At 40.2% G+C, this 70323-nt stretch overlaps 8 protein-coding genes across 10 annotated transcripts in view; 4 read left to right on the forward strand and 4 right to left on the reverse strand.

Moving 5' to 3' along the window:
• Positions 1–9610: 9610 nt before the first annotated feature.
• Positions 9611–30302, reverse strand: eps8l3b (EPS8 signaling adaptor L3b). Its single transcript, XM_080443817.1, has 19 exons — positions 30251–30302; positions 18309–18392; positions 18126–18202; positions 17752–17933; positions 17560–17624; positions 16920–17078; positions 16280–16429; positions 15560–15655; positions 14467–14593; positions 13742–13821; positions 13257–13331; positions 12701–12837; positions 11988–12201; positions 11326–11366; positions 11081–11174; positions 10633–10749; positions 10176–10261; positions 9937–10069; positions 9611–9701 (listed from the first exon to the last, which is right to left on the reverse strand). The coding sequence occupies exons 3-19, from the start codon at positions 18167–18169 to the stop codon at positions 9657–9659; spliced, it is 1845 nt and encodes a 614-aa protein (XP_080299943.1). The 5' UTR covers positions 18170–18202; positions 18309–18392; positions 30251–30302; the 3' UTR covers positions 9611–9656.
• Positions 19258–25627, reverse strand: LOC308097233 (ATP synthase F(0) complex subunit B1, mitochondrial-like). Its single transcript, XM_080444897.1, has 7 exons — positions 25503–25627; positions 24433–24469; positions 23954–24099; positions 23422–23585; positions 21813–21938; positions 21072–21251; positions 19258–19501 (listed from the first exon to the last, which is right to left on the reverse strand). The coding sequence occupies exons 1-7, from the start codon at positions 25528–25530 to the stop codon at positions 19430–19432; spliced, it is 753 nt and encodes a 250-aa protein (XP_080301023.1). The 5' UTR covers positions 25531–25627; the 3' UTR covers positions 19258–19429.
• A 4-nt stretch (positions 30303–30306) lies between the features above and the next one.
• traf3ip3 (TRAF3 interacting protein 3) lies at positions 30307–36868 on the forward strand (the record flags this gene model as incomplete). 2 transcript variants are annotated; one of them, XM_080444719.1, is made up of 13 exons in its annotated part: positions 30307–30714; positions 31054–31207; positions 31304–31427; positions 31532–31559; positions 32141–32170; positions 32430–32525; positions 33277–33348; positions 33863–34003; positions 34143–34280; positions 34366–34519; positions 34997–35292; positions 35615–35737; positions 36491–36868. In XM_080444719.1, 13 exons carry the CDS (start codon positions 30307–30309, stop codon positions 36686–36688), a joined length of 1962 nt encoding a protein of 653 aa, XP_080300845.1. In that variant the 3' UTR covers positions 36689–36868. The 2 variants fall into 2 exon arrangements, with proteins under 2 accessions (XP_080300845.1, XP_080300846.1); XM_080444720.1 differs by having other exon boundaries at positions 34366–34501.
• A 1972-nt stretch (positions 36869–38840) lies between these two features.
• dnase1l1l (deoxyribonuclease I-like 1-like) lies at positions 38841–41125 on the forward strand (the record flags this gene model as incomplete). Its single annotated transcript, XM_080444271.1, has 8 exons — positions 38841–38984; positions 39102–39190; positions 39279–39365; positions 39457–39578; positions 39668–39780; positions 39929–40086; positions 40683–40779; positions 41045–41125. 8 exons carry the CDS (start codon positions 38841–38843, stop codon positions 41123–41125), a joined length of 891 nt encoding a protein of 296 aa, XP_080300397.1.
• A 424-nt stretch (positions 41126–41549) lies between these two features.
• Positions 41550–44765, forward strand: LOC308096970 (uncharacterized protein). The gene is made up of 6 exons (XM_080444500.1): positions 41550–41786; positions 41888–43726; positions 43859–43925; positions 44017–44086; positions 44243–44341; positions 44454–44765. The coding sequence occupies exons 1-6, from the start codon at positions 41744–41746 to the stop codon at positions 44553–44555; spliced, it is 2220 nt and encodes a 739-aa protein (XP_080300626.1). The 5' UTR covers positions 41550–41743; the 3' UTR covers positions 44556–44765.
• A 1252-nt stretch (positions 44766–46017) lies between these two features.
• Positions 46018–49844, forward strand: LOC308097090 (uncharacterized protein). Its single transcript, XM_080444686.1, has 7 exons — positions 46018–46215; positions 46674–46772; positions 46893–46927; positions 47025–47050; positions 47160–47234; positions 47342–47395; positions 48393–49844. The coding sequence occupies exons 1-7, from the start codon at positions 46134–46136 to the stop codon at positions 48613–48615; spliced, it is 594 nt and encodes a 197-aa protein (XP_080300812.1). The 5' UTR covers positions 46018–46133; the 3' UTR covers positions 48616–49844.
• Positions 49845–50129: 285 nt separating this feature from the next.
• LOC308097005 (uncharacterized protein) lies at positions 50130–56474 on the reverse strand. 2 transcript variants are annotated; one of them, XM_080444556.1, is made up of 8 exons: positions 56060–56474; positions 55203–55238; positions 54792–55103; positions 54172–54480; positions 53399–53713; positions 52039–52188; positions 51785–51863; positions 50130–51683 (listed from the first exon to the last, which is right to left on the reverse strand). In XM_080444556.1, the coding sequence occupies exons 1-7, from the start codon at positions 56091–56093 to the stop codon at positions 51820–51822; spliced, it is 1200 nt and encodes a 399-aa protein (XP_080300682.1). In that variant the 5' UTR covers positions 56094–56474; the 3' UTR covers positions 50130–51683; positions 51785–51819. The 2 variants fall into 2 exon arrangements, with proteins under 2 accessions (XP_080300682.1, XP_080300681.1); XM_080444555.1 differs by having other exon boundaries at positions 50132–51666.
• Positions 56475–64299: 7825 nt separating this feature from the next.
• The window catches only part of LOC308097765 (solute carrier family 25 member 33), a 7860-nt gene continuing 1836 nt past the window's right edge, over positions 64300–70323 (reverse strand). The window contains exons 2-7 of the mRNA XM_080445782.1: positions 68975–69154; positions 67549–67626; positions 66617–66717; positions 66379–66445; positions 65484–65764; positions 64300–65307 (exon numbers count right to left, since the gene is read on the reverse strand). Of these exons, the coding sequence (XP_080301908.1) occupies positions 65108–65307; positions 65484–65764; positions 66379–66445; positions 66617–66717; positions 67549–67626; positions 68975–69154 (907 nt within the window). The 3' untranslated portion in view covers positions 64300–65107. The remainder of the gene's footprint in view (positions 65308–65483; positions 65765–66378; positions 66446–66616; positions 66718–67548; positions 67627–68974; positions 69155–70323) is intronic.

Raw genomic sequence — 70323 nt, forward strand, 5'->3', positions numbered from 1 at the left:
TGGTGTTCTGGGGGGTTCTCGTTGTTCCTCACCATCTGACGATTGTTCAGAAAAAGACCATCATTACAGCATCATTTATTACAGTGGTCAATTTGGGGGTCCTTGACACGAAAAAGATTGAGAACCACTGATGTGTTCAAATAATGTGCAAATAACCTTTGCTTTCTATTCAATAACAGCTGTGCTAGTCAGGTTTTTATTTCATTTTATAGGTCAGCAGATGAGTTGACCTAAATAGAACTGCCTGAATGGATGGATGGATGGGTGAAAGTCACCTGTTCTCAGTCTCTTAGTACAGCGGTTCTCAAAGTGGGGACTGGTGACCCCCAGGGGTCCTTGTGGGGGTTCCAGGGGGTCCCCAGCCAAAGGAGCTCATGTAGCATCAAAATCAGTTCAACCACTTTAACCCTATTTTATATTTTGGCTGTTCAAAAGTAGAAGATCTACAAGCTCACAACTACAAGCCTGTACATATAACAAATTGTGAAAACTTTAGAAAATGTTTGAAGAAAATATCTTTATTAATCTTATTAAAGCATTAGGTATTAATTTACCCAGTGACTAGTTATGTTTTTTATGTTTTTTCGTGAATTAACACCCTACTTGATCATACTACAGCAGCGTTGTAGATCTGCTACTTTTGAAAAATTTGAAATTGAATCCTGAAAAGTAATAGTTTTGAACATATGAGGTTTCCACCCCGACAGAGACGATATAGTGCAGGTAGATCAAAGCAGCATGCAGTGTTTTGACTTTGCTGTGCGGTCAGCCCAAGTTCAAGGGCATGGGGGTCACGCACATCATGTGGCGTGAGGAAATGAGGATTAACATATGACCCACCGTCTGAGGAAGTATATAGGGCAGTGGTTCTCATACTGTTTAATGTCAAGGACCTCCAAATTAATATGTATTTGACCATGGACCCCCATCTGAACATATTTTGTTCCCATAAGTGAAAATTATTCCAGATTTGTTTGACAAGCTGCTTGTTAACTTTTCTTCAAACATCAAAGATAACTGTCCAGATGAGGATTTGGACCTAGGTTTCTCATAGCACTAGCAGCTGCTGCACTAACCAGTTGGCTAAAGCACCAGGTCCACTAGGGCATTTGGTTCTCAAAGTGGGGTCCGGGGAACCCCAGGGGTCCTTGAGGGAGTTCCAGGGGGTCCCCAGCTAAATGATGGTTAGTTAGAAACCAAATGGACCCTTATGGGTCTGTAACTCTGAGAGTGTACAAATGGAACCAAATGTTGGTTCCATTTGTACACTCTCAGAGTTAAATTAACATTGATTTTACAATATAAATTGGGGTCTCAGAGATAGAAATGCCATTAAATGGGGGTCCGTAGCCTAATGCATGTCAAAAAGGGGGTCCTTCAAATTAAAATGGTTGAGAATCGCTGCTAGAGCCGTAAACATCTTCTCTTATGGGGGTCCCTGGCATATCTTTTCAAATGGGGGTTTGTGGGCTAATAAGTGTCAATTTGGGGGTCCTTGACATGAAAAAGTTTGAGAACCACTGCACTAGGGAGCAGACATGCAGCTACATTTTTACCAAGCTCAAGGAAGTGATATCATTGGGCATCCAGGTGTCAATCAACTCTAGTCAACCTAGCAGGTTTCAAGAGGAGGCGGGACAAAAAAGAAAGCAGGAAGGAGAACAGGTGAAAACAAAGATGTTTGGGACACACAATTGGCAGATGGAGTGACTCATTAACCCGCACCAATCACAAGCACCTGTCAATTGTGTTCCCCATTCGTTTGTGCTTCCCCGTGTCAATTTGTTATGACGTTTGGGGTGCGTTCGGAAATTGCGCACCGGAGCGCACTCGCCTATTAGTTTGTATTGGCCAGTGTGCTCAGTGCTGTATTTCCGAACGCACCCCTTGATGTTTGGGTAAATTCGGTCCATCACTCAAGTCGCGCCCCCCCTAGCCCGTACAGAAAGTCGTCCGTGTGCAGCTCGTCTGGTATAATGCAGTGACAGACATTCTAGGTCTAGGGCTAGGGCTGTGGCTGGTCAACTAACACACTAGCCTGGAGGAGAAGAGAGTGTGTGAGACATTTCAACACGTTTCTGAGTGAGTATGGACGCTTTCTGAGAACTGTAATGACATGGACATGTAATTAAAGGATAGGACCTTAATAGCCCTAAAAGGCTGTGATACATTTCATTGCCACAGGAGGGCATATGAGTGATCTATGGCTTTGTAAATGGAATACATGGAATGTATGTAATATCACAGCCATTCAAGGCTAGGACCTTTAATAGGGTTGTGATGTTTTGGATAGTGTGCTTCAGGACCTGCTACAGTGCTACCAAAGCTGTTGCAGTAGAGGTGCTCAGGACTTGTCACTGCATTATACCAGAGGATCCAGGTGCACACAGACAGACAGGTGGGGTACTGGGTTATCCAGCACACAGACAGACAGGTGGGGTACTGGGTTCTTACAAAAATAAATGTGGTTTGTGAAGCTAACTGTTTAAAATGTTCCTTTCCTTTAGATTCCGTTAGAATCATTTAGAAATGAAAGCAGAGTGATCCACTGCTTCTTTCTCTTTTTCATCTGTGAATGAAATGTCACTGATATGCCTGTCACAATTATCATTGAAATATTAAATCGCCATCATAATCGTTTCCATGTTGCAAAATGTTACTATATTTTCCAACGTTTTCCAAAGTGGTGGAAATAATAGCTGATCTATAAGCTCACATAGCATTGCAATGCGACACGTTGTGAGCTTGTAGGCCTACTGTAGATCAGCTATTTCCACTGCTTTTTAAAATACATAATTTTGAAGAAAAGATTGTTAAATATGGCCTATTTTTACCTTGGTATCATTCATTTCTTTGTATATTTAAGTTATTTGCCATAGCCTATGCAATTTTTATTTGCAAAGCCTAAAAGCTAAACATAAATGTAATTTATATATTCCAATGTTTACAGAAAAATGACAACTAAATTGTTAATCGCAATTATTTGTATGACAATTGATCGAGTGGAATTTCATGATCGTGACAGCCCTAGTCACTGATCTAGGATCTGATCCTCATACTCCTTACTATTGGTTGATTGTAACCGTTGTAAACACTGAACTGTTTTTCTTTCTCCGCCCCCGTCACTCACAGTGGATGTCTTGTCTTCTCACCACCTCAAGCTGAATCAATTTAAGGACTTTTAAGACCTTTTTAATACCTTAAAAAAAAAGAAAGAAAAGAAAAACACCATTACTCCATCAAAATTAATCAACAAATTATACTATAAAAACTGGTCCAACATTGGCCAATTGTCAAATATATAAGAAAGAAGCAAACATTTTGAAAATAGCCGATCTACAAGCTCACAACGTCTCGCGTTGCGAGGCGTTGTGAGCTTGTAGATCTGCTATTTTCACAATATTTATCTATGGAACCGAACTCAACTCCTACAATTCCAAATGCTTATCAGGGTGGGGGTCCCCTGTTCAAATATGATTGTTTTTGGGGTCCCCAGTTCAAATATGATTATTTTGGGGGGTCCCCAGTTCAAATATGATTCATTTGGGGGGTCACGGCCTAAAAAGGTTGAGAACCACTGGACTAACACACTAGCCTGGAGGTGAAGAGAGTGTGTGAGACCCTTCACATTCTTTTCCATTGATGCTAGCGACTGACCTAGATATGACGACCATGCAGACATACCATGGTCATTTGTTCTCATGTGTTTGTAACTTAGGCTTGTTTTTCTTGACCACAATGTTCACATTTTAATTTAGATAGCATGCTATTTAGACAGATGCTAGGTTCAGTGTTTACCTGGTATCATGTAGTTTCAATGTACAGATAAAATTGTGTTGCAGATCAAACTTTCTCATAGATTTCATAGATGGCTTCATAGACTTGTTTGACAGCACTGTCATCAGTGTTGTGTTGGATGCATTTTAATGTGTATTTTCAGACATTTAACCACTTAAACCCTCAATACTTGACCTTTGGCTCTGTACTAGGTTCTGTTCATTTTTCCCTCTACACCAAAATCAAATGTTTCCACCAGAATAGGGATGCTATAGGCTTCAAGTGGTTAACCCATTACAACCGGGAAAGCGTCTGTTTCATTTTAGATGTTGCTATGTATATAGCAACAGGATGGTTTTGTTTTTTTTTGGAAAAAAGAAATAAAAGATTTTCTGAAAACGTAGGTTAGGATTTAGAAGACGTTTTTTAAATCGTCCTCGGGTCTAAAAGGGTTCATGTTCCTATCACACAAAGATTTGGTGGCCCCCCTGTAGTAACTCTGAGGACCCCTTTGGGTCCCGGACCCCCTGTTGAAGACCCATAGTTTAGACTGATGCTATGTTCTTGGTTTACCTGTGATCCTAGTTTACTGAGGCACTACACTGTCTCTCTGCATTCTATGTTCTGTATGTGTTTACCTTGCTTAATGTAAGTCGCTCTGGATAAGAGAGTCTGCTAAATGCCTACATTTTAAGGTCACTGATCTAGGATTTGATCCGTACTCCTTACTATTGGCTGATTGTGATGATATTTATCAGTGGTGTAGCGTTACGGCCCCAGTGCAGGCTGTTTAGTTAGTTGTTAACTTCTTTGAACACAGTTGTACATTAGAGGTGCAATCTGAATCACTCACAAAGGACCGTAGTTGACCCAACATACCACAGGTGGGCACTAAACTATACAAATCTTCCCCACCACCCCACAGGGTGACCACTCTGGCAGAGCAGCTAGGGTGTGACCACTCTGGCTGCTCTGTCTATGACTGTAGGATCTGATCATCTACTGTTGTAAAAGAGCCCCAGTGAAATGAATGGATTATAAATATCACTGTGTGCATCGGTTTGTGACCTATGACCTTTGTGTTTGACCTCAGTGTGGATCCATTGTTGAGGGAGTTGATCAGGATCCTGATGCAGAGAACTCCACCTTCTATAGACCATGCACACCCTGGTTGAATGTTACCAGAGGGTAAGAATTTAACCCTAACACCATACCTGACACCACACTAACACCACACCCTACCAGAATGTTACCAGAGGGTAAGAATGTAACCCTCTGGTTACATTCGTAAGAATGTAACCCTCTGGTAACACACCGGTTACACACCGGCGAATACGCAAAATTCGGACTCGTTCCGAATAATTAAAAGACGCTTTTTTCGCTCCGCGAAACTGGTGTGGAAGCTTGCATTGACTTTATAAGGTTTTTAAAAAAAACGTATTATTCGCATGAAAAAAATCGCCCCGGTGTGTAAGGACCTTAACACCACACCCTGCCTGAGTGTTATCAAAGGACAAGACCACACAAAACGACACTATTTGAGATTAAAAGTATGTTCTATACACCCATATTGTTAATGTTATTTTAGTTGTATGCACACACACACACACACACACACACACACACACACACACACACACACACACACACACACACACACACACACAGATTTTATTCATTATGCATGTGTCAATAAAGATGTCTTGAAATCAAAACCCATCTTTTCATGTTTTTTGACGACATGGGGTTAGTTAGGTTCATGTTCGTGTTTTTTGACAGTATTATATTACAGTATGTTGTCATGGGATACTATGTAGTGTCCTATGGCATGAGTTTTTTACTATATTGCTGGTTATATTGAACATAGCATATGACATGAGGTTTTTATGTTGTAACAAAGACATCGAATGGAAGTGGTTGGCATCAATTCAATGTACATTTTAAGTCAAACAGGCATAATGCTGTCTGAAATCAGTTAAAAAACAGAATGCAGTTGGTAACTATTTGGCTCAGCTTATAATTGTTCATTAATGTGATATGCTGCGTGCCATGAATGATATACATGTATATATTTTTCACTTAAACTCATTTCAGTTAATCAGAGAGAAGTTTACGTATGGGTGTAATACCACACTGTCTGATAACCTTATAGCCACTAATTATTTTATTGTTAAGACCTAAATTAATGTAAAAACCCAACAGCTAATGTGTTTGATTAGGAAATAACGTCAATAATGTTGGTCATCTAAAACTAATAATCAAATTACTTAAACATGATGAAAAAAAGAAACACCACATTAATAAATATAGTATTAATATGCAAATATTTAAACATTTGAATATTTGTATCTCTTGACCTGCCAGCTCTTCCTTCAACCTCAAATATGACCAAAGATAACAATTTAATATGAAAGGCCTGGTGGCGTGAAGGTAAAGCACAGGCTTCATATGCAGAAGGTTGTGGGTTTGAATCCTCGCTATGGCTATTTTAGTTTTTTTGTTCATAAGAAGAGGAGGATAGATTTAGCCTGCCTTCCTCAGGTTGTAGAGGGAGGGGCTTAAAATGAAATAATACAAAAAAAGTTTTATTTATAAATGCCTTTCCCCTTTTTCGTACTCATCTCTCTGCCTCCTTTCATCTCCGCCAGCTTGGGCCGTTGCTTTGGGAATCTCGTGCGTCTTGAGACGTTGCTTTGGGAATTTCGTTCGCTTGAGCTGTTGCTTTGGGAATCTCGTGCGTCTTGAGGTGTTGCTTTGGGAATCTCGATCGCTTGAGCTGTTGCTTAGGGAATCTCGTTCGTATCGAGCCGTTGCATTCGACGGGCTTTTCTGTCATTTGTCTCACTCATTGTCACCATGTACCGAATTTTCTTTTTTACCATCTTTCGGGATTTTCCCCTTTTACCATCTTTCGGGGTTTCTCTTTCACCATCTTTCGGGGTTTCGGGGTTTCTCTTACACCATCTTTCGGGGTTTCTCTTTCACCATCTGTGAGGTTTGAACTCACAGTCTTTGCACTCTGAGGCGTTTATCTTAACCACTGTACCACAGTGGTTCATATTTAGTCTGTTCTCTTGCACGCTGTTAAGTGAAAGATTAGAGGTACAGCTACAACAACTATAAAAGTTGGTTTATGCCATTACTGGACTTGAACTAAGAGACTTCTGGTTGCAAGCCCTGTATCTTAACCACTGCACCACTGTGATGTATACTAGTTGTGTTCAATTGCGTGCTCTTCATTGAAAGACAAGATAATGGTAAAAGAGCCAGGTAAAAGTTGGGAAATTTCCATGCTGGATTTGAACTTGGAATCTTCTTGTTGCAAGCCAATCCGTGTACCTTAACCGCTGTACCACTGTGGTTTATACTTGTTGTGTTCAATTGCGTGCTCTTCATTGAAAGACAAGATAAAGGTGCAAGATTCAGGTAAAAATTGGTTATTGCCCTTCCTGGATTTGAACCAGGAATTTCCTGGCTGCAAGCCTTGTATCTTATCCACTGTGCCACTGTGGTTTATACTCGTTGAGTTCAATTGCGTGTTCTTTATTGAAAGACAAGATAAAGGTGCAAGAGTCAGGTGTAAGTTGGTTAATGCTTTTGCTGAATTCGAACTCGGAATCTTCTGGTTGCAAGCCCTGTATCTTAACCATTGTACCACTGTGGTTTATACTAATGATGGTCTTCAGTGAAACACAAGATAAAGGTAAAAGAGACATGTAAAAGTTTGGGAAATGTTTATGCTGGTTTTGAACCCAGATACTTCTGTGTGCAGGGCCTGTATCTTAACCAATGCTCCACTGAGATCAGTACCACATCTGTTCTATTATGCGGGTTTCATTGAAAGATTAGGTTACAAGAGCCAGATAAAACTTAGGAAAATGTAAACAAAATAAATGTAAAAGAAGGTTCTGCTTGTGGTAATGCAAGGCCTGTATCTTAACCACTGTCTGCTCCACCATGGTTAATACTTTCTCTGGTCTCTTGCAAGCTCTTCAGTGAAAGATTAGATACAGACCACAAGAGTCAGATAAAACTTGGAAAAATATCCCTTGGAACCCAGAGATTGCAAGGCCTGTATCTTAACCACTGCTCCACCAAGGGGCTTCATGCTTCCTCCACCATACTTCCTCTGGTCTCTTGCACGCTCTTCACTGAAAGATTAGATAAAGGTGCAAGAGTCAAGTAAATGTTGGTTAATGTCCTTCCCGGATTAGAACTAGGAATTTTCTGGTTGCAAGCCCTGTATCTTAACCGCTGTACCACTGTGGTTTATACTTGTTGTGTTCAATTGCGTGCTCTTCATTGAAAGATAAGGTCCTCCCTCTCCTACCGGAGCTAAAAGAGAGCGTGAGGAGCGAGGCAGGCTGCCTCCATGCTCCTCGCCTTACAAAGACCAAAAATAAGGATTTGCCGGGACCAAGACTTATAGCCCCAACCTTCAGATAGTGAAACCTCTCCTTTTCTCGTGTGCCACCTGGCCTATCATACTAAAGAAATGTTTGAGGTTATATTTAATGTTGAAGGGAGAGGTGGCAGGTCAAAAGATGAAAATCCACAGCAAAGACTGAATCTACAGGTACACCCTCAGGGTTTATTAGGGTTAATAATATGAAATCATCTTTAGAGGTATTTAAAGGCTTTAAAGTATACATCATTATTTTCTCTTACAGGGGTAGCGGGTAAATAGGTGGGTAAGCATTATATATATATGACAAGACATATCCAAGACATACAATTATAAGATAAAGTAATGTGCACCTTTATTGAGGGGAAATTACATTTACAATATAGCAGCATTTTATTATTAATAGCCAAAAAATACATTAAAGATAAAGATTAATTAATCTATATATAAGATTAAAGATATATACAGTAGTATAGAATTGATAACCATCATTTCTTGCTCATATTATTAGTTGTGTATAACTTTCATAAACAAACTACTACTACTCAGATGATCCGACTACTCTAGATATACCAGTGTGATAACTTGTTTGTTTGATTTTTGGTATAGCCCCGCCTAGAGAAAAATGCACCAGCCGCCACTGTATACTACTATACATGGGTTAGCGCCTCAGCCTGTGTCTTCCGTGAGGCAGAAACCCAACAAATCCACGGTGAGGCCTTTAGGAGGGCCCTTCAAGAAAGCCGCAAGTGGAGCCTGCAGTACCACCACGGCCCAAGAAACCATCACGCCAGAAGGAAATGTTTGAAACGGGGGCAGTCTGGTGCAACGCTCAGGTCCTGGACCTGGTGAGACGAATGAGGAGGCCACCCCAGGAGCCTAGTCCCTCCACGTGCCAGAGCCTCTCCTCTCCCAGTCCCGGCAGAGTAGTTCCGGAGAAGCGGATTGAGTGGCCCTGTCTTTCCCTAAGAGGACTGATCTAAAAAAATCTAAAATATCTTAACTTAAAACTATAAGTCCTATAAATCCAATATGCCACCACAGTATAACATGTTGTCTTTTCTGACTTGTTCATTTGTTTTTTTAAATGCAACATTTCATTTGATAATGTGTTACAGAAAATCTTACAAAGAAGAACTTTATAACAGAAAACATAGGTTGAGGTATTCACGTTCAATGAACAGATTTGTTTTTACATAAATTGTACAGGATTGTTTTCAGAGTTATATCACAACTTTAAAACTTTAAGCACATTTACAGGAAAAATCTATTTAAATAAATGACTGGCGATTGCTGAAGTAAAAAGTCAAGGCAGGTTGTCATAAAAAATAGTTATTACCGTAGATTCTTCATATTTTCTTTTTTTATTAAATTTTTTTTATATTAGAATCCCTTCATGCTGTTTACCATACATACACATTTCAGTGCCTGATATGGATAAAGTGATAAAGGCATCTCAGTTTTACATTGGGTTTTAGTACTGGCCGTTGTAGGGGCTGTATGCTGATTCACTGGCAAGCTGTGGGAAAGGGGAAATGAATATTGCTATAACTAAAGTGACAATTGCAGAGTGTATAAACTGGACCCATATTATAATGTGTATGTACACTGCATTTATCTCTTAGACATTAAGTACGCTTCAAGACTTAAATTAACACAAATTAACAGTGTAAATTGTGAAACAAATTAGAGTGTAATGGAAACAAATGTAGTTAAATTAACTCAGGATTTTGTGTACATGGTAGATTACTCACTGCAATTGTCGACTTGACAGCCTGAAGCTGGAAAGAGACTTTGCCTCCCTCCTCTGGACATACAGTCCTCATGTCATCTCTGGACATTCCCAGCAGCAGCTGTCCACTCAACACGCCCAGGCTCCGCACTGTCCTGTGAAAAACAAGGCATGAAGCACAGCTTCTTTGTTATGTGCTCTACTACTTAAACAAGACAGTTGTGGGAAAATATCTTGATCCACAAGCCTTATTTGACTTACATTTTTGAAAAGCCTTTGTACTCTAACCAGGCTTTTACATTTGCAGGTGTGGACATTGCATCCAGACGAGGTGGGCCACGTGACTTCTGATATAGAAAAAGAGAAACAATCACCTATTAAGTCACATTTATTTATGACACATTTCATATGACAGGTGTAGACTCGGAGTGTGTCTCTCTCTCTCTCTCTCTCTCTCTCTCTCTCTCTCTCTCTCTCTCTCTCTCTCTCTCTCTCTATGAACTTATATATATATACAGTGTATATATATATATATATATGGTGATTCAGCTGCTTTTGGTGCAGTGTCTGTCGGGTGTGGCTGAATAAACCAATGCGGGATTTGCATTTCCTTCCGCACTGAACACTATAGAAGCTCAAGTGGTATAGAATTCCATACTACTCAATAAATGTAGGTTGCTACACTTCCTCAGTAGAATGTTGTGCAATCTTAGCTCACCCGTGAATCCTCCATGGGCTCGCCTCCATCCATAGGCTCCAGAACATTCTGAGGGACATGACCTTCCTCCTCACGAGCATTTCGAACAAGCCACCATTGCCTGGACTTATCCACCACCTGTGAAAAGGCAAATAAAGACCCAGTGTCAGAGTAAACCAATGTACTAGTGATGTTTATTTTTGTGTAAGTACTGGACCATATACACCACTTTCACAACTATTAAACAGGAATGATACAATGATCTATTACTAATAAAGTTTGATAATATTGAAATGGAACAAAGCTGACAATAACAATATATTCAGTCTAGTGTACAAAATGCATGAAGATTTAAATACAACACTAAATGATTATTTTCAATAAGAAGTAAATTACAAAGAAAACCATAAAGTGAATTAATGTCATAATAATATATCGCTAATGAAAGACACCAAATGTCTTACAGTACCTGAACCACATCCCCTTTCATGATGCTCAGCTCCTGGTTGTTCCTGGCCATGAAGTCATAAATGACTCGCATGTACAGGGGCGGCTCGCTGCGGCTGCAAAGGATATAGCAAAAGTGTCACAGCAGCAATGACACAGTGGAAACAAACACAGATTGCAGGGAATATGGAGCCAAAGTAACGAAGGGATACAACCATACAGGCCGGAACTACAGTATGTGTACTGGCGTCTAAGTTCACTGCATACCGTGTCGGCGGTGGGGGACCCCACGGACTGGTCATTCTGGGCTGTAAAAGGCAATGTGACACAACTGAATGAATACCTAGTTGCTTTATGGACATCATTATGTCCTACGCTCCCACATTGTAAACCTAAATGTTTATCATTTGAGAAGTTTATGGCGTCTCCATTTGTGTGGTCGACTGTTTATCATCATTTTCACAAGTGTTGTTTTTGTTTTCCATGGCAACATTTCATTTTACTACTTTATTTTATGTAATGTCACTGAACAGCATGGGTGGGAGGGATTAATGGTTTTCTTTTCTTTTAGTCTTATTTGTTCTTTCTATGGATTTTGTTGTACAGAAAAAATAAGAATGTACATTGTACATTATATAACATTTTATAATCTGTTCTTAATAAAACATATTTGACAAAGAAAGACGTTTATGGTGTCTGAATTCAAGACAAGTATGGCCATTTTGGACAATTTTTTTTTCTTTTTCCATAATGTTAATAGCGCAGGAGGACAGATTGCGTTAGTTTCATCAATGTGATAATTGATGGGTTTTCCATTCCATCAGTAGTCAATGATGTCAATAAAGCCTATGCTGATGCACTTCCTGATAACTTTAGCATCATATACAGTGCTGGGTTATGGTGATCTGATTGTGTCAGTAGTGTTATACCTCTTCAGGTGGCTGCTGTGTATCTCTGAGCTGATAGCCATGGCTGTCACCCATCTGTCCATTCTGAGGGGCAGGTGAGAAGTGCTGGCTGTTGCTCCTGCCCAATGGTCCATTCTGAGAAGGAGGTGGGGCAAGTACAGGCGGTGGCAGCTGCCAACCATCGTAGAAATCTGGGATGTAAGGTGGGATCAAATCACCATCTGGCCACCTAGACCTATGGCATGACAAGAATCAAGTAAGAATTTGAATAAAATAAATAATAACCAACTTGTTTAGTTCCCGACTTGCGTGGTCCCAGAGTAGGCCGGTGCAATAATAATAATAACAACAACAACAACAACAACAACAACAACAACAACAACAACAATGTATCACTCTTTACTTGTAACCACTTGAACCATAGCATCCTTATTCTGGGGGGGACGTTCGCCAAAAATAGCAGATCTACAAACTCAGAACACATTGCAACACACAACGTGTTGTGAGATTGTAGATCGGTTATTTCCGGCGAAAAGATTTGGTGTCGAGAGAAAAAAGAGCAGGTCCAGTTTACAAAGTATAGAGTGTTTAGGTGAGGCAGGTACTGTATACAGTAGTAGATCCACATAGCGAGCACTAGTAGGCAGAGGGAAGAATGCACACCAAGGCAGAAGTTATTTACAACCTGGTAAAGTGACTGATCATATAGCACAAGGACCGATAAGGCCGCTTACCGTGGGATGTTCCAGGAGTCTCCCAGAGACCTCCAGAGCTGGTCCTCCTCTGGGCTAACCTCCTGGCTGAGCAGCACCAGGGCAGCCTCAGTAAGCAAAGGAGTGAGGACTGGTGTACTGATGTACTTAGGCATTATCTGTGGAAAGATCAAGGAATTAAACCCATTTCCCATCACCAAATCTATTATGAGATATTATATCTAAAATCCCCCCCCTAAAAAGGCAAAAAAAAAAGAGAAAATAAATAGGCTTCAATAGAATACAATATAATACATTGTCTGAGTATGGTCAGAAAATTGTCCAATTACATCAAATAATTAAACAATCACAATCATCACTTTGTAGAGAAGACTGATTGCACTAGGAACACATTACCTTTTGTACACATTTCGTTTGGCTAATGGCTTTTCCAAGTGACAGCCAGAGGGGAGAAGATGGTCAGTATTGTTAACTACTGTACCCTGGGCCTTCCTGTGTGTAGCCTACAGCTAAATGATGCAGGTCACTTACTGCAGACTAAAGTGCTAGTGCAGACTATTAAAGAAGGGGCACTCACCACTTGTAAATAAGAGAAGAGGAAATGGACATATTCAGGAGCAGAGGGACTGCTCAGTTCTCCATTCAGTTTACCCTGCAACATCACATAATGCCGAAAACACCTTTTTCAGTTGAATGTGTCCTTTTTACAGAGTCACTTTTTCAGTAATTTTTCTCAAGTGAACAAACATTTAATTTACCATTTACAGTACTTGTCTAAAGACACTTGAGGGTCTGTCTCACATTCCTTTCAACACACTAATGCCTGATTTAGTTGAGCACCGGTGTTGTGTACCGAAAATAGCCGATCTACAAACTCACAATGCGTTGCACTATGGCACGTTGTGAGCCTGTGGATCAGTTTCTTTCTGTGCACGACACCAGCACGCAACTAAGTACAAATCACCCTTAAGATAAGCAAGGTCCAGCAGCAAGTAGCAAAATCATCAATCATCAAACTGCATGCAGTGAATTTCCTTTTCACAACATTAGCTTCAGACATACCAAAAGATTGAATCCATATTTAAATTTCTGAAGACAGGAAACATATTCCTCCCAAGGTGGCATATTGACTTCTGGTACAGCTGGGGAGGTTAGAGAAAGGCAAATACATGTTGATATTATATGAGCACCTCACCCATTTTCAACCTAATCTTCGTAGTGGCATCTTAAGATGAGCATTAGTGAGGACCAATTATTATTGAAGACCAATTATATATAATGGTCTTCACTAATGCTCATTTTAAGATGGCACTATTTCTACTCACTCTGCATCTCATTGGTGGCAGGCTATGGACAGTTCAGAAACCTGCCTACCAATGACACCAATGGGATTCTAAGCTAATAGAAAATACAGCCTTTCTCTTCCACGAATGTTAATGTGCTGAAATAGAAGCCATTGTTCTTGCATTCATTTAAAATAAAACGTTTGAAATCTTGTTTAAAATGACCAAACCTGCCTACTGATGATGTCATTGGTAGGCGGGTCTCTGAACTGAACTGTCCACATCCCTCCTCTGAGACACAGAGCAAGTAGACAGAAATGGTGCCATCTTCTGAGTATTAGTGAGGACCAATTATATGAAAATGGTGAAGTGGTACTTTAAGGCCAAATAGAAACAATTACAAAATATTACATATTATAGAATATAGATACAATTATTTCAGTTTTATTTCCCCATACTTATTTGCTTAAGCCAGTGGAATAACAAATCAATAAAGTAAATCACCATTTTTCTTTGAGTCTTTCTTTTTCTTCTTCTTCGTTTTTCCCTCTTTGGATGCAGGTCCATCTGTAGCAGCACATACATTTCCCACAAAGACCTCCACATCATTTAAGACATGGTTAAGAATGTCCTGAGGGGAAGAAAAAAACAACATGTCACTGTAGTATATGTATAAAATAACTTAACATCGTAGTGGCATTGAGTGGTGTGTAGGATATATGTTGTCTTCAAATGATAATGACAATAATCTATGATAAATTATCAGACAATTATTTGAGAAAATAGTTAGTCCTTGGTCCTTGGCAGGTGGCTTATTGTGGATGGAGGAATGGATGGATGGATGGATGGATAGATATATATATAGATAGATAGATAGATAGATAGATAGAGTATACTTACTATGTTTCTTTCGGTCTCTGTATATTGGGGTTGCTGAGGCACCTCTTGCTGATTGCGTGATCCATTCATTTCAGTATTATACAGCATTTCATCTTGGTTGTAAACCGGTGGCGGAAACATATTTTCTAAGAGGCACAAACATAAATTAGTATCCATAAATTAGTCATTAACATTCTTTAAAATGAAAGCATACACTGGGTCTGTGAACCAACATGTTCTCCAGCAGATAAGATCAAAATCTACTACACTCCTCAGATATGCAACTGAACTCAATAAGTCAATTAAACAAGCGATGCACTATTTCTCAACCAATTGCAGTAGAAGATTAGCAGGATTGCTACAAATGACAGAACTGCATCATGTTCTCAACTAGATTTTGTTATAGACGTTTGTAATAAGCACTGTTTCTCAATGTTGGGTACGGGTTACAGGTTATTACAGGTTTGTAACTCTGAGAGTGTACAAATGGAACCAAATGGACCCTCATGGTCCCTCATTTGGTATCATTTGTACACTCTCAAGAGTTAAACACTGAGGATTTTCCAGTGAAGATGAGGGTCCCACAGATACACATTTTATCAACTGGGAAACCGTGGCCTAATGCATATCAAACCGGGGGTCCTTGAACATAAGAAGGTTGAGAATCACGGTTGAGAATCACTGGCCTACAGTCATTTGCCATGAGATCAAGTTGCACCTGAGTTTCTCCAGTTCCACTGAGAGGGCGGATATTCTGGTGGAGGCGGGGTACTTTCAGGAAGCACAGCACGAGGTCCAGGCTGCCGGACACCTCCTGGAACATGTTGGCTTATAATGTTCTCTAGATTGCTCCTGAGAACGCCCCAGAGACAGAAAATAACTCATAGTTTACACATGAAGTGATTCAATCAAGAAACACTGACCATTGTCATCCAAAAAAGGATGACAACTGCTTTACATGTTTGAGGGAAAAGCCACTGTACCTGATGTCATACGGCTCTCTGGGGGGTTCCGTGTTAGGGCCTCTGTTTTGCATTATCTTGTCCAGATCGCCGCTGATATGCTCTGCCTGATGAACCAGGTGTGGTGCTTTAGGCGTATGTCAATGTAAACACAAATACTACCAGCAAAGCAGTCAGAAGGTTGTATAAAACAGTTCTATAGTTATATAAACATGATCTCCAATCTAGATTGTACAATTTAGTGATACGTGGGACAGAACAACCCGCAACATCTTGACAAGATGAAAATGATTAATATTATAGACCAAGAAATACTGTGGCAATTTAGCCATGGATATGAGTTACTTTATGATCTCCTCTATCTGTAGCCACCCACAATTAACCTGCAATTTGGGCATCACTAGTACACACATGTATCTTGGTGAAAACTGTCAGAAGGTCATGGAGGGTTGAGGTTGTAGTAAGATTTGACTCACCCCAACCTCCTCACACTGGAACATGTAGACCTTGGGAGGGCCCCGGTTTCGTTCCTGTACAGTAATGGTCAGGAGTGAGTTATAAGCACAGCTGTCCAACACAGCCTTTGTTTCCAGGATGCAGCCCAATGACAGTGATTCTAGTGCCACCTGTGGAACCACAAAAAAACAAAAAACAAATGGGTATAGCCTATAGAGCAAAGCACACAGTTTTCTATTAGATTTCATGATAATTAATTGATATTGAATAATTAATAAAACACTTTGGAGAAAGATTTGTCTAAGTTTTCCGGTGAGTAATATTTATAAATATGTCCATGTTTTTAGAGACACGGTTGAAGCTGTGCGTGACAAAATTATTTTGTGACTATACAATTCAATTCAAATGTATTTGTTTATGGTGCATCGTCACTCCAAGGGATCTCTGTACACCCCACAACAGGAAAAAAACACAGTATCAAGAAATAGTACACATAAACAGGAATGAATAATACAGTTAAAAAACACACGCATAAAAACAGTAAAAGCAGTCAAAACATTTGGTTCAGTTAAAATCTAGGGAACTACACAACTGCAAGTCCACTGGTTGTGCATTCCACATCTGCTATGTAAAAGTATTCTTCTGAAAATCCTGACAAACCTTGGTCTCAATGTCACTAAGCAGTAACTCCCCTCCCTGGAGCTCCATGATCATGTCTTGAGGCCACACACTGCCTTTTGTGTCCAGTCTCTTCAGCTTGGCAACACAGTCATTTAGGCTCTTCACCTCCTGGCCATCCAACTCACAGGTAAACAGGTGCTACAGACAGAGTCATTGTGGAGAGTGGAGACAATTAATGATATAGTAAGTACACACGTGCACCTCCTTGCACATCCTGGGTGCTTTGCTGAGATCTATGGAGTGGTCTTTCCAACAATTCACAAAAACATGTCAATGGTAGATGTGTAAAAGAAAAAGACTTTACCCTCGTCTTAATATGTTTTACTTTTTTCTTGTTGAGTTTTGAAATAACCCAATGCGGCCATAATGAAAACTATGGTAAATGGTAAATCTATTCAAGAACCTCTACTTATGACTCACTGACGAACTCGAGTGGATGTTCATAAATAACTAAGTCATGTTGTCTCCTACTGAACACTATATATTGTTTTAAATACATGTTTTTGTTTTGTTGCTTACAGTTTTTGTAGGAAAGCTGGAGATACCACGTTTCTAATTTCTAAGAGGCCAACCGAAATTCAAGTGTCTACACAGAGCCGGATATTTCTTTTGCTCTTACCTCCACTCTGAAGTGAAAGCTGTCAGATTGTTTGTTCAGCGTTTCTGAGTACTCCTTTCTTTGCACTGAAATAACAGGGCAACATCTGGTTATGAGTAGGAACAATTGTATATAAAGTATTATAATTTTAGAAATAAATACATTGAGAGAAAATATATAGGATGGCTAGTTGTGGGGTTGTTAAGAACATACTATATATAGATTTGCCACTGGGCCTGGATGAGCTGTTTCTCTCCAAATTGGAACTCCTTGTTTCATCATGCTGGTGACCTTGAAAAGCTTTTCTCTGGAATTGGGAACTCTTTGTTTCCTCTGGCTGGTGACCCTGAAAACCCCTTCTGTGTTGGAGAAAATCTTCTGATGGAAATCCCCCCCTAAAACACAACACCCAAATCAACCAGGGGTTAATAGCATATTAGTGGTCAGTTGCCTAGGGCAGCATAACATGTCAATAAAACATTCCACTATTATGACACTGAAATTAAGATAAAGCATTGTAGGGTGTCATTATGTGGCATTATCATTGTGTGCACATGAAAGGAGATGACATGGTTAATAATACTGACCTCGGGGAATAAGAGAACGGTGCGTTTCCTGTGTTTCCATACATTTTCAACCAGCAATGTCAATCACCTGTAGACCTCTGGTATGAGAAATGGAACGTTTGGATTGAAGAAACCATTGGAAAACTAATAATCAAGAATATATTTGCTGTCCTATTTCTATATGTTTTACTGTATGTAGCCTACCTTTATGGACCTGATTGTTGTGTGGTTAGGTTATATGAGGCAAACCGAAACCTATTGCACACTTGACACAATGACCACAGTCCACTGAAACACACAATCACTAAGAGTAAAGTGCAGGAAAATAACCATAAATGCATACATGAAATGAATACTTAATGATAGTAATTTAAATAAGATTTAAATACAAAATTCCCATTCAAATGCCTGAATTAACTCTAAAAACAAGCAACTCACTAGACTGATGCCAGAATGTTATTCTATAAATGCTATACCCATATCTGTGTACCAATTACAATACTGACAAAATGTTGGAATTCTACTCAGAACAGTCGCTACATAACATTTTAAGAGGCTCTTCTTCAACAGCTTTTTCTTTAGCAGTTCAATTTTCCAGCAGGATATGATGCTACAGTTCAAGATGTCTCATTTAACCTTCAGCAGTCAGTACAGCACATGCCACTTTTGAATGCATTAATTTAGTCTTTACCTTAATGTTGCCTCTACACTGATCTCATGGTTCCATTCTTTCATAGAGATTCCATCAGTACTGCTCCTAACAGACACACATTCCCTCCATACAGGGCAAAGATTCTTAACTTCCTGCACGAAGGCAGAAGGATCAAAGTGTAAACGGCTGGAATGACTGCTCAGGAGGGTTGGGCTTGTGTGGTTGCAAAATATATGATCAGGGTGTGATTTAATGTGGCAGTCTCTGGGTGATTATGAGTCCAAAGGTTTAGAAAGGCCTAGCGATATCTATTTTCCGGGTGGTCAAGGCCCTGACACACCATGTTTTAAGTGCTGTTATGCAATTATATATACACGTCAATGTTTTCTGTAGTTCGATGACGTGATGATACACTCCTTATATATGCTGTATAATCCAAATATGAGAGCTTGATCAGCTCAGTTCACACAGACATACAAAAATACTGAAAATACAAACAAAGAGGGTTAATGAAGAACCATTTATTTTACTATGGACTGACGTGTATATTATGTACACACTCATAGTATTGACAGAGACCATCTTTATGAGGAAATAGTTTATTTTATAAAGAAAAAAGGGGAAGTCTTGTCGCAGTACGAGTCAGGAAGGTCTTCTCTGAAGACTTGACAGTTTAGGCTGTAGCAGCCTTGACCTTAGCCAGGGCCTTCAGGTCTGTGATGCACTTGGCAATGCTCTCCTTCTCCTGAAAGAACACAGGGGACACAAAAAACAGTCATACGAGTGTGATATCTGAGAGTCCATTTTAATACAAGGGAAGAAAATAAAACACATTCCACACAAAACCAAAATCAAGTTTGAGTTATTTCCAGTATTTTATAATAACTCATATATCATCGCTATTGGGCCGAAACCTTTTATCTCCATGTTTCAACTTATGTTTGTTTTTTTGTAAATTAATGCCTTACTTCATCATATAATATTGGCAGAAATAGCAGACCTTAACACTCACAACGTTGTGAACTTGTAGACCGGATATCTTTGCTATTTTTATAAGTGTGTGTGGGTTTTATAAATATCATACTTATATAATAATATAAGCTTGTGACTTAATAACTACATTGATCCATTGGAATTTAGGCTCTTTTTTCCATTACTTGAAAAGTAACAGTTTTGTACATACAAGGTTTCCAGCTACAGCGACGATATACATGGGTTAATTCAGAGGAGCCCAAACATGTGCCATGGAGGATGGAGGGTAGACCTTGGTGCAGCGTTTTGCTACAACAACACTACACCTGGGGACCAATTATGAAACCTTGAGATGAGTTGCTGGAACAATACCCCACTTACTTTGTTCTCCATGGCACAAGATTGGGAGCCTTTGCTTTAGAGTCTAATCAACCAGACCATCTACTAAGACTCAGTGGCTACCTCTAGTGGCGAGTTAAATGTTCATTTAACACTACAGCAGAAAGCTAAACCACGCCTGTATGAAAATGTAATTAATACATTTTATTTTACACTGTTTGTTAAAGTGAATTGATAATGACAAAGGGAGTGATAATGAGTTTAAATAGCTAAGAGATGTCTTGAAGACAGTTTTATTAACTCCTTGGAGTTTTTAATCTCACCTGCGCGTATTAGTGTATTATGTATGTTCCTCTGTGTGAGTTTCTCTTACTGTATTTTACAGCCATCTGGAGGCTTGTGATAACTTAAGAGACCAGCATCAAAGTTACTAATTAAATCTGTGTTTAACTGAAAAGGCCTGTTTGAATTAATGTCAAATAAGCAGCAGAAGAAACTCAGAAGTTTTGTTTTAGTTTTTGTCAGACCAAGTCACGTATGAATTTGGTTTAGTTACTGGAATGTATAGACGCTCGTCCCCTCGGGCTATGTGATCTAAACTCCACGAAGGAGATTGGATCCAAAAGCGATGGTATTTGTGGACTGCAAACTATATAATGCCAACAAATCTTGTATGTGCTCGTATTTTTATGTTAACAAGTTTATTTTAAAAGTCAATTGATGAATGGCCAGAACTAAGTGTAATGCATTAAATTGTTTACTGAGAGGAATCCCCTGCTGATGTGATGACCGTCAGCAGTCTGATGCAATTGCGGATCAAAGTGTCCCACTTGAGTAAATTGGAAGAGATATACTGAAATGTACTATTATAGATCTGAATAACTAGGCAAAGCAGATGAAGCTTTCAGCGTTTTTTCCCCTGTATCTGCCTTGATGATGGAGTGCCCTCCAGTACTGACCTACTGGGAGGTGATGACATGATAACAGAAGACAGTACTACTGACCTGCTGGGGGGTTAGGCTGCCAACAACGTTCTTCTCCACCCAGTTAACCATGTGCTCCTGCTCCATCTGGCGGTGAAGGAGCTGAAGGGCGATCTGGTAGTCCATGCGCTTCTTTACCTCATTGTTCACCATATGTATCCTCTCTCTGCGGTTTGTCTCCAGCAGCATCGCCACGTTGTTCTAGGAGAGAGAAATAGAGGATGCAAGCCTTAAAACCTGAGTGATCCTTCTTGCAAGGAAATCACTTTGCGCCATCAAAGCTTCTCCGTGACTAGCTGCTGCAGTAGTACTGAATAATGCCCAGATCTGAAGTGGAATTCTAAACATAAGAATCAGGTTGTTTGCTGAAAAGACCAGGTATATAGACCAATTATTTGTATACAAATAATGAGACTACGCACGCAGGTTGCATGCAAGCGATTCATTCCCAAAACAGCCGTTTTGAGGAGCGCTCGTTTTGGCTAACTCAACGTCCTGCATTTGAGACGCAATGCAGGACATGTCTCAACTAAATACAACAATTGGGGTGGGGCATTGAAAACAACTAGTTTGGGAATCACTTACACACGAAAGAAAGTAAGACGTACATATTTTCACAGTACACGTTCTAAGCCTTCTTCCTCCGCTGCAGGTTCTTTTGCAACCTGCGTGCACATGCATGTCTGCCTGATGTCAGTGTAACTGTGGTCTGATAAGTGGTCAATACAACCTCGCCCATGGAAAACGATCATTTCTGCTTACCCTCTTAGCATCAAAGAGCAATGATCTTCCATCTATTCTCCACTGCTCCTTCTTCTCATCCTCAATGGCCTGAACAAGGCTGGCCATGGCCAAGTCCTTAACTTCCTGAGCCTTGGCTACTTTGTCCTGCAAAGCCACACACACACACGATGAGACAGCTGATCACATGTGTACTCAGATTGTATACAGTAGAAGAGAACATGACAATTTGCCAGAAGGGTCGAAAACAGTAATACACTTGGACAGTTTTAATCAAATAAAAATTAGTCCAGTCAAAAATCCTGATGGTAGTTAGTTAAGTCTAATACAATAATAGAGAAGGTCAATATTCTCCATACATTATTAGCACCATTTTACTACTGTAGTAGCACTACAGACACATGGTGTTCACATCTATAGTTCGGTAGACTCTGAGCGATTCAGGGGACAAGTTGCAACATTGTTAACTTTTTCATTTGGTGAGGTTTGCGTTCACATTTTGTTGCTAGTTGTTTATTGGACAGAATTTCTAGGGAAACTTATGGAAGTCTATTGGTCCAGAAATTAAATAATAAATACCACAATGAAATAAATGATTTTTTTTTACATCATTGTGTTTTTTATTTATCGATTTTATTCATTTCATTGTGGTAATTCTTTTTTTTTTTGGACTAATGGACTTCAATACAAACTCGCCAACATTTTCGTTATCTTCTAACAGCAAATTTATAGGCTACTTCATCGCAAGATGGGGTGCGCACCGAAAATGGCTGATCTACAAGCTCACAACATGTCAAGGACGTGACACGTTGTGAGCTTGTAGATCGGCAATTTTCGACGTGTGACCCGTTGTAGCTTCGCCACAGTTCTCGAGCTTTACTGGGGTACACAACAGATCAATGATGTGTGAGCATCCAGGTGTAAAGGCACCCTTAAAGCAAGCGCTAATCATGTGTCTTAAAGCAACTATTCAGAACTCATTTACACACTGGTTTAGACCTCACAGGTGGTCTGGCATGTTTAGCACATGAATCCATAAATCGATTCACAGTATTCTTAAGGTGAAGGCCCAGAGGATTATCTTATGGTTGTGCAGATTTCCATGTTTTCTATTTTGAAACATAATGTCTGTTCTGGAGCAAACATTCAGCGAAGAAATTTAGTGTAGAACGAAAACAGGAAGGGGCCTAATATAGACCCCTCAACTAAGTATAGGGTTTAAATGCTTAATTATTCCTGTATGTTCTAATGTTTTAATGACTTTGGAGAAAATGTTAACACAAAAGCTTATAACAGTTACGGTTGCCATAGGCTTAGACTGGAAGGGAACTTTACATGGCTCACTGAGCACCAGCGGTTTCCATGGAATAGGACTGCAGACCGTTATTATACTGTAGCTGCCATTATTGTGATTCTGTACTATTGTTGTTATTGGTCATTATTGTTGTCCATCTTGCGTCTCCCTCCCCTCTCCCCATCTCTCACTATTATTATAGTTTCTATTATTGTGGTCATTATAGTTGTTACTATTGTGTTAGACCATTTTGTGTCTTCCCTCCCCTCTCATAGATGGCTAGAGCTAGACTCTTGCAGAGCCGTAATTTAATAATTGTCTTAGTGAGAAGCCTACCTCATTCAGTTTGTCAGCAAAAGCTGCAACGTCGGGGCCAAATTTCTTCACTCCATAGATAACGACAGCACCTATGGAAGCTGCAGCGAAGGTCTCGTGGTTGATGACGTAGATCTCCTTGGAAAGCATGTACACGAGGAGACCGGTACCCAGCATGTAAGTGCCTGGTAAATAGGGATGAAAGTACGTTTTGGCAAGAGTCAATGTCGCTGTTCAGACATCAAAAGAGTAAAGTTGTGAAATGTAGAAACATGGAGGGGATAAAGACATAATATACATAGCATAATAATGCCTACATGTTATCCCATTGCTTATTAAAAGGGAAGAATAGACTTATACTAAAGACTCACTTGACAAAGTGAGAATTATCATGCAATATTAAATGTGTTGTGCTTTACCATGTTCATTCAATAGATGTAGTTCTACCCAAGTTTACAGAAGTTGCTAGGAAGAATCGATAACCTGGCCAGAGTAGGCAAGACATGACATTATTGAAAATGCCTATGGCTATATTTGGCCTAAGCCAGCTAACCTGTGACTCCAGTCTTGGGGTATAGAAGCTGGAACAGCTCTTCGGGGATGATTCCATGGCGGACTTTGCCTCCCTTCTCTGGAAGAGCGGGCACGGGTGCCAGACTCTGGGAAGTTGTGTGGAGGGAACGGGATGCCTGGACCAGGCTATGGTAGATGGACAAAAAATACATTGAACAGTGTAAGTTGTGTCTTTAAAGAGGTAGTAAACTAAAACACACATACTACAAGGAGAAAGGGACAAGTAGACTGCAGAGTTGTGAAGTGTGTGGCATAGCTAAAAAACTGTCAATAAGTAAAGAATAGATTAGAATACTTACAAATGGGAACAGCACATCATCTTGTGTTGAATAATAATAATAATATAATAAAAATAATAATAACTACTTATATGTCTATTTTCATTGATGTTCAAGTAGATAATCTTAGCATGTAACTAGCAATAATTGATTACATAAAATGATCATGATAAATACGTACCCAGCTCCAAGATGACCGCTGCCTTTCAAGGCATTGGCTGAAAAACAAAACATTGACACATTCAATGTCAAAACGTCAACTGAAGCCCAAGTGGTCTATAAAGAGACAGAACATTATGTAACAATTGATTAAAAGATCTGTTGTTGACAGCTTATGTGCACAAATGAAACGTTGAATAAAAACATGTATCCCAGCTTAACCTTCAATAACATTTCGGCAAACATGCAATGATACTTTCAGACAACCAAGATGTGAAAGGTGACATCTGCAGCCATGCACAGTAGCTTAGCGAGCTGCTAGTCAGTGTTGCCAAGTCCGCTTATTATAAGCGACTTTGAGCTTCTTTTTCAAAGGCTTCAAGTTGCTTCAAGGCTTTCAAGGGCTTCAAGTTGCTTGTAAATATTGGTTAGTTGCTTATTTTTGGCTTGTTCCCTAATGTTTAAACCAGTGGTTCTAAAATATATTTTAATAAAAGGACCCTCATCTGAAAATATGTTATACCAGCAGGGACCCCCCATACATGATTTATGTTAAAATGTTCCAAAACATTTTCGCTTTCCTCCAAGATTGAAAATCAAGCTCGAGTCACAACGCGTCGCATCGAGGCGCGTTGTGAGCTTGTAGATCGGATTTTCAAATAGCCGGCGATCTCATGTAGCCTGCCTAGTCGCTTCTTTTAGGCTTGTTTTCATATACCTGGTTGCTTATTTCTCACACACAAGCTGGCAACAAGCCGCTGGTGTTAGTAGCTATTAGCTAGAGTTCATTAGTAAACGACAGCAGACAGCTCCTCCTCGTTGTAAAATAAACGCGCAGAGAGAAATACCAACATATATTATCATACCTGCATTCAATAATTGAACATTACAGCATACACATGCTAGCTAAATGTAGCTTAGTTTAGCAGACAGTTCCAGTAGCTACTAGCTAACATAAGTCACCCATTCAATGTGTGCGGCGGCCTTCACTTTACCCTTCATACACATTATGGCTTTTACTCCCTTGCAATTAGATTATATTTTTAAAAAAATGATGTTAGTTGCGCCCCCAAGGTCTATATTAAACCATACCTGAGACGAAAACGACCCTTGACAGCATGTCTGGAGGATGAAATGCCAAGTTGTTCTTGCTAAGACTTCACCGGGCACCCTTGTGTCTGTTGGCCTTTCCGTGCCCTTCTGCAGAGAGGATGAAGAACTCACAGGAAATACACGGCAAATAACGCGAGATGACAGTATGCTGGCGTTATACATTGTTTTTCCACTAGATGGCAGTGTATGATTGCTTTGGCAATGTAAGCGTATGTTTTCTCATGCCAATAAAGCTCCTTTGAATTGAATTAAACAGTGGTGTAAAGTAACTAAGTACATGTACTCAAGTGTTCTACAAGTACAATTTACTTACTTTACTGGAGTATTTTCAAATTTCCGTACTTTTACTTCTACTCCACTACATCTCAGAGGCAAATATTATACTTTTACTCCACTACAATTATTTGAAAACTTTAGTTACTAGTTACTTTGTAGATTTTGATTAATTTTACAATACATACATTAACCACTTCAGCCCTACAGTATATACATTTCGGCCATTTGAAAATAGCCGATCTACAAGCTCACAATGCGCTGCCCATTGTGAGCTTGTAGATCGGACCACATTGTGAGCTTGTAGATCTGACCACATCCATGCTCACTATGTTAAACTAGGGGCTAAAAAAGACTCCTTTTCATTCAAACCAGTAAATGCTGATGATGTGCAGAAAAAACTACTCGCCCTCCAGCCAAACAAGGCCACCGGCCTTGACAATATCCCCACCAGATTCCTCAGAGACGCAGCTACTGCTATTGCCCCCATAGTAGCCCAAATCACAAACCTATCCATCAGTCAGTGTCACGTCCCACAGGATTTCAAGTTGGCAAGAGTAATCCCTCTGCATAAAAAAGGAAGCAAATTAGAACCTGGCAACTATAGGCCTGTTTCCATCCTTTGTTCCATCTCAAAGGTTGTAGAGCGATTAATTCAAGAACAAATCAACAGCTACCTCAGCGAGCATAAACTGTTGTTTGAATTCCAATCGGGCTTCAGAACCTCCCATTCCACTGACACATGCCTACTGTATCTGACCGACTACATCAAACGTGAGGTAGACGCGGGCAAATACTGCGGCATGGTCATGTTGGACCTCCAAAAAGCGTTCGACACTGTAAACCACTCAATTTTACTTGATAAGCTGAGGGCGATTGGTTTTGACTGCACATCACTAAACTGGATGAGATCTTACCTGGAGGGAAGAGAACAAGTGGTTGACATCAACGGAACCATGTCCTCATCCCTCCCGGTGAGCTGTGGGGTTCCTCAGGGCAGCATTCTAGGGCCGTTACTGTTTCTTCTATACATTAACGACATGAGTGCTGCCTGTAACTGCAAATTGTTCCTGTTCGCTGATGACTCGGCACTCCTGATCTCGGGAGAGGACAAGTTGCAAGTTGAGGAGGCGCTCAGCTCCGAACTCTCAAAAATCCGTACTTGGCTTACCGATAACAAACTGTCACTACACCTTGGGAAAACTGAATCCATTCTCTTTGGGACCAAACATTCCCTCAGACAGATGGATGTAAATGATTTCAAGGTCAAAGTCGATGACACAATTATCTCTAGCAAAGAAGAGATTACCTATTTGGGTTGTGTACTTGACAAATACCTGACAGGTGATAGCATGGCTACAAAGGTGGTCAAAAGAGTAAACCAGAGAACCAAATTTATGGGCAGAGTTTCCTCTTTTGTCAACCCTCAGGCCCTCAGGACCCTCTCTGGGGCCCTGATTCAACCACTTTTTGACTATGCTTGCACCTCCTGGTACTCCAACACCTCAGTGTCACTGAAGACTAAGCTTCAAACCTCCCAAAACAAACTGATTCGGCTACTCCTCGGATTGGGGCCCATGACCCACCTTTCTCCCACCCATTTTGCCAGTCTAGGCTGGCTCAGGGTGGAAGACAGGGTTAAACAACTAAAAATGGGACTGGCCTTCAAAATTGTAAATGCAAATTTGCCCGATATGCCCCCAATTCCCGCATATCTGAGTAAATACCTCCAAAAGGTTAGCGACACCCACAGTCACAATACCAGAGGGAGCGTTAACAACAATTTGGTACCACCCACCCATAAATCAAACATGGGCAAATTCTCCTTCTACAGCACTGCCACCCAGGATTGGAATAGTCTAACTCCATCCCTCAAAAAATGCAGTTCGCTGGGCTCATTTAAAAGAGCCTTAAAAAATCACCTTTCAGGAGGCCAAAGGTGGAGGTAGTACCATTTTCCCGTTAGACAGCAGACCCCCCCCCCCCCCCTGTTCTTGTACATTTTTTTTCCCCCTCTTTTTTATTTTTTTTGTTGTACATAGTGTTATATATTGTTTTTGGCTGTTTATTTTGTAATGATAATTGAACTGTGGTGCCACTATATATGCCTATGAATTAAATACCAAGGCCCTCATTGGAAACAAGTCCGCAAGGACTTTTATGAACGGACCTGTTAGACAAAGTATTTTAAATGTAACTGTGCTGTTTTACATTTTTTGCCTAATAAAATATTCAATCAATCAATCAATCAATCGGCTATTTTCAAAATATTTTTATACATTTTATAAATGTTATAAATTTTGAAAACTTGCGAAATGGGACATTCTGCATTATACACTTTTGGTACTTTAAGTACATTTTGACCAATACTTTGGACTTTTACTCAAGTAAATTTTGAATTCCGGACATTTACTACATTGTATTTAAATCCTTATAGAGTTTCTTCATATTTCCACATTGTAGTATTGATACTTTTACTAAAGAATGTTAGTACTTTTTCCACAACTGGTTACAGCAGCATATTCTCAGTGCAAGTCCTCATGTGCAAACGTTTATTCTGCATTCATTCAATTAAACGCAAATATCTAGTTCAAGGTGTTTATTTAATGTCAGCAGCAGTTGCGTTGCTAAGGAACAGCTTGGGTTTGTTTCCTGTCAGCAACTGATCACAAAAACACTGTAACAGGAAATAAACTTTAGAATGTTTGTGTTGTCAAGTGTGAAAAGGTCTAGATCAGGGGCCTTCAACGTTTTCAGGCCACGGACCCCTTAGCTGAGAGAGGTGATGAAGCATGCAGGGACCCCCACTACATATTGTATAAAATTGTGTTGCAGATTAAACTTATTCATAGATTTCTATATATTTTCAGACAATTAACCACTTAAACCCTTAATACTTGAGTAAACTTTACTGTTGGCTGCTGGCTCTGCACTTGGTCTGCTCTTTTTTCCCTCTTCACCGAAACTAGCAGAGAGAGTGTTTCCCCCAGAATAGGGATGCTAGCGTTCAAGTGGTTAAGGTAAAAAAAAAGTTCCTATCACTCAAGAGATTTGCAACCTCTCTGTAGTACCTCTCAGTACACCCTTACGGGTCCCGGACCCCCTGTTGAAGACCCCTGGTCTAGATTATTGTATGTAAGCTTCCTTATGTAAGATAGAATAATACAGTGTAATTGTAGGCAGGAAGGAAGAAATCATACAAGCAAAATAGCCATACAATATTCAAATATCAGTACAGTCTGTAAAATATAGCCAACTATCACACACACATGAGAAGGGAGGCAATCTCTCTCTCCCTCCCTCCCTCTCTCCCACACGCACACACGTCTCTCACACACACACACACACACACACACACACACACACACACACACACACACACACACACACACACACACACACACACACACACACACACACACACACACACAATGAAGCCGCCAAAACACATACTGAGTAATGTGCTGACAACTATGCTTTACTTAAGTTGGATGTAAGTCATGAGCCAGTTTTAATGAGAAACAAATGGTTCTATCATAAATGAGACAGTCTACAGCTTAGAACACTGTCCTAAGTGGTACTTTTTTTTGTCCCAAATTGAGAAGGAATTGGCAGGGTTTGTCTGTAATCTTGGGGCCCACCCGTGTATGGCATCAGTGTAACACGCGTGGTGGCTGAGATAGAGGAACATATGACGTTCCCTTCACTTCCTGTAATGCTTGACAGAAACAGTTCTATGAGAAACAGAGAAGCTGTTATACCGCACACTATTTTTGCAGAGGAAACATGTTGTGTATTTATTTTTAAAACACTTGTTAGAGCCTTTCCCTAAATGAATTAAATGGCTTAGTAGGTAAGTGAAGTTACTTAACGTCTCCTCAATTACATTGAATTGTTTGCATGATCTGACACTCTTTCCCTCTACAGCAAGTATGAGAGCAGGCCTGTCTTGTATCTGTGAAGGTTTTCCTGATTCTATTGTACTTTGTTCTGTATATTGGTATAGCTATATTGTTTAAATGACAATGGGAGTTCCTATTTCTACTATATTATTACTATAACAGAGCCCCATTGCTTAAACTGTTGAGCGATACTCAGCTTTTAACATCTCAGATTGTTACCAGTCGGATAGCCTTTGCTAAATACCTGTTACTTGCCTACTCATGTGCTCTGATCACTAACTCTCTATATGCTTTGAAAATACACATGTATACAGATCAAACATTAAGGAATATTTCAACAACAAAAAATCTAGAATCTTAATATGTTCACTATTAAATATGATTCTTATATAACAAGTGTATACAACATGAGTCTGCTAATCATACTGCATGTCATAATACATTTCATATTTAAACTACCTATGACTAATCTAAGTCATTTACAGCAAGCAAATTATTTGTTTCTGACTAATTTGTGTGCATATATTCAGTCCATATAAATAATGGCAATACCTTTTCTGAAACATTACCACTGTAGGTTTGAGGCACTGGTGCAGGGAAAAGCTACTATGGACACACAGGATGTAAGCATGGTTAGGTCCTCTCTGGTGAAAGACTTTGATGAAACAATCGCAAAAAGAGCAGAGAAACATCAATACCTTCGAGGACGCAATAATGTGACTTCATGTCGGAGCCCTACAAGAGACACAAATCTGATCAAGAATGAGCAACAATATAAGAGACAACTGGAGTTTCAAAAGAGGAGATCGGTGAGCCCAGACCCACAGAGTATGAAGGCACACTACCGTACTCCAAAGACAAAATCCTCTGCAAAGAAATTTTCAATGAAACCTCACAGTCCAGAGACTCAGTCAAAATATTCAAATATTCAAGTGACCCCCAGCTCTAATGGACAGCCTGTGAAGCTGACGCAAAGCAATGGCAAAGTGCACGACGACCCAAGCAACAATAATTGGGTAAGAACCTGACTATTTAAAATACCATATTCTTTGAGTGTGGTATTTTGAGGCTGATTGTCACTGAGTAGTTGGAGAGATGTTTGGTTATAAGACATGCTGCCAAGTTGGAAGACAAAATGTTTTTTTACATATCCACTTTTCCTGCCTAGTGTTTAACTATTTATACTATAACATCTTATGGGTCAATTTTTACATTCACAGAATAATGTAAAAATCACTCAAGATTTTACGTGTAATACTGCACATACAATAGGCATTTAATTAATTCCACTCGTATATCTTTGTGAAGCTATTGTTACTATTGTGTTGACCATTTCCTCTTTCTTCATTCATCAGGCTTTGTTGTGGTCAGAGCCAGTTACACCAGTAAGACAAGATAAAAGCTTAACAAGAAAACAAGAAGCAGCTCCAAGTATTGCCATATCCCCAATAAAGAAACCAACCCAGCAAAGGGTGAAAGGACCTGAAAAAAGACAGAACATCATTAATGGTAACAGTCTCAACAGTTGCCATTGCTTGCCACCATATCTCTTTGTCAGAAGAATGATATTTAGTAGGTACTAACATTTTTGTTTCTCACATGAAGCCCAAAAGACAAGCACCAGAACATCGATGCAAACTGAAAACATTCTTCACACTCAACAATTCTCACTCCAAACTAAAACAACTCTTAAGAAAAAGACAAGGCAAGACGCCAGCGCACAGACAGAGTGAGTTTGACTTCAATCAAACCTTAGTCATTAGATATCTGATTGCATGTTCATTGCTCATCATCTTTACAAAAGCTACTAAGAATTGTATTTCTCTTTTACAGCTCTGGCTTTATCACTGTCAAGGAAGCGGTGAGTTGCAACTCAAGTAATATCATTGAATGTACTAAATTGACATGATTCACTTTGATGAAGCTGAGCATTTTAACATTCAGACTGATTATATGGCTTGTATAATCAAATAGCATAACTTGACCTTCATTTCTTTTGACATCAATTTAACGCACATCACCCTATCTTGGTGCTGAGCCAAACTAAATCAATCCGTTAATGAAAGGAAGGCCCACAGTTCACTTTTAATGCTCAGTACAAATGATAAATGATGCATTTATATTGCACCTTTATCCAAAGCACTTTACAATGTGCATCAAATTCACGGCGGCGGAAACCAAGACACCAACCTGTTCAACGGGAGCAGATATGGGTTCAGTGTCTTGCTCAAGGGCACTTTGACATTACCTTAGGGCAAGGGGGAGCAGGGGATCAAACCCGGAACCTTCCGTTTTCCCAAACTGCCACTCTACGTCCTGAGCTACTGCCACCCCCCATTGGTTTTTCAATCCTTATAGAACTTCTTCAGGTTTTTAACCATAAGAATATACGAGTTGTGTGCCTTCCTTTCTTAAACTTGTCCGTCATCTCTCACATTACAGGATGTTCAACAGCTAACTGATTACTTGCAGGTAAGCCACTTATTTCAAATGCATTCTGGTTTCTGCTGCGTTCTTATTTTTCAACCTATGGCAAGACTTGCACCATTATATATAGTCAAATGTCTGCTTAGCCATCTTCTGTTGAAGGAATGGATTTATTTTTAAAACAATTCCATGATGAGTGGTGTGTTCCAGCAGACCAGCACTGATCGATTACAAATATTGACGGAAATCTTGGATTCATGTGACTGACAATCAAGTTTCTTGCATCTAACTCTGTTCCTATCAGGAGGCTTTATGGAGGGAAGAGGCCCTAAAGAAGAAGCTAGCTGTCCTCCAGGACAGAGCTTCCACCATCTTGAACTCCTCCAATAACATATGGACAGTAAGGCTTTCTTCCTGTATCCATTACTCTTGTTGGCTTTCCTCATAAATAGCATCTATATGCCTGTCATTTAAACTACCAAACAGCAGAATCACATTACTGTATTCATAAGATTGTATTTTGACTGTGCTGCACAAAACAACAGTTTGTTGTTAAGTAGTTAAGTACTGTAGTTGCATGTCTACTTGAGCGTTAAGAAGACAACTGAAGCATGTGGTTTAGAGCTTCCTGCCCCTTTCTATGCTGGAAGAGTGCAAGCTCTCTCACTCTCACACACGAACACACAGGAAGCTAGTGTCAGATGTTATATAGGTGTTATGCTACTTCACAAGTCCCACTGTCCTCGATAGTTTCTCTTTTGTCTCCATTATTCTGACTGTGCTCGTAATGTGGAAAAGGTAAAAATATTTACATTTTTGCAGGAAATTACATTTGCACAGTAAAATGTCTTGATCCAAGAGTAAATTAAATTAAATGTATGCTTTCTCATCTGTGAAAACTGTTTCCTGTCCAGGTATGTTACCAATAGCCTTATATTACTGTAAGCTATGCGTGGCCATTTATTGTTTGGAAGAGTATTGTGTTACATTAAACATGACCTGTCTTTAGAGTTACTGATGCTGCAAATTTCCTTGGCGCCCAGTGGGTGATGCAGACAGTGGAGGCACTTGCAGATTGCGGTTTATCAAGCGTTACGTTTTCCTCTGCAGGTTTTTCAGTGTGACAGTCACTTCCTTTCTAACCCACACAGGCCCGCTGCAATGAGGACCTGCTGAGAATCAAGATCAAGGCTCTGGAAGCACAGCTGCAAGTCTGCCTACAGGTAAAGTAAAGTAAGAATAGCCGCAATGTACAGCTACTGGGCCGTCAGAATGTGAGGCTCAGCTCCTTTCTAGACTACTATATTCATGTTTCTTTGGGGTAACAGTGTTGTCACAGGAACAAGTGAGAGCTATTTAATTAGGCTGTAGGAGCAGTGTCTCCACACCTACCTCACAGCATCATTGAAACTTTTTTTGTACGACGAAGAAAAAAAGGAAAACGTAATTACCTCTTCTTCAAACTCCAAACATTTTGTTCCCAGTTATTTTTGGCAAGCGACACGGTCATATGATGAGGTATACATTTTCCTTTACTTCTTTACTACAACCACAACCAGACTCAGCTGTCTCAAAACAAGCAACCATATCCCTCTGTGTTGTGGTAGCCCATTGAGACTGGTTGTACACAGTTACTTTGGACTGCATCCATTGACTGTATATGAACAATTAAGGCTGCAGGCCCATCAAGCATGTGCACATTTAACAAGGTGTTGTTCTGTTCTTCTCCTCCTCCAGAAGTTTCCCAAGGATGGAGTGAAGAAGCTTGCGATGCAGATGGAGAAGCAGAAGCTGGTATATGAGGAGAAGGCTGTGGCTGCCTTGCAGAAGGCAATGCAAGAGAAGGCGGACGCCCTCACTAATGCTGACATTCTCCAGGTTAGGACTCTGGATATAAACTTGGGACTTTCACATAAATGTATGCAGTTCAAAATCAATATGCAAAGTCAGACTCAATAGTGATTAGTGACCCAAGTGACTCCTTGTGGTTTGCGTACTGTCCTATGTGTCCCACCAGGAGGCGCTGCAGACATCCAAGGCTGAGTCAGTGAGGTGGCAGAGCCTGTATGAGGAGTTGAAACAGAGCACTGCTTATTTGAAGAAGAGTCAAGAGGTCAGCATTGGACAGCTGCAACAGCTGCACGGCCAACTGGAGGTACAGTAATACAACAGCATATGACTCTGTCAAAAGGGTAAATTTTAATACCAGTTGTTAAAAAGTGCACACGTGTCCTGCACAGTTGTCCAGGGGCCGCGAGGCAGAACTGCGAGATGAGGTGGGGCCCCTGCAGCAAGAGAACGAGGAGCTACGGTACAACTTCTCCCTGCTAGAGGAGGACAACCGCACTCTGAGAGAAGAGACGGAGAGCCTTAGAGGTCAGAGTTCCTCCTACTGTAGGTCAAACCCAGGTGATCTGGGGTCATTTTAAAATCACCTCATCAATGATCTGGGTCATTTTACCTTAATAGCAACTTGACCTTCTAAGAAACAGATTATCAAACAGATGTTCTGGGACTGATCTCTCAGATGTCTTTAATGTCATACAGTCCAATTTTAAATATGGTGTACTGTAGTAGATAGTTTTTTGCTATTTAATCATCACAGTAAAGCAGATTTGATTTGTAAAGCACATTTCACACAAGGTAAATTAAGGTGCATACTACATAGGCTCTAGTGCAATGCAGCCTGACAGCAAGTTGCGGGTTCGATGCCCGACGGCCTTTTCTGCGTGCCGTTTCTTGTCACTCTTCACTGTACTATCCAATAAAGCCCAGAAATATATATATTATTATTATTTACTTTCTTGGTGAAATGTGTGAGAATGGTGGATGCATGGGTAAAATAAGATCTCAACTTGTCCCTTCTCCTAGACTGCAGCACAGAGAGTCAGGATTTAATGGAGGAACAGCTCAGGCTGATAGAAGTCTCTCAGGTGAAGGAACAGTTCAGGCTGAAAGAGGCCTCTCAGGTGGAGAAACAGTTCAGGCTGAAAGAGGCCTCTCAGATGGAGGAACAGTTCAGGCTGAAAGAGGCTTCTCAGGTGGAGGAACAGTTCAGGCTGAAAGAGGCCTCTCAGGTGGAGGAACAGTTCAGGCTGAAAGAGGCTTCTCAGGTGGAGGACCAGCTCAGGCATACTCAAGACAGACTCCAGCAGAAGGAGAAAGAGGTCAGGAGGATGTCACTCAACCCCCAACTCACACTGCTAATCATATACAATGTCCAATACCATACAGATTATGTTTCCTTACAGACAGCAACGTCCAATACCATACAGATTATGTTTCCTTACATGTATATTCAAGTAGTTCTTCCGAAATAATGTCAGCAAACATAATTATAGTGCAGCGAATAATGCAGTTGTCTCTGTGTGTGTGTGTGTGTGTGTGTGTGTGTGTGTGTGTGTGTGTGTGTGTGTGTGTGTGTGTGTGTGTGTGTGTGTGTGTGTGTGTGTGTGTGTGTGTGTGTGTGTGTGTGTGTGCGTTTTGCAGTGTGCAGAGCTGCAGACAGAGTTGGAGGCCATGGAACAGGAGTGTCAGTCTACCCAGGCCCGGCTGACGCAGTGCAGAGAGGAGCTTCGTCTCCTCAGCCACCACCGCAGAAGCAGCAGCAGGGTGAGTGGTGTGTGGGTGTGTGGGTGTGTGGGTGTGTGTGTGTGTGTGTGTGTGAGAGAGAGAATCTCCTTGCACATATTGAAAGATTGTCTATTCCCATACATTGTCTACCACTAGGTATGACTACTGATTACATGTTCTGTTCCACTTGAACAAGGTGTGTTTTGCACTTTGCCACATTCAAGGTCATAAACTCTATGCTGCAGCATAAACCAGGGCAACACGCAAGCAGTAATTCCACATGAATCCTACCGTCCCTATTCTGGGGGCGAATATTAGGCAAACATAGCCGATCTATGAGCTCACAACGCATTGCAAACGCGACACATTGTGAGGTCGGCTATTTTCTGCGAAGATATTTAATGTATAGAGCGAACTAGGTAGCAAGCAACTAGGTATAGGGTTTAACCACTTGAACCCCAGCGTCCCTATTCTGGGGGCGAACATTCAGTGAAAATAGCCTATCTACAAGCGTACAACGGATGGCATTGTGGTGCGTGAGCTTGTAGATCGGCTATTTTCTGTGAAGATAATTTGGTGTAGAAGGAAAAAATAAGGGGGCCTAATAATTACCCCTGTGGTGTGGGACCCTGTGGGTCAATAATATAGTGGTAGGCTAAGTGGTCAAAGCAATGAGGACTGTGATACTGCTTGTGTACATTGTAAATCCTTAGTGTATGGGTCCATTTGGTTACATTACACACACAGAGATTTTTCTGTGTATAACATTGTTTTTCCCATTTTACCGTGTAGGGACTATGTGGATCCTGGAGATGGCTATGCATGTTCCTGGTTCTGCTTCTGGTCATAGCTGTTGCCATGTTGTGGCTGTGGCATCCTCCTTTCAGGGATCAAGTTGAAGACATGTACACAGACATACAGACGCGCATTGACAACTATCTAATGGAAATGGACTTTTCTCAAGTCTCAGGATGTTTCAGACCAATATGAAATAAAATTAGTGCTCAGGGATGTTGTTTTTCACATTGTGGTCCTTTGTTGCTGATGTGGAAAGTGAGACCAATGTATTTATTTGTATGTTTAAGTTTTGGAAACCTGGGACTGGAATTTGTTTAGAAATGTAACTTAATAAAACATGAGAAATATGTGACATTGATTATGTCTCAACAGCGCTATTTATGTATACTGTACATACAAGTTCAAATACAAATGGATACATCCAATAACGCCATCCCAACAATATAGTGATATGGTACATGATTGCCATTGAATTAGGGGAAGTGGTGATTGAAATGTTATTCCAGACTTTTAGTAGCATGCAGATGTCACACACCGAAAATAGCAGACCTACAAGGGGGGGAAAAGTGTCACTCTGCAACACATTGTGAGCTTGTAGATCATCTTTTTTCGGTGCATGACACCCTCACACAAATAAGTATAACTTTAGGCTTAAGAGTAGTATGCTTGTGGTTTGTGCTTTGATCCCCAGACAGGCAGGAAAAATCTGGGCAGGGAAGTGAATGAGCTCACCTGTCCCTGGGGCAAGGCACCAAACCCCAACTGCTCCACCTCTGTAGCATGCAGCTTAGGGGACAGCTGTGGTTGTACTGGGCTGTTCCCATGGGGTAGCCCTTTGCATGTGAAGCAGGGCGTTGATGAAACAGAGCATTATTCTTCTGGATAAATAATGATGAAACAAACAACAAATAAAAAAAACAACTGAATGGATGGAAAGAGAACTCAAAATGTCCCAAATTATATAAACATACATAAATAAATAGAACAATTATCAGAAGAATTATAACAACAATACGGTAGATATTCTTTGTATTCGTCACTGGCTGGTGAAGTCACTTGGCTGAGATGTAAATGGGGCTTAAGTTGGCATTGGTGCTCTTTGAGAAGCACGTATGTTTTAGACAAAGGAAATGTGTTAATGACAAAAAGTGCAATTTATTTTAATCACTGCCTCTGTGGTCAAATAAAGGTTACGTCAAATGTTAGCACACAAGATCACAGGACATTGCAGTCCATGCAACTTTGCAATCCATGACTGCAAAGCTGGTAAGTATTGCTGCTTCATCAAGGGTAAATTCCACCTTTGATGCACACAAATAAATATTACTCAACAAGTTAAAGTTTCTCAGTCAAATGTGTACTCGAGTTAAAGTACTGTAGTACTTGCTTTTTATTAATACTTAAGTATTCAATGTACATTTTGATGTCATGTACAGTTTGTTTTTCATATCAATGCATTGCTGTATTGAAATTTAGACAAACAAATCTGATTTTCCTGAAGAAAACAGAAATAGTGAAAATAGCAGATCCACAAGCTTGCAATACGTTGTGAGCTGGTAGATCAGCTATTTTCACTATATTTGAAATGGGGCTTAAGTGGTTAATTCATAATGTAGTGGAGTCAGTATTTGTCTTTGAAATGTAGTGGAATATCCCAAAATACAAACACTCAAGTAAAGTATACTTTTTTTGAGTATACTCAAATACTCAAAAAGTACAATACAGTAAATGAACTTCGTTACTGTCCACCGCTGATGATTACCACTACTTTGTGGTAGAATCCTCCCTGGTTCTGTATGGTGAACTGACAAGAATGTTGCATGGGTGAATTCCATACAAACGTTAATAAATATTGGACATAGACATGTCATACCAGTCCCTCTATTGTTTTATCACAGATACACTTGGAGAACAATCCCTCAAACCCTCACTGACTGAACCTTCTGAACGGGACGGATCCCATTGTTCATTGTATTCTGTGGTTTTAACTGTTCTAGATAAAGCTCCATTCTCAATGAATACTGACACTGCATATTCACCACACTGATCCCTGCCCACTATCTTTCACCCAGGTTTACCTGTATGTTCCCCAAATAGACCACAAGCCATTCAAGAGATGGATCTTCTCTTGTCTGAGGTCAGTTTACCTGGAAATCCAGCGGCGAAGGTAAGAGTCTGTAAAGTGAAGGCTGAACTATTAAAGAAAACCTGTCATCGTAATTATATATTTTATGATAAATAGCTTATGAAATGGCAAATGGCTGTACAGCGGAGATGAAAAAGATGAAAAATGGGAATCTTGACAAACTTCGCCTTTTCTCATAGTGTGATTACCTGCTGCAAGATGAGGCCTCCAGTTCTCCTGCTGTGTTTAGTGGGGCTGTGTCTGTGCAACGCTGCACATTCCCTGAAAATCTGTGCTTTCAATGTTCAGAGTTTTGGAGAAGCAAAAGTTCACAATCAGAAGGTTATGGGGATTCTACTAAAGGTATTTGTTTTTGTTTGTCTGTTTTTATTTCAACGAAACACAACTTGGACCATCTAACACTTAGACCATCTAACATGACATTCACACACAGTAAGTAATTTTCTTCTCTTGCCCAAGATCCTCGCTCGGTGTGACTTATGTCTGATTCAGGAGGTCAGAGACTCCAAAGGAGCAGCCATACCAACACTGGTGAAGGACCTCAACAGGTAACACTAACAGTTGAATATCTCTGTCTCATACAATATAGATAGTAGACTTCCATCATCAGCTATAATTACATCTACATATCACCAGGTTTGACAAATCCAACTCCTATTCCTACTTGGAAAGTGAGAGGCTTGGGAGGAAAACCTACAAGGAGCAATATGTCTATATTTACAGGTAAATACACCAAATGAGGCTAATGAACATAAAAGATTAGCATTTACGTGACATCCTTCATCTCCTCACCTACATGTCTTCTTTTCACCAGAGACAATGTGTTGAAAGTCAGAGAGCATTATCAGTACCCTAAACTAAAGGGGGATGGGACCAACGAAACAGACGTTTTCTCCAGAGAGCCTTTCATCGTTCGTTTTCATTCTCCAACTACTTGTAAGAAGACATTCATACAATATCTATGGTGTTTTGGGGAAAGGGTAGCAGATTGTTCATGACGTGTTACACATGTCCCTCTTTTACAGTGGTCAAGGATTTTGTCCTGATTGGTCAGCATACCTGTCCCAAAAAAGCCATGAAAGAGATGGATGAACTGTACACTGTCTTCAAAGGAATCTACAAGAAGTGGAAAACAGACGTGAGTTGATTCACAACATTTCGTCTATCGTTTTGGATCTATACCCTCATATCAGCACAGCTTATAACGTTATATGGGTTTCGGATTCAATGTGGTGTAACACATGAGTAAATGTTAGTTCTTCAACTTCCTTCTTTCCCTGACCTAGAACGTGGTTATATTAGGGGACCTCAATGCTGGTTGCAGCTATGTCACCATCAAGGGATGGAGAGCTGTCCGCTTGAGGAATGACCCCAAGTTCCGCTGGCTGATTGGAGATGAGCAGGATACTACTGTTCGTCAGAAAACACACTGTGCTTATGATAGGTCAGTGATGGGTGCCAGCTGAGCAGAATGATTATATGTTCTATTCATTGTAGTATTCACAAGATGCACAATGACATACTAGTCCATATAGAGTACAGAAGTCCTGACGTCACTCGTTCATCCCCTGGGTCGTAAAGTAATTTCTCTATGGAGAATAACATTGGGTCATCTTGGAATCGTCTCATAAGAATTGTGGTCCAAAAATAAACAAACTGTCTCTGCGATATTGTCAGGGAGGTGGCTCTGTATCGTTTATGATAGTCAGTCACTCATATTTGATACAGTCTGTTTCTGGCGAAAATGTAACTAATTCGGCGGAAGTAACATTAGCGTTTTCTCACCGTCAGTTCATGCTTCATATCCATATGAGTCAAACCACAGGGATCATTTGCTTATTTTTGGAACACAGTTCTTATTTGACACGATATTAAACACGTCTATGGGAATTCAGAATGGGAGGGGGGGGGGGACGCGACACAGGTAGGATGCATAAATTACGTCAGACTTTGGTGCTCTATACTATAGTAATAAGATTATCACAACTACTTGGTTGCTATGCATTTAAAACACGTTTCCTTATATTCATCCCTTAACAGGATTGTTGTCCATGGACACGAAATCATCTCCAGTATAGTCCCAGGTTCAGCTCAGCCCTTCAACTTTAAAGAGAACTTCCATTTAACCGAAGAGGAGGTAAACTTGCTCATAATATGCTCCGTTTACAGAGCAAATGTCATTTTCTGCACTTTTGCATTTGTCGATTCTCTTAATTTTCATACTGCAATTTCTGCACACGTTATGTTTTTTCTTCTGTTATTTAATTAGGTTTTTCTTTATGTAAAGCACTTTGTAACTTTGTTTCGATAAGTGCTCTATAAATAAAGATGATCATCATTTTAAGTTAACTCTTTTTCTCTTGAACATGAACACTGACTTTCTTCCTTTAACTGGAATTCAGGCTCTGGAGGTAAGCGATCACTTCCCCGTAGAAGTTGACCTGAAACCCAACCATCGCTACCTCCTCCGCCATGAGCTGTAGACCAGTCAGCTATCAACACACCAGACATTTTATTTTAATTGGATTTTTAAGTGTTTTATGATAAATATTTGAATAATGTTCTTTCATAATCATGATTGTTGACATTAACTCAACATAACTCATCTCTCATCTCAGAGCTAATAAACATCAGTTGTTTCAGCATGAAGGAAATGGGTGTATGACTGCTGTTTTTTTTCCTGTTGTGCATCTGAATCTAAAACCACATCAAAGCTGACACAGTTTCATAATGTTTTCAGAGGTATGTTTCCACGGTGCAAAAGAAAAAAGGATCATTTATAATGTAACTTTTTGAGATGTTTCCAACATAATTATAAACCTAATCATAATTGCTTCATTAATTGCTTGTATTTTCTATATTTGTTAAAACATTTTGTATTTCCATCCACCGTCGTCATCGATGTGCGTTTTGTGCATCTTCTTTTAGACAGGAAGCCACTAGATGTGTGAGAACAGATGTTGCTGTCTCTTCCTTTCTGGCAGTTTAAGAGACTTGTACAAAGAAGAGTCATATAAGAAATCTTTTATTTGAGGATTCAGTTGCAGTTTTTCTGAGCTAACTCTCACTCATTACTCTTTACAATTTTACAATTAAAAAAAATGGAGGAAAGCTTTGCAGATCTGCTTGGTGATGCATTTTCAGGTAAGGACATTTTTTTGGCTGTTTTCAATTTCAGAGTTTGCTCATTTTACAAAAGTAATCAAGTTTTTTTTAATTTTTTTTTTTTTACCTTTACCTCACAGATGCATCTCTTCCATCATTCTCTGATGGAGAGTTGGACTTTGAGACTTTACATTTAAAGGAAAAGTTTGAGGGGGCTGAGACAAACAGTTCCAAAGAAAACATAACGGAGGAAGAAGAGGCTCTGCATAAGGAAGCAACCAACCAAACCAGAACTTTGTCTAGCGCACTGACAACTATCAATACAAACATGGCTGAAAATGATGAAGAGGCAGCTGCCTCCAAAATGGATGAAGACGTTTCCACAGGCACAGGAGTCTGCATCACGGATAAGACAACAGACTGCTCAGATGAAGACTTTGAACAAGGATATTCTGAGTACAGCAAAGATAAAGAGGAAGAGGATACTGGACTGGGAAATAAACTGAAGGGTTGGTCTGTGGCTGTCCACTGTAGCAAAGAATCCCTGGATGACAATAACCAGGACGGGACTCTCACTGAGGGACAACCTCAAACCCCTGAGGGTACTGCAAACCCTCAAGTTAGAAATGAGGAGCAAGGTGAGAGTGACAGCGATGAGGGTCAGTTCTATATTGGGAAAGTCCCCATGCGGGGCAGTGGGCTGAAAAAAAGAGGTGACAGGACTGAAGCGGGAGAGCGACCAGAAGTAGAAGAGAAACCGCAAGATGGAAGTGATTCGGAGAGTGAGGGCAAAAAAATTGCAAACGATGAACGGAAAGAAGTTAATTTACTCACCCAGTGTCCACTTGAAATATCAACGCGAACCCTTCAGGATCTCATCACTGGCGATGACAATGAAGATGTTATTATAGACAAAATGAAGGATTTCTCAGGGGATGACCACCAAGAGGCAGGTGAGACATTTGCAGATTTCCCCTCCGACTTCTCGTGTGAATACATGGAATATGGAGGGTATAACAAAGAAAGCAAATTGCACGTACTACCTTGTACTTCTGAGAGTGGATTGAGCAAAAAAGAGAGCAGCTACTTGGGACAATCTTTGACAGAGATTACATCGGTTCGAAGTGCTGAGAGGAAAGACCAGGATCTGGATGCTGGATGGACAGGGATAAATGCTGATTTGGCAAGAACCATGGCTCTAGGTTTGCCGGCTGGAGAAATAGACAATGAAGGAGGAATAGAGGGTGTCAAAAGTGCTTTGGGTGATGAAGCTTCGACAGAGAATGACACTGGAGATGGGATAACTGCACCTAAATGCCTAAAAACAAAGAATAACACCTATACTGAAGTGCAGACAGGGCCAAATCAAACAATAAAAACAACCGCATCTCTGACGTCAGGTGAAACTTTCGCCTGTGGTTCTCAGCATCAACATTACAGCATCATGGGGCATCGACTTCTGTCTGAGTGTGACAGCTACAGTTCCAGTGATGATGAATACGGGGAGAACACTGAATATAGTTACCGTGACTCCAAAAGCTATAATCAACCAAAGGATGATTTTCAACTTCAGGGTGAAAGCACAGCAGTGCTTGTCAGGGGGGCCATCTCTGGTGAACTCGCTGCTACAGATGCAGCAGGTTTGGGCATTTCTTTGGATACGGTCACGTCGACCCTTGAGGACTTTGAACTGCTTAGAAATAGAGGAGATGCAGACCAAGAAGAAACGTCGCCATGGTCACCTGTGATTTCTTCACAGGAGGACCTCATGGATGACACTCACACAACCATGCACTCTCCAAACCAAGGGTCTGTGGATGATGACTTTTTTTTCAATGATGAATATGCCTTGAGAATCACAGAACCAGGAGAGTTTAGAGATGACGAGTATGAAGAAGAGAGAAACTGGGAGCAGGAGCAGGAGAGAATTAAGGCTTTCTACAATTTCTACAATGACAGTGAGGGGGTGAATTCCACAGGTAAAGTAAAGTGGAGTGAGATAATAAAATTTAACATAGTTTGACTATACTTTCCAACTCTTGTATGCTTTTACATAATTTTACTAAATGCTGCAGAGTATATATTTACTGTAATTTTTTATGGTTTTATAGGGCGGAAAATAAAAGTTCAGTTTTGCTCTGAGCCATTGTCTCAGGTCATTCACTATGACTCAGACAGGTAAGTACTGTGTGTAGGAAGCCAGGCATTTCCTTTATTAATTAAAGAAGATTTGCAATACATACGGTCAAATGTGTTTTCAACTCCTCAGCAGCGGCAGAGAGTCACCGGACAGTTCCACAGATGGGGAGGAAGACCTGAGCTCTGGAGAAACAGATATGGTAAGGACATGGGAATGTGAATATTGATGCACATAGTTACAGACAGATGTGGAGTTGTGGACACTCGTACGCACACACGCATGCAGCCACCCACCCACCCACGCACGCACGCACGCACGTACGCACGCACACACATAACTGTTTTGCTTCTTTCAGGAGCTGATGGAGTCTGAAGCATTGACAATGAACAATGTCCCTTATTCCCCACACAACCCCTTACCGGAAAATGTGCAAAATCTCAACAGAACAACCAAGGTGTGTTGTCATTGGCTGATGCTACATGCAAAGCATTGTTTTACAAACTAACGTTTTCACTCATGACAGATGCCTGACAATGTCTTCAACTTCTCTGTCATTTTTACTGCAGTTTCTTGGCATACTCAAGTTGATACTGAAGATGGGCTTGGTGGTACTGATGGGACTACTGATGTTCTGGTGGGCCAACAACCAACTGGACTGGCTTAGCTAACTTGCCTTCTTTAAAGGGCTTATGTGTATATGCTTTAAGCATGTAAACATACATTTTTTGAATAAAATAAATATATTAAAAAAACATTTTAATGTATGGTTAACTGTATTGGGGCAAATGCTACAGGGATTTGTAAATTAAATGTCTACAATCTACTGAACACGCTGTGAAAAAACTGTGCGCATTTTTTATAATAAAGGTCATGCTTTGCTTTTCTTTTATTGTTCTGTCTTTTTTTGTCAAATGTAACAATAGATTAACAGTTCTAATGTGTTGCAGAGAGTAAGAAATTGAACAATTCTGTCTCGTTGTCGGCAGGTGGCGTTGCTCACCATCCATCCAAAATCAGTTCATCCAAGCGGAAGCGGAAATGTATTTAAACACAGCAGACGTAGGGAGCGTTTGGTTTAATTCTAATCTCACGCAAACAGTGTTGCCATGTCTGCTTATTATAAGCGACTTTGGGCTTGTTTTTCTGTAAAGCTTGTAAATATTGGTAGTTGCGGGTTGCAGTTTTTTGGGTTTGTTTCTAAAGCGTAGTTGCTTATTTTGGGATTGTTCAAACCAGTGGTTCTCAAACATTTTCATGTCAAAGACCCCCAAATTAATATGTATTTGTCTGCAGAACCTCATCTGAAAATATGTAATGGCAGGGACCCCCCTACCACATTTGTGTAATTAAAATGTGTTTTTGATTGATTGAATACTTTATTTAGAAGTTTCAGTTCAAATACAAGGTCAACTAAATAGGATTTTTTTTTAATCCAAGATTTCAATTTCAATTGGGGTCCTTATTTTGTACTCAATTCATAGTGACATTAAATGACAGACAGATATTACACTACTATGCAGAACATCGTATAAACAGTTTAGAAATGAAAAAATATATGTACAGTAAAAAGTTCAGGGGGGGGGGCAGTTTCGGATTGCAGCCACCTGAAGGTACTCTTTTAGGGCAGTTTTAAAGGAGAGTAGGGTTTTACACTCCTTCGCTGCTTTTGGTAGGGCATTCCACATTTTTGTTGCATATAGAGAACTAATTCAACCCCTTGTTTGTGCCAAATCTGGGTTGGACGTGATCAGTGGAGCTACCTCTGGTGTTGTGATTGTGGACTTCATTAAGTTTTTGAAGTACTTTGACAGGTACATGGGTATCTTAACGTTGTGGTGTATCTTGTAGACCAGGCCCAGTTGCTGTACTCTCTGTCCTCAAAAACAAATAGCAGATCAACAAGCTCACAATGCGTAGTGGTGCAATGCATTGTGAGCTTGTAGATCTGCCATTTTCAAATAGCCGACACATATTAGATTTAAAGTGCTCATATGGCCTAGATAGTAGATAGTCGTTTCTTTTTTGGGCTTGTTTTCCTAGACCTGGTTGCTTGTTTCTCTCACAAAACCTGGCAATGCTATCCCTAACCTCTCACAATAACAACAACCTTGTTCTACAAAACGAGCACCACTGAACTGTTGCGGACGGTGGGCGGTGTCTATCAACGTCTTGTTTTTACGAAGCCGTTAACGATTCGAACACAAGTTGTTTTATCTTCAAAGACATCCAACATAAATCTCTAAACCATGTCCTCGTTGAGCAGCAAGTCCGATGAAGAAATACGAAACATGCTGGACGATTATGGCATAAAACACGGTCCTGTGGTCGGTGAGTTATTGGTCCGTTTGAAAAGTCTTGTGTTCTTAAACTTAGCGCTCATTCTTTAAGTAACGTTGTTACGTTAACATCAGGCCAACTTGGCCTGATGTAAGTTACAATTACAATAGTGGTTCTCAAACAGTTTCATGTCAAGGAGCCCCAAATCTATATGTATTATATATGTTCCCACCCAAATCCATATGTATTTGATCAAAGTGGGGTTCCCAGTGGGTTACAATAGTGGTTCTCAAACAGTTTCATGTCAGTTTCATGTCAAGGAGCCCCAGATCTATATGTATTATGTGTTCCCACCTAGATCCATATGTATTTGATCAAAGTGGGGTTCCCAGTGTTGATCATAAAGATCTGGGTGGGAACTTCCCACCCAGTCCCCACTTTTTACAGTGAGTTACAAGACCACGCTATTCAGTTTAACTACATTGTTATTACACATGTGTCACTTATAGACAGTACCAGAAATCTGTATGAAAAGAAGCTGAGAGAAGCCATGACCAAAGAGAAGAAAGCCAAACCAAGCCCTGATAAAACATACTACAGAGAAGAGGGTGAGTACACGACCATTATAGTAACTTTATAACAATGCAGTCATACAGTACATGACCATTATAACTTTTCAGTCATACTTAACAGGACATGAACATTTGATTTCACGTTTCTCATTTCAGAAGACGAAGTCACCTATGTCACCTACAGGTTACCGGTAAGTATCTATGATTACGCGCGAAGTACTAAAATGTATTAATATCTCTAATGAATAGTTCAATATTCATTCATTATCAATATTGCCAATTTTGCAGGTTAAAAATGACGGTTTGGAAAACAGGTGAGTTCTCCTGATTGAATCCTCCAGACATGTGGTTCACATTTTGATTATTGATATTTAATGCCTAAAATAAGTTAAAAAATAAAAAAAATCACATTTATCCACTCAGACCTTACATGAGGTCAAGACCGGAATACACCGAGAGGTCAAGACCGGAATACACTGAGAGGGAGTTTGAGGATGAGTAAGTTGTCCTTTTATCATGTCATGATTGGTGCAATCTTATTGTTCTTCACTAAATTAATCAGGGGTATAAAAATTATTATACTTATACATTTCTCTTCCAAACAGGAGATCCTATTCCAGGTCAAGGTCTGAATACGATGGAAGGGATTTTGTCGATGAGTAAGTATAACAATTAAGGCAGTCCTCAATGAGATCACACAATATTTGATCAACTAGTCTGATACTGTACAATATACATAATACATTTGATTCCCTATAATTTAGGACATTTCCAAACAGGTATATATGAAGACAAGATAGCGCATATGAGAGAATATTGGTCTGGTCCTGGAGTCCCACTTGTAATGTTAAAAAATAACTTGTATGTTGTGTTAAATATATCAGTTTTGGACATTTTGGAATGTCCAAAACTGTTCCTTTTTTATTATTCTAAAATAGTGAAAATAGCCGATCTACAATCTCACAACACGTCGTGAAGCGACATATCATGTGTAGATCGGCTATTTTCATTACTTTATTGCAACACTCTTGTATGATGAAGTATGGCATTATTTATCTGGGGTAAAAACAAGAAAATAAAGTATTCACAGTATAAAAAAATTATGTTTGATCAATTAAAACCTTGGAACAACTGAAATGAGTTGACTAAGTGGAGGACAGACCTGGGGACTGTAATGCACTCTTTTGGTTGGGAATAGAGTACCGAAGTCTGACGTAATTTACGCATCCTACCTGGGTCACCTTTCCCCCCCCCCCCCCATTCTGAATTCCCATAGACGTGTTTAATGTCGCGGCATGTAATAACTGTGTTCCAAAAATAAACAAATGAGCCCTGTGGTTTGACTCATATGGATATGAAGCATCAACTGAAGGCGAGAAAACGCTAACGTTACCGCTGCCGAATGAATACAATTTTCGCCAGATCAGACTATCAATGACTGACTATCGTAAACGATAGAGAGCCACGTCCCTGACGATATCGGCGCGAGAATTTGTTTATTTTTGGACCACAGTTCTTACGAGACGATTCTAAGATGACCCAATGTTATTCTCCATTGAGAAATCACTTCCGTGACCCAGGGTATGAGCGAGTGACGTCAGGACTTCTGTACTCTATTGCTCAGCCATTTATGATGTTTCTACCTCCTGTTTTTAGGACCCACCTCTATGATACACCACAGTCCACATACAGAAACCTCTCCTGTTCAACACCAGTAATGAAATATAGCGGGGATGCTACCAAGGACTCTGCAGAGTCGTCCCGTCTGATCCCCCGGTGGGTTCAGTTCCTGGTCTTCCTGTCAGTGGCGGCTTTTCTCTACTACGTGTTCTCCAACATGGAGTCATCGTACAGCGGACCTTTTAAAGGAATTGATTGATTTCAATTTCAATTTTATTGTTGGGTATTTTGTTGTTGTATAACTTTATATGTGACATGTCCGTTTATATTTAAGATAAATGAATGAGAGTGCTGTTTGTTTTTGTAGCACTTCATGTGTAATTGCCTCAGTGTTGTAGTATACAGCAGCGATGCAATGACAGATGTTGATATTGACTTTGATGAAATTGGTGTTATTCATATTATCTTAGACTGGTGTTAGGTTACTATTTGTGAACATGACAATCTCTCTAAAGAAAAACAAGCAAAACTAGTGTGCCTGGTGGCTCAGCGAGTTACCTACAGTATGCTCCTAGTGAGCATGAGGACCCAGGTTCAAATCCGAATCCCGTCTCGTCTCGCATGTCTCACGTCTCTCTTCGTGCTTGGTTTCCTGCCTCTACATTTTCCAATTTCCTGTATGAAAAAGCATAAAAATGCCAGAAATAAATCTTAAAACAAAAGAAAAAAGATTGAGGTTAAAACAGGTGATGGCATCAAGACAAAACTCTGGAAGAGCGTCATTTGGTGTATAGGAGACGTACTTTCAGACACAATGCTTAAACGGTAAATGACCCTTGTAGTTGCAACTGCAAATTGTGCTGCTTCAGACTTCGTCTCGTTGACCTCAATTATTTTGTACAAAATTGGACATGTTCACATTTCAACAGTTCAAGATGCTGGTGGCGGGAATATAATTTGAGTTTGTTTGGAGTTTCCTAAATGGTGTTAAAATTCCATTGTTGTTTGATACTGTAATTTCTTGTATTTCAAATGTTTATTTTCAGCAAATATTTCAGTCTAGAAGGACCCCTCTCAAATAGACCAGTATTCTCTTTGGCCAGTTGCAACACTACCAGCTGTACAGTAAAAGTGCCTTAGAATTTTTATTAGAAGGGGGGGGGGGGTCATTTGCTCTGATTCGTCAAAATGTAATTTTTGTCAACAGCAGATGCGACCTATGATTGTTTTGCCGTATTCTATATGTATGCTGTGTTTGAGCCTGGTGTAATTGTAAGCTTTACTTTTTGTCCACATCACACCACTTTGTAATTACTAATCTTACATGTATTTGTCCACAATATTTTGTTGGAAAGATTAAAATATATTAAATCAATTCAAATGGACTATTACTTACATACTGTTAGAATGGCTGATTAAAAATAATAATTTGGGGCCCAGACCGCTGGCCTTGTGGTCCGGGCACGTGTCTATCTACTACATACACTATCAATAAAGGCAGAAAAAGCGAAAGAAATATCTTTAAAATAATAATTTGTCTCTTTAGGGGCAGAGAGCGCTACGGGGGCATCGCCCAGGGAGCGGTTAGGTGTTAAAAAGTATCTTGCTCAGGGACACTTTTAAACCCATTAAGACCTGAGGCTACCATTCTACAAATGGCTTCTAAATCAGTAGAACTCACATTTTCAAGGTTTTTCTAAAATGTTCAAAATGTGAGAACTACTGATAATAGCCAATGCAAAAAAAAACTAAAATAACAGATGCTTTCCCAGTTTTAATGAGTTAACACATAGTCCATGGCGCGAACTGGGGACCTTCCGTTTCCCAGGCAGCCTCTATAACCATTCAGCTAAGGACGACACTTTTGGGAATGCTTAGTGATGAGGCAAATACAAAGACTTTTAAAAGCCCAAGCATCAGCATTTATTTGGTACACAAGCAGCAAATCAGTCACGCCATAATGTCAATGAGAGCAGTAGCAGACCTGACATCTTTACAGCAGTCCTGTTCTTGTAGAAAGGCAGCATTTTTATACCCTGTCACCACAGGTAAAACTAGGTACCCCCAAAGTATACCCTGTCACCGCAGGTAAAACTAGGTGTCAGTATCACGTGTTCCAATCACCAGCCAACCACCATTCACAATGCTGCACCAAAAGACTTTTATACAAGAAATACTGCATACATTAGGAGAATTCAGTAAACTGACAGGAGAAATGTTCTTCATACACAAGAGTACACTCTAGCCCCTAGGTGCAATTTTATTCCATTTTTTTTTAACTTATATTGATCATATACTCACCCTCTTCTCTGTATTATGTTTTATCCGGGCTTGGTTTGTAAGTAAGATCACATCGATCACTTGGTACTGTATACGAACTTGAGTGAGAATACCAGTTATTCAGATTTGTTTAATTCACAGGAAGGGCAGCCAATTCATGTAAATCACTTGCTACATTATCTACAAAAGCTATTTATCGATAGGCCTAAATTGAAACTAAAACTAATTGTACCAAAAATGTAAAAGAAAAACATAAATTACAACAAACCAACGTGCCATTTTCCAAAGCAAACCAGCAGTTGGTAATGGAAAGGATCTCCATTACACTTAAAATGTTTAAGAACACGTTGCCAATGACCGCAAAAATGCGTGGAAGGGCTACTAAAAAGTACAAAACACCTAATCCTTTAAGGATCATTTATCAATGGAAGCAAGGACATAATAAGCTAGTGGCGCCCGCCATTACAGTGTTACCTGGTAATAATTTTAAAAAGTAACTGTATACATAGTCTATACACAGAGACCTGAGGAACACGTTTCACAGTTTCACAGTCAAGCTTTTTGTAGTTGTACCAATAGTATTTTTAGTCCCTACATCTGGGGTTCTAGTAGTAGCCAAGCCTGAGTGAATCTGAAGTCTAGCATGTCCAATGGTGACTCCAACCCATAGTCTTGTGTAACCTCTAGGTAGAGTTAAGATCTTAACATAATACAGTGCATAATACTAACAATAATCATCGTATCCAGTCTTTCCCAGTACTGAAACGTACAGTAGTATGAAGAGGCGAAAGATTAGTGTTCACGTCTTGGTTAGAGGTCAGCAAAGAGTTGTGCCTTATCTGGACTGTCCCTAAAAGGTCTTGTTCCAACTTGCGCTGCTGCCATTTCCAAAAGGTATGGTGGGAATTTACAGACGAAGCTGTTTGGTTCTTTGGAACATGGTTATGTCTCCCTCCTTACCAATCCCAGAAGGGCTGACAGTGACCGCCGTTTTCAGAGGGTCATCCTCGCTGGCAGCTTGGTTCTTAAGCTGAAATGAACACAAGTCTACACTGCAATGAGCTACTTCTGCACAATATTGAATACTCAAATACAACATCAGTGGAACATGCATGGACACCATGTGCTACTATTAATACAAGCTATACCTTTAGGTGTCTCCAGTGTGGTCTGCATATCCCCATCAAATCTTATTAATGGACAAGGCAACGTAAGTGTTATCCACACCTGTGGAATAAACCAAACCTTGAATTCAGTCAATGCTGAAGGAGACGAGAAAGTTAACTCGTCTTGTGTAGATTAAGCCTAATTTATACGTCATATACATTTATACTCAACAAAAATAACTGTTGTAGTGTCATGGTTTCCATTTGAAAATCAAATGATTAACAGTGACACTTACAGGTTCTGGTCTCCCTCTCCAGTTCAGACGGCTTCTTCTCCTTCTTGCACAGCACTATGGCTATGATGATGATGACGATAAGAGCTACCACAAATATCAGACCAGACACCAACCAGCTCACCACCATGGGACTCAACACTGGGTCTGGGTCTGAGGAGAGGAAAGCCACAGACATTACACTACTGTCCATCACTACCATTCTTGATGGAGAAAACTGTCTGCATAAATTGATTAAAATTGAACAAAGGCATTAATATGAAAGAACAGGTAAGAAGAAAAACTAAAATGTTATCAGATATTCAAAGAAGTTCATTCTTCCATTACATGGAAACCCTCAGCGGGGAACGTGCCGCGGTCAATCTATCATTATATAATATTATAATTATTAGGGAAATATTCAGAATCTCTGCTCCTGTGTTTTACTATGTGTTTTTGAGCTAAACATGCTATTTTCAACTGGGTATAACAAGCGAACAGGAATCGCGATGACATTTTAACACGCAAGCACAGTGAAACCCTCTGTGATTAGCAACCATCAGGGGATCGATCATACTGGAGATAAATATTCTGTGACTACTTGAAAAGGTAAGAAAATCGCAAAATCCTGGCAGTGTGGGCTTTTTGGGCCATTTAGTGAATGGCAGTGAATAATGCTTTATTAATTATTTAAATGTGTCCTTTATTGTTTCTGTCGCCCGATCTTACAAAAATTGTGTTTTAGCCCAAATGTATGTCTGTACCTTGTGCTGTTTGTATTTCTGTCCAATAAGGTATTAAATCAATGTATGACAATGTATGTACCATACTAATCTACAGTATGAAGTATAATTTCGATGCCAGTACCTCATAGAACACCATCAAGTGTTTCTTTAACCACATGAACCCTAGCATCCCTATTCTAGGGGGAGCATTCTGCGGAAATAGTGCTGCGTTGCAGCGCGTTGTGAGCTTGTAGATCAGCTATGTTCGGAGAGGGCCAAGTTTAGTGCCCTTGGGAATCCGGTCAAGTAAGGTTTAAGTGGATAATTCATTTGATGATCTACTACCCTCTGGGAGGTAATTACAGAATGCCCAGAACCACAAGAATGTGTCAATAGCTTATTGACTGTTTAGCATTAATTAATGTCTTTTCCTTTTCTTCACCAGGAACTACATTTTGCACACGGTAGGCTGACAGGAAATTGGGAGAGATGGGGAGTGACATGCAGCAAAGGCCGTCGGGATCGGGAGTCGAACCCGCAACCCGCTGTCAGGCTACATTGAGCCTCGGTGCCTGGATCACTACGCCAGCGGTCCAGGCCACATTCTTTTGTAAATATCAACTGCATTAAGTATGATAAGCTCTCTGTAAGCACCTCACCTCTGATGGATATAGGCAGGGGCTGGCTCTGTCTGGAGACAAAAGTACGTCCCCCTAACTGGACCCGGTACTGGCAGTAGTAGTACCCCTCATTGGAGCTCTGGGCACTGGGGAAGGTGAATGTGACAGAGGGTGTGAGGGCGGGCAGGGACTGGCGAGTAGTGCCATTGGAGCGAATGAGGCGGAGCTGGAAGGAGCCTCCAGGGTATTGTTGCTGGCTGGTGCAGGTGATGTTGAAGCTATGCCCCTTGATGACAGAGCCAGCCGGGGCATCAGTGGATGTGTTGTACCAATGCTGGGGAGTCAGGAGATCCACTGTGAGCAGGAGAGGCGAGTTTGTTAGTCTGTTATTCAGTTAAGAAAATGTAACTGCAATTTGTGGGAAGCTTGCACAAAGTAATTTCACCCACTCTTTTATACCTGATGAAAAGTTGTGATGTGGCAATAAACTTAATTTAAAGTTAAGAAGCCATCACATGGAACATACAGTAAGTGATACGTGATGGGCAGAATTCACATTCACAATTAAAATGTATATAAAGGTATTCTGGCACTGCAGAGCCACTGGGAAACAAATCAAATTAAAACAGAAGTTGTAGAAAGTGGCACGTGTAACAGAGTTAAATAATGTAGTTGAAGTTTAAAAATGTTGTATTGAGCAACACCAACCATATCAATATTCTGCAATGAGCTGGCCCATTCTTATTACACACGATAATGGAGCCATGCAGAGTGTTCTCGCCCTTACATAGTACAGTGCAGAAATGACTCACCCACAGTGATGTTGATGGAGTTGCTAGGAGGAGAGCTGAGCAACTGAGATGGCAAGCTACCCTTGATCCTGTACAGACAACTGTAGCTGCCCTGATGGGAAGTATCCAGTTCAGATAGAGTCAGCTCCACTCTGGTCTGGCTCTGGTCCACTCTCTGAGTCACCAGTGGCGTTGACACACTGTACTTGTACAGGTGGAAGTCACTCAGGTGCCGACCCTGCGGGACAGTGCAGCTGAAGCGAACTGACTCCCCGCGTTCGAACACAGTGTTGGGTGTCAGCAGGGAGAGGGACGGTAACAAGAGAGGACCTGGAGGAAGATCCAGGTTAAATACAGATAAATACAGGTCATTGTCTGAATCTATTTTGCTGCTGTGTTGTGTTTGTTTGCTATTTATGCATTTGCTTCTACAAGATCTCATTCTGGTAACGAATTCGGCCTGATGTAATATGATGATGACATAACTTGTGAATAGCAAACTACCTGTCGCCACAACTTCCTTGTGTTGCGAGTATAGCCGTTTGTATGTGTGTTTGATTGATCAATTAACAATACCATATATTAAGTCCCATATCGTGGTCATCATTCTTCTGAATATCAGAACAATCAGGACCACTCACCCGAGCATATAACTCCTGCATCGTTCCTGTGGGTGCAGTGGTGCTCACTGTGAAGGACAGTGGCACAGTTTGTCAGACTGGCCTCATGTCCGGAACACAGTGTATGCCACAACCAGATCACCCCACTGCCCGGACCAAACGCCGCATGCTGAAGGGCAGACTCGGCCAGGCCACAGCCCAGCTCTCGGCACGCTACGTCAGCATCCACCAAGTTCCATCCACGGTCACAAACTGTCCCCCACTGGTAGTGCTTGAGTACCTCAACTCTGCCCGAGCATTCGTCCCCATTTACCAGTCTGACGCGCACGCCGTCTGCCGACCAGAGAACATTAACTCAGAAGCAGGACTAGTGCAGAAATGACTGGTGATATTGTACATGTTTTTTAAATACTTTATTTTTTTCCCCCTTACCACCAGAAGCATCGATTCCATCCCACAGGACAAAACCTAGGTTTGGGAAGGTCAGAAAAGACAGCAATGTTATCATGCAGTCACGTATAGATGGCATTAATTTGTAAATACAGTCCTGGCTAACTTACGACTGCGAGTGAGAGACTGACTGTATGCCATTATTATTTGATTGTGTTTATATAGCAGAGACAATGGACAGTTCAGTAACTGTCCCAGAATTGGCTACAGAAGAACACAGCTGAATGTAATCTGTAGTCCCTGGACCGTACATGGAATGTAGAGTTGTGTGTGAGACTGTAAATAAAGTTCTGTTTTCCATGTGCATGCCATTTCCTATGGCAGTGGTTCTCAACCAGTGGTCCGGGGACCACCAGTGGTCCTTGAGGGGGGGTTCCAGGTGGTCCCCAGCTAAATGATGGAGAGTTGGTAACCAAATGGACCCTTATATATCTTTAACTATTGAATGTAAAATGAAACCTATCGAGTGTAAAATTAAATCACGGGTCCACATTATTGTTACACCTCTGCATTACTTGGTTTACAAGAAGTCTACACAATTACAGAATGTAGAAGAACTATTCGTTTTGCCTGTTATCTCTCCTATGGTACCATCAATACAGCATGGACACAAATCTTATCCATCGATAACAAAATATTCTAAGTCTTGGGTCTGAGAGACTTCAATCTCATCAAACGGTGGTCCGTGGCTCAAATGCCGAATAAATAATGGACCTCGAGATGAAAAGGGTTGAAACCCCACTGTAATAGATCGACGGGTATTGCGTAATCAGAGAAACGTACAGCTCAAGAGCAAACCTGGCTAACCCACCACCACCACAACACAGCCAAGCTCTTACCTAACACTGGAAGGATGTGGAGAATCCTCAGCATCTTGTTTCACCCTTCCATTAGACTGCAGGATGGGTGGGATGAGGATCACTGATGATGGTGATGATGATGATGATTCACTGATGATGATGATGACAGGCTGCCCAATGCGGGTTTTCCTCAAATAACGTTATACTGCACAAAACCACATTAGCTTGCGTGCTAGCTGGCTAACACGGCTAACAGCAGCTCTTCTCCAGCTAACCAGCCGATCTGTCTGGCATCATAAGACAGATCAGTGATAATGGATGGAATAAAACATAACAAGCTATGATGCACTAAAATAGTGGCTGCTGCTGCTGCTGCTGCTACACAGACCAAGGAATCTCATGATGGATCCACAGCATCCAGCGCTGAAAAAGTAAACTATCACAACATGCCTCCGGTCAGTGTTGCCATGTTTTGTGAAAGAGATAAGCAACCTTGGTCTGGGGAAACGAGCCCAAAAGAAGCAACTTAGGCCACGGCACAGCATGAGCACTTTAAACCGATTGTGCATCGACTATTTGAAAATAGCCGATCTACAAGCTCACAACGCGTCACAGAGCTTGGAATGTTATTGAAACATTCTAACCAATGCTCCCTGACCCTGGTACAAAACATTTTCATGAACATATTTGAGAACCACTAGGTTAAATAATAATAAGAAAAGAAAATTGGAAGCAAGCCTAAATAAGCAACTACACTTTAGAAACAATTAGCCCCAAAAACCGAAACTTTACATTAAAAAAAGAAGGCCAAAGTCGCTTATAATAAGCCGACATGGCAACACTGGCTCCGGTGCGTCGCAGTGACGTCATGGTGTTCAGCCGCCCCCTGTCTTAACGAGGACAGGTAAAATTAGATTACAAAGTGACTTACGTTACGTATGTCTGTGTGGGGGATTGGTCCCTAGTGTATTTACAGCAATGCACAAATAAAGCAATATGTGGGGTCACAGGTCACTGACCAGTGAGTCAGTGACCATTGAGGTCAGGACAGGCAGGGAGGGTCAACTGCTTTGTTTGGCTTGTTTCCCCATCTTATTTGTTGCAAAGAACATTAGTAGGCTATAGAAAACACATTTATCTCTATCTCATGGACAACTCAGAGGAAAGCATCAATATAAATGAATGGCACAAAGTGTTAGAGAAACACCATGCATATAGCCTTCTTCTCCACATCTGTAGGTAGTGGAATGCATGTCAGACAGCCATCAAATCCAAAGCCACTCTGAGACACTGCGTAAATTACCTACACTGTCAGCCCCAACTGAACTGGATTGTATTTGGACATGGGACCACAATGGAAACAAGCCCTTATATTAGGACTTTTTGTGTTATCCTGAATTGTAGGCTATAATTGTACCACTGTACTATTTTGAAAACTGTTAATAAAGTATTCAATCAATCAAAAAACAGAGCAACCTTCCCCACAGTAGATTGAACGTATCCAAAACCACATCAACTGTAGCAAAGATCAGACAGAATCACAAAGCTCAACCAAAAATGTCGGAGGAGTGGAAGACAGATGGTGCATGTATTTTTTGTCGACCATACAAGAAGATAAATCCTACCACCCTTGCAGACACGTTTGGCCAAGAAGACTCTTCCACACATATCCAACAACAGTACAGCAGAAGCGAGGAGCTGAATGCACTGCAGTGGATTTGAACCCCTATAGACTCTGTGGTGGTGGAGTGGACCCAGGGGCGTAGCACCAAATTCTGGGCCCTGGGGACAAAGATTCACTGTGGCCCCCCCTATGATTTTTTTTTCTTTAAAAAATACCAAAAAAATCCTTTTTTTTTTTTTTTTTTTTTTTGGGGGGGGGGGGGGGGGCTATTAACTCAGTCCCACTTACACCCCCCCTGTGACGCCCCTGGGTGGACCTGGACAGGTACTGAGTCTGTAGTACCCCTGTGCTACCTGAGCACCACATGTGTACATGTTAAATCAAATTATAATCAAATCATGAAAGTATATTGACACTTAACCAACAAGGAAGAACAATGTAATTACACATTATGCTTTATTGTACACAATGTGGTGTTATTATTAGAATTATAACTCCATTGAAAACAAATTGGTCTCTATTACAGAGCAAAAGTCACCCTGAACAAGCATTTAACAGAAGTAGGAAGATGGCACAGGAGGTGATGGAGACCCTGCAAGTAAATGTCCAAATGGCCCAGAATTTTGACACATTGACAGCAGTGATAGAGCCATTGCAGCTGACCTTTAAATAATTCTAAATGCTAGAATTCTGACACAGCTGCAAAACAGAGATGCACACTGGGTAAACTAAATCACATAACTGACTGAACACCTCTTGCAGAGAATGACAGACTGGAGTGATTATACTTACTTAAACAGATGCGGAAGGGAAATGGGGGTATTTTTGTCAAAAAATACATTTGAACATATACTGTAACTCTGCATTTAACCAATCCTAACTATTAGGAGCAGTGGGTGCTATTAATACAGTGCCTAGGGAGTTAGGGGTTAAGGGTCTTGCGACACTGGTGCCAGGGGGGGCAAACCGGGGATATTCTGATTTCCAGACAGCCTCTCTACCCATTCAGCTAAGGCCACCCCAAGGAGTGAAGGCAGGTGCAGCAAAGTTGTTGCCTAACAGAAAACAAGAGCAAAGAACTCAGAACACACTGTTGGAAAAGCACATGTGAATAAGACTTGTATTGTATGTATTATATGTGTATATTATATCAATATCATCAGTATATAACAATTTAATATTACTATTATAAAGTAAATATAAGGCGCCAAAGGCGGGTATTATGACGTAAAATGGAGAGTTGAGGTTTAAGGAAGAATATGAGCGTTTATTTTTCATTGCCCAAAACAACCTGTGTGGGTTTATTCAATTGTTCTAATGCAGCATGCAGACTTTTTTGTAAATAGTATGGTGAAATTAAGCAATAAGACACATTGAGGTCATCACAATGACAGTGAAAGCTATGATGTTACTTGTCATAACACACACCCAAGACCAAGAGTTCTATTGCTTTTATGCATTAATTATTATACATATCTGATTTCATCAGGCCGGGTGTGTCCCTGGCCTTCTCCTCCTGTGTTGACCTTTTCAAAGTGAGACAAAATACTGCTTGTAAATAAAGAACATGCCTGTTCTTATTTTGGATAATATGACACAACATACACACATACAGTATAAGCAAATAGAATATGTTTCCAAATAAACAACAAATCTAACTGGAATGGTGTGATTGAGTGAGAACTAGGAGCGAGGCATAATGTTGCATTAGGTTTCATTTTACACATGACAATTGCAGAAGAACATTTCTATTCTGACTCATTAGAGGTCCCTTATTCTGGGATTGCAAGACTTATTCTCATAAGCAGAATTCCAATTATAACTTTTTTTGAACATCTATGAAGTTCAAGTTGTCTGTGTCTGGACAAATAAGCACATAGCCTATACGGACATCATCGTAAATTGCCATTCAGTTCCATTTGCTGTGTAAGTATGACTTATGAAAATATTAAGCAAAAATAGAGATAGCCGACAAAAATAGGTTTAAACAGTTTCCTTTGTGAGTGACATCAGACCAGAGCTTGATCAGTGAGAGAGAAGGAGCCTATTTCACCCCCTGTAATAACCCAGCCAAACCTGAACATGCTGATCGATACGTCACAAAGTGACTCGTGTTGTCAGTGCAATAACCCTGTTAATGCTGGGCGGAAAGTATTGTATTGGTGATTTTATCTTTGGTGGGACGCTAAATTTAATGACGTCACGTGCATGCACGTCTCTTAACACCTACACTACAGGATTTAACAGGTCACACAATGGACCCAGGCTCATTCCTATGTTAATTCACGCTGGTGTGACACGCGGCAGTCGGCAGCCTTTGTTAACTTTGTTGAGGTGTGAACTTAAAAGGATCCCTGGCTAATAAAAACACCTTAAATATTTTTGTCATTTAGTCATTAGTCAGGGGGACAACGCCCGTCACAAGTTGATGATGTCATTTGTCCATATGTGGTCCAGCCCTATATTAGCATGTCCTAATAAACAAGACCAGGAGACCTGGTTCTGCCAGACCCAGAATGAAGTCCTAGTATGTAACACACCTACAAACCACTTTATAACTGAAAGGCATAAATCATTTTAGGCATTTGGAAAGGAAAGGGGGCATGCCTAAGGACAAAGGGGGCATGCCCATGTATGGAGAAAACAGGTACAAAACATGCACTACGTCACGGCTAAGCCGGACTTCACATGACGTGTCAGCCTGTGTATGCCCATGTATGGACGAAGGGGGGACAGACTTTTTTGGCTGGGGCCGGAGGACAAATGGCACTGTGAATAGAGTCAGCCAATAGAGTCAGCCAATCACAGTACAGAAAAGTGGGCCAAGTGGGCCAATCACAGTGCAGGAAACTAATACTAATGAGGTGTCCCAACCCCACTTATAGGGGCGGCTACACCGCCCAAAAACAACTTAATTCTTCCTATGGTTAATATTATGAACATCAAAACAACATTTTAAATATATTTTATTAGCACATGCATTCCATATGTTCCATATCTGGGCCACACAAATGACATCATCAACCTGAGAGGGGTGTTGTCCCACTTCAGTAAAAGATTAAGTATTTCTAAAAGAAATGAAATATTTAAGGTGTTTTTAATTTTTAATTGTAGGTCAATTATAATGTATTAACACATATTTGGCTTATTAGCCAGGGATCCTTTTAAGGGTTGTTTTTAATCAATGCATGTGTGTGTGTGTGTGTGTGTGCTCCTGACAAAATCTTTGGCTGGACGCCGTGGTACTGCGTGCAATGAGCAATGCAACACTGCTGGGCGGGCAAGCAGATAATGCAGATATTTTCTCCTTGCTAATAATATTCTCAGTCTACATTTCATAGTAAAGACAAAAAGGAAATTGATTAATGATGCTAATGTGCGAATTCCATTGCTAAAAATCTAACTTTCTCAAAATTGAGATTGAATTAATTATGAATTTGCCTCAAGCATGCTCACTTAAGCCACCCTTACCATAACTCAAAAGGAAATATATACTGTATATTATGAATTGCTATTTTAAATGTGTTATAAGTTGTCATATGTGACATTAATTATGTAAATCATTTTGTATCTACCTGTATGGGTTTTTATCATTGTAGTATCATTGCCTCTTATTAGTATGATGTCATTAGTGTGTATAGAGAGAAAATAAATTCTCCTTACCACAGACAGAGGTCACTCACAAACTTCAGTAATGCAGTAAACCAATCATCTCTTTCTGAGATCATCCATCCAGGAATAAACAAAAAGTTCAGCATGTGGGAAAATACTCAAATAAAGCAACAGTGCAGAATTATTGCAAAAGAAATCATGAAACATCTATGGTGCTAAATTCAATGCTGTCTCTAAATGTTATTTTATGCTGGGGAACAGGGATCCTATCATGGGTCTACTTTTATACTTCAGCTATTCAGAGATAGCTGATCTACAAGCTCACAACGCATTGTCATGTAACACATTGTGAGCTTTTAGATTAGATCTGCCATTTGTTTATTGTGAAAAATCTTGAATAATTAAGAAAACATTTAACAACCCAAATCTTCTCTTATTGGGGTCCCTGGCACAACATCTCTTCAGATGGGGGTCCGCAGCAGAACATGTCAATTAAAGCCTATACAAGGCTTCTAATAGCCACTGGTTGTGCAAGCAGTTTAAGCTTCACAGTTGTAGCAAGAGATGTCAAAACAATGGTTAGTATTTGTGTTAAAAAAGATCACAGAAAAGTTGCAGTTTTCCACCTGTAAGGTGGACATGTTTATCGGCCCACAACGGTTGAAAATACATGGCTAATGCTTTATATTTGAAAAAGAAACATAGATAGATATGTATATAGGTAGGTAAGTAGATTGGATGGATGGCTGGATAGATGGATGACAAATATTGTGCATATATTCTGTCAATGGGCAACCAACCAAAAATAATGTACATCTTTTTTATTCTTTCTTTTGGCTTTAAGGAAAGTTGAAATGTGCGTATCAACACCTACAGTATGCTTCCTTCCCTGTTCTTGTAGAAAACGCCCAGTTTCTGCCACCCTAGCTCACACCAGAGCTACTGCTGCACTAACTGGCAGAATCTAGTTCTGGTCGGTGGAGCAGGGCAAGAGTAGTTTTCAATAATTCTGGCCATGTCAACAAATGAGAGAAAGCAATGGTGAAAATGATTTCTTCACCGTTAGTGTATAGGTCAATATTTTACACTAATAGAGTTCAATTAACACTTTGGATTTTGCTGTGTGGGGTAGGATGTTTAGTGAGCGGGTGGAGTGGAGGGTTTTTTATATTAAAAGCATTATTATAAAATAAAACCTACCTCCATGGTGTTCCAGACCAGGAACGTAAATACCAGTGTAAATTGAAGCTTTCTCACTATGAGTGTGACAGTCCTCTTTTTCATTAAAGTTACATTTGCTCTGTCAGAAGAAGTGGTTGCTTATCATAAGAAACAACTTAAACTGAAGGCAAAGAAAAGAACAATGGTGATGTCAGTGTTTCACTTGCTTCTATTTAATTTCATACGGTACTTATCATAAACTACAGAGCCTCTTTCCAGTGCATTGCTGAGCAGGCATTCAGAAGCTTGTTGAAGAATATGCATGAAAAGCCTGCTTACAAGCTACATTGTCCTATTGGAATTATGGCTCATCTCCAAAATATCCAGGGGCATCCGGGTTCAAGCCCGTTAATGATATCTTCACTTCAACTAATCTGTCCATTGGACAGGCCAATCCAATCAGGCTACCATGCAATGAATGCACCACAGCTTTTAAGAGCTATTCACTTTGACAAATGTCTGATTTGTTCATTAAATTAAACTCAATATCATTAAGATGCATTGAGACCTTAACCACATGAATGCCTGCGTCCCTATTCTGGACACGTCATGATAGGCATTCTGCGAAAATAGGTGTACATGCAGCAAAAATACAGTAGCTGATCTACAAGCCCACAATGTCTCGCGCTGGGACGCTTTGTGAGTTTGTAGATCGGCTGGATGTTCGTTGAAGACGTTTGGAGTAGAGAGAAAAAAGGAGGGGGCCCAGTACGGACCCCTGGGACTCTGGGAGACACCAGTCAACAAAGTATGTAGGGTTTAGGTGGTTAAACAGTCATGTCTGTTGTGTTCCTTGCATGCTGATACAAGCAGCCAACTAGTGTGTGACCAAGAAGACCAACATGGGCTGACATTCCTAGCCTCGCGTGGCCAGACAATATCACACTGGCAATTTTTTTTGCAATGGCAGATTCGTCTGGAACCAGGCTATGACTGCAGGAACTGTCATTAATAGTTACAGCATGTGATTCAACGGCCGAAACTCTTCATTGATCTACTGTTCCAATTCATTTTGAACTTTTCAAGATGGCTTGAATATTGTTTTCAACCAGCAAATGCAGACTGTAATATTTAATTCACACACGCACGCACGCACACGCACACACACACACACACACACACACAGCTCTTGCCTCTTTCTCTATGAGACACATTACCTATAAATGCGGATATGAAGTACCAGCTAGTGCAGCTGATTAAGCCTGTATATCAATTTTCTTTCAGCTGTTTGTTGAGTTTATAATGTAGGTTGACATCCTGACCATTTTTTTATCCACCGTTATGTAATGATAAGTCATATTTACTGCAAAGCAAACCCTGAAATTAGGTTGATAGATCCAATAATAAATTTTCTAGTACACAATAAAATCCTGTTTTAATTCACCTATTTGTAACTCTGTGTACAAATGGAACCATCATTTGAACACTCCATTTGAGTTACAAATGAATAAATTAACATTTTAGTGTACAATTCAGCAGGTAATGCTCTCCTTTATCCACACTTACAAAATCACTTCGATTAGACAGGCATACTGGCTTTGTTTCTTTTGGGATTAAAAGGTAATATCATTTTGTATTGTCAATCTTTAGATATTTGAATACTATGAATTAATAGGAAATATCTACCTTAGAAACAGCACTGTGCTCTGAAGTAATTTGATTTCCAGTTTCCTTTAAGTCTTGAGTCAACCACATGTAAAGGACATCTCCATTAAAGGCGTAGTCCAGGTCAACTACTGTAGATTCAGCTACATATCCCGAGTACTAGATCCACCCATTTCCTTATTTTAATTGTTAAACATTTGATATTTTTGCATTATAATTTTCCATGGGATGTTATTGCCTGACCAATGTCATTTGTTTTAATGACATTTAATGCTATAAAGTTACCCAAATACAAGCATACTGCTCTCTGGAAAGAAGCCTGACATAATAGCTCTTAATAACTTATTACAATAGGTTCATCCAACAAATGATTGACAATTTCTTGAAGCAATTTATTGAGCCACTGGTCAAATAAGCATTCAAGTTCTTATTATATTGTAAAAGATAACCATCTTTTTTAACAATCGAACTATACAGATAAGCCTGTAGATAATAATGAAAAATATGATAAATTACTCTGATACAATTCAAACTTCAAAATCCACCACTCTGTGTCAATGAAATTATATACATAAAATCTCACTATAGTCTTGTGGTGGTGGTTTTCCAAGAACAGTACTTTTCAGAATGCCTTCCCCAAATGTATTAACCTGCCAACGATGGCTCTCTATACATTCACCACTGATAAGCAAAGAAAACTGACATGAATGGTAATAAACAAAAAAAAAATACATAAAATAATTTAGTTAACTTAACACTACTGCAACTGTTGAGCTATTCTGATAACCTTCTAATGACATGCTGTCAATAAAATAAAAATACACATAGGTCTTTGGATAACAGTAAAACCTGCTTCAAATTCCACCAGAAAAGTCATTATAGCAGCCCATTGAAAAAAAAAAAAAAAAAAAGGAAAAAAAGGCAACATGCTGCATTTTCAAATGTCTCTCGTCCAATGTGCCTTGGGTATTGTGTGCCCCCCATCATTTGATGGGCCAACCAAACTTTCAGTTTCAAATGCGATGTCACTTTGAATTTCCCAGCATGTAGACAATGAGTTCATAGGAGGAGAGAACAATGGCTGTGTTGGGGATTTGTCTGATTAGCTGTGGAACCAGTCCTCTGTAAAAGGCTGCATAGCCTTCCTCTACCATTATCAACCTCCCCGTCTGGAAGAAATACTTGTACTTGCTGCCCTCCTCTCGCAGTCTTGTCCGAATGACCTCTGTAGGACACAGAAAAATAAAAAACTTAATAAACATCAAGTGATGCATTTAACTTCAACAGAAAATGAGCCTCAGCCCCAAGGACCGGAGCCGAGATCACCAGTTGTAAGTACAACATATAATGCAACAATATTATATATTGCACAATATAATGTATAATGCAACAATTGCGTACCGTGTGGGTAGGCTATGCAGGAAGCACAACCCTTTGAAAAAGCAGCTGCCACCATAAGTTTCAAGAAGTCTGACGCTCCTTTTTCCTTTTTACTATTTGGAGAGTTGAGTTGTTGTTCAGCAAGGTGTTTCTTCAGTGTCTCATAGATGAGGAAGCAGATCATCGTCTCAGAGATGCCAGCATAGGATGCAGTCAGGCCCCGATAGAAGCCCCTCATACCTTCTGTTCTGTAAACATAGCGGGCACACTGCAGTGCGTTCATCTTCTTCTCTCCCCTGGCTCTAAAGGGTGAGACAGGTAAGAGGTGTCAAGACATATCAGAGATGCTGAAAACTGTTTTTATTTATCCTCAGGTTCCAAGCATTAAAAAAGTTCTTGCAGCCTATACTTTTAGCAGATTATTCAATAATACATTTTTTAACAACTTGACATTAACATAAAACATAGGGAAAAAAATAATAAGACATGAGATATGAGAATCTTTGATACAAATTTAATGATCACAAAAATCACTTGACACATTTATTTTGTCCCCCCCCCCCCACTTACGTTGCCTTTAATTCATTAACAGAGTTAATCGTGACCTAACATGATACTTGTGCACGTACTGGACACTGGCAGTGCAAATATAGACTCTTCTTCTGAGCGCACCATAATGCGTCAGCATGTGTATTTACGGACATGGTCACATGCTAAATTGCATGCACTGCATAAACCAAGGACAGCCTTGTAGAGATGGCCTATGTTAAAGTTCACAATGCACTAGGGGGCGTCAAAGCCTCAAAGAATCACAGGCATGCCATTTTATCTTATATAATATGTGTAAAAGACCGGAATCTCTGCACACTTTAATAATGAATGCACAGAGGCTGAGTGGAAATGAAGCGTTACTTACTTTTTCTCCAGCTGCATCCTCGTCTTGACCATCCACACAGGGTTCATGAGGGAGTTTGTAACAAAAGCTGTGGATGAGGGGGGAAAACAGAATTATTCAGTTGGAAAGCGTGATGTAAAGTATTCATAAGGGTAGAGAAAATCCAACATGGAGAGACACATGTTACACAACATTGTGTCTAATTCACATTCGATAAGGCAGACATGTACAAACAAAGGGCAACATTCACATGGCTCACCTGCAAACCCAGCAGAGGACATGTGCACCGGTCCACTGTTAGGAACAAACACCCCATTGAACATCTCTTTAGACTTGGAGTATGCAGCAAAATAGATGGCTCTAAAATAGATTTAAAAAAGACAGAAAACAATGTGACATCTGTACAGCAAAAATTACATCACAAAACTGTTGCCAAGATAAACACGCGTTGCCCACGTCTATTAATACATCTTTAATAAGGCTGTGTAGTTTTATAACTGCCATGTGATTATGTAAAGATCACACGTGAGCCTTTGACAGAGTGTGTCCAGAGTCGTCTGTTTCCTCTGTCTGCTATGCTTCTGGAACAGCCTGTTAAAGTGCCAGAATGGGCTGAATAAGCATTAGGCTTCAGCGATGGGCCTGGTGCCGCTCTGAACATTGGCTTTTTCAAACTGGTTAGTGGATCAGGCCGGTAGCCAATTCACGTATCAATAAGCATACATTTGCTACTTCCGTTTCAAATGTTGACTAATAGTTGTGGTATAGTATACTATATAGTATGCATTAGCAGTATTCCTTCCTAGTTGTCCAGTGCGCGCAAGTACAACTTTAAAAATATCACCCACAAGAAAATCATAGCAAAATGTTATCATGTGTTAATATTTTCCACAGAAAAGCACAAGGGTCAAACTTTTATCAGACTCAGAAAATGCTGAACCTTCACTTACTACCTGGAAATGAACAACACTTTTCACAAGCCACTGTTTAAACTAAATCTAAATCTAGTCTAGCCTGTATTAACTTTATGCAGCAATGGCAGGAAACTGGCAATATAAGTTACAGGAACACTTAAAACTTGACACGTTGGTTTTTTTCTAACAACCACAACAAAATGGAACTGAACAAAGATGCAAGCAGTGGACATCATAGCTTTTTATATGCTTTCTGTAACCATTGATGTTACTGTACCTGGAGGGGGCCACACCAACAAGGTTTGGTCCTAAGCCACGAAAAAGTGATTTCGGTCCCTCTTTCTCTAGAATTGACCTGAAATAGAACAAAATTAAAAATTAAAAAAATGCTTTAGTTCAGCACACACTGCCAAACAGGACTTTAATATATGTTATTACATAAACAAAGTCTGTGTTATGTTCACAAAGACCCATGCACGTCTGAAAACGTCACTCCTGAAATGAATCCAAACATCACGCCCCCTCTTCCTATTTGCTTGAACTGTCTTTGGCCCAGGTAATGTACCATGAAACCTGTCTCCTCTGTCTGTATGCTTGTTTTGTCATGCAGAGGCCATTACCACATGCTCTTTTCAACTATTACCAGAGTGACCCTCATTCTCCAAGCAGACAAACAGGCCAGACTGGAGCGAGGTGAGGGGGGAAGGGTAGACAAGTCGTACTTTCTTAAACATAAACCTGTTCATATATCAGGGTTTGCATCTAGTTTATTTCTCAGTGAACCAAAAGATTGAGAGAGATCCTTAAATGACTCAATGTCATTCATTGGTACAGACAACTATAATCCTAATTCTGTGAAATGCACAAATGGCATCCTTACAGCTTAGGACATTTTAATGGATTTAAAGACAAATAATAATAAAATAAATAAATGCCATCAGTCACATTCAGTAGGCCTTTAGAACAGGTACAGGGCTGTCAGACTGACAGCCAGTTAATTCAAGTTCACTCTGAGACCACCTTGTACCCTTGTACTGTAATATAACACCTAACAGTTCCCTTCATAAACCCCTCATGCACTTCACGTCCAAACTTCATGTGCGTGGAAGCTACCCTATGCCAAAACAGCTCACACTCATGTGGTCAATTACTTGAGAGCCAGAAGAGCTCTTACATTTCTGTCTCTGGACTTGGTGGCATAAAACTTGTTCCGTTGCACAGTTGTTAAAGAGAACTACATCATAGATGATAGCAGGATATTGTATACTTAATCTCATCTCTTTACATAACACAGGCTTTGTGGCCTACAAATTAAGGCTGCAGAGGAAAGCAGAGAAGAAGCCCTTGAATGCATCCCCTGGACCTGAAACATGGAACCCTGGTGTTTACTTAACAGTTCCCCCAAAACATGTTATTTTAACAGGTTTGCTTCGCAATTACATGGCATGCCCCTACACAACAGCAACGTTGGTGCTTCCCACATTCTCAGTCAGACACTGCCTAATGACTATAGCAAAACATCAGCTGTATAATTATGCCCTTCCCAGCATGATAGCTCTGGCTAACAAAAGGTTTACCCTGCTGAAAGAAAGGGAACACCGGCATGTCATGCTGTCTGCAAGTGGAAAAATACTAAGAACTGCCTCAAGAGACAGCATGTGCAGCAAGGCACTGTGTCCCTTGCACGGCAACAGCAGTCTTACCGTAAGACCTGAAGCAGACCAGGTGTAACAGGGCCTGGCCCTGGCCGGATGACTCCGGTACTACCCACAGTACCCAGCTGGACCTGGAAGACAGGCCGGAGATTAAGGCCAGAGGACTGCAACCGGGTCTTCAGTACCTCCAGGGGACAGGTCACGATTGCACCCACTGTACCACTACATCTGTAAACAACAGATCAATTACACAAACATGAGGATTAGGGCCTGCAACGTGGAATAAGGTATATGTGTGAGTGACACAATGCAATGCACCTAGGCTATATATTACATTACATATTGTTTACCATTTAAGACGACGCCTAAACTTCTTAGAACAATGTGTTCCTGAGATTTGTGATTGTGAGTCTACTCCATCAACATCAGAAGAGGGAAATTCTTTTCCCATGAAAACACTGCTGTGCAGCTCTATGTCATGAACAATTATGGTAAAATAATGAGACCTGCTCTGCTGTGGACATTGTTTCAAATCAACACATCAGGGACAAAAGTTTGAGGGCTCAGACACACTGGATGGACATGTTGAGCTACTGTGAGTGTGAGAAGGGACAGTCTCAGATGTACCTTTCCAGCTTATAGAAAGGACCATACCGGTCTAAATACACCATTTGACTAGTCACTCACAGCTATGGTCCATTATGCAGTTAAAACGTATTCATTTTACATGTTCGAATCCCTGCTCTCACCAGTGTAGGTCTTAATAAGCCATCTGATCTACCACCTTGTCATTGACATGCTTAGACAGATTAGTCAGATTAGCTTCTACTGTACTGGCCTACTGTGTCTGCAGAATGTTGTCAAATACACCTGACCTAGCCACGAACCCATTCATCTGTAAACAATGCACCTTTTCCATCTAATGGAACATGGTCAGAAATCTGATCATGGTTTTGGATGTAGACTTGTTATATGACACACACAGGCTACTTTGGCAAACAAATGTTGTGCTGATGCACAACAAAGAGATGATGTGGGCATGACACTGATCCCAAAGATGGGATAATGGCTTCCATTCAAGAGAAGTTCTAGGTTCTCCTTATGATATAGGGCATATATTATAGGCCATGTGAAATAATCTAACACACTTTTCAATTATGTTATCATCAGCGTGCACTAGGTTGGTTCTGGTAGAGAAATCTGTCCTCATCACAACAAAAGTTGCCATCAAATTCCATTCAGGCTTACATTAAACAGCATTATTCTATCTATACCATAATAAAACATAACCAATCTAAAACAAATCTTAACGGCAACATTGCCTACATCTTTTTTCTATACATCTGAGAACAACATTACACAAGATGTTGATATTAGCCACACACCAATATCAATTC

The sequence above is a fragment of the Gymnoscopelus braueri genome (genome assembly GCF_963280865.1).
Source record: "Gymnoscopelus braueri genome assembly, chromosome: 12".
Taxonomy (NCBI): domain Eukaryota; kingdom Metazoa; phylum Chordata; class Actinopteri; order Myctophiformes; family Myctophidae; genus Gymnoscopelus; species Gymnoscopelus braueri.

Bases quoted from the DNA above. Each gene is read 5' to 3' on its own strand.
- LOC308097090 (XM_080444686.1), top strand. From the start codon at position 46,134: ATGTCCTCGTTGAGCAGCAAGTCCGATGAAGAAATACGAAACATGCTG. The intron at 47,235-47,341 runs GTAAGTTGTCCT...TCTTCCAAACAG, and splicing joins GAGAGGGAGTTTGAGGATGA to GAGATCCTATTCCAGGTCAA. The intron at 47,396-48,392 runs GTAAGTATAACA...TCCTGTTTTTAG, and splicing joins GGAAGGGATTTTGTCGATGA to GACCCACCTCTATGATACAC.
- LOC308096970 (XM_080444500.1), top strand. From the start codon at position 41,744: ATGGAGGAAAGCTTTGCAGATCTGCTTGGTGATGCATTTTCAG. The intron at 44,087-44,242 runs GTAAGGACATGG...TGCTTCTTTCAG, and splicing joins GCTCTGGAGAAACAGATATG to GAGCTGATGGAGTCTGAAGC. The intron at 44,342-44,453 runs GTGTGTTGTCAT...TTTTTACTGCAG, and splicing joins ATCTCAACAGAACAACCAAG to TTTCTTGGCATACTCAAGTT.
- eps8l3b (XM_080443817.1), bottom strand. From the start codon at position 18,169: ATGTATGGAAACACAGGAAACGCACCGTTCTCTTATTCCCCGAG. The intron at 17,079-17,559 runs GTAAGAGCAAAA...CTCTGTCTGTAG, and splicing joins GCTTTCACTTCAGAGTGGAG to CACCTGTTTACCTGTGAGTT. The intron at 13,822-14,466 runs GTGATTTACTTT...TAACCTCCCCAG, and splicing joins GAAAGACTCAAAGAAAAATG to CTGTACCAGAAGTCAATATG.
- LOC308097005 (XM_080444556.1), bottom strand. From the start codon at position 56,093: ATGCTGAGGATTCTCCACATCCTTCCAGTGTTAG. The intron at 53,714-54,171 runs GTGAGTCATTTC...TCCTGCTCACAG, and splicing joins CTCCATCAACATCACTGTGG to TGGATCTCCTGACTCCCCAG. The intron at 52,189-53,398 runs GTGAGGTGCTTA...TCCTCTCCTCAG, and splicing joins CCTGCCTATATCCATCAGAG to ACCCAGACCCAGTGTTGAGT.
- LOC308097233 (XM_080444897.1), bottom strand. From the start codon at position 25,530: ATGCTGTCAAGGGTCGTTTTCGTCTCAG. The intron at 24,470-25,502 runs GTATGGTTTAAT...TTTGTTTTTCAG, and splicing joins AAGGGTCGTTTTCGTCTCAG to CCAATGCCTTGAAAGGCAGC. The intron at 24,100-24,432 runs GTACGTATTTAT...CATCTACCATAG, and splicing joins AGCGGTCATCTTGGAGCTGG to CCTGGTCCAGGCATCCCGTT.